Here is a 72,089-nt window from a genome sequence, read left to right as displayed (position 1 = left end):
TTTTCCAGGTTATCCAATTTGTTGATATACAGTTGCTTGTAGTGGTCTCATGATCAATTGTATTTCTGTGGTATCAATTATAATTTCTTCTATTACATTCTTTCTGACTTTGTCTTCTGACTTTTTATCTTAGTCAAGCTAACGTTTTGTGGATTTTTCTTATCTTTTCAAAAAAACAAGTCCTATTACATTGCTCTTTTCTATTGTTTTTCTAATCTCTATTTCATTTATTTCTGCTCTGATCTTTATTATTTATTTCCTGTCATGAACTTTGGGCTTAGTTTGCACTTGTTTTTCTAGTTTCTTGAGATTTAATAGATTTTTTTTTTTGAGACAGAGTTTCACTCTTGTTGCCCAGGCTGGAGTGCAATGGTGCGATCTAGGCTCACCTCAATCTCCGCCTCCCAGGTTCAAGCAATTCTTTTGCCTCAGCCTCCCAATTAGCTCAGATTACAGGCATGCACCACCACATCTGGCTAATTTTGTATTTTTGGTAGAGTCAAGATTTCTCCATGCTGATCAGGCTGGTCTCAAACTCCTGACCTCAGGTGATCTGCCCACCTCAGCTTCCCAAAATGTTGGGATTACAGGTGTGAACCACCATGCCTGGCCTCTTTTTTTTTTTTTTTTTTTTTAATATAGACATATATTGGTACAGACTTGCCCCTTAGAACTACTTTTGCTGTATCCTATAAATTTTGGTACATCATGTGTTCATTTTCATTTGTTTCCAGATATTCTTATATTTCCCTTTTAATTTCTACTTTGGTCTATTAGTTGTTTAGGAAACATCTTGTTTAATTTTCATATATTTGTAAATTTTATGAAATTATTTATTATTGATTTCTATTTTCATACCATTGTGTTTGGAGAAGACACATGATGTGACTTCATTCTTCTTAAATTTGTTAATTGTTTGTGGCCTATCACATGACATATCCTGGAGAATGTTTGGTTTCCCCATGAGAAGTATGTATATTCTGCTGCTGGATGAAATGTCCTGTATATACCTGTTAGATTCATTTGGTCTAAAGTTTCATTTCAGTCTTATGCCTCCCTATTGATTTTCTGTCTGTATGATCTGTTTATTGTTGAAAATGCAGTATTGCAATCACCTACTATTGTTGTATTATAGCTGATCTCTCTCTTCAGATCTATTAATATTTGCTTTATAATTTTGGCTGCTCTGATATTTGGTACAGACATATTTAAAATTATTATATCCTTTTGATGAATTAACCCCTTTATCATTACATAATGACCTTCATCTAATTTTACATTTTGTTTATATATAGTTTATATATGTATTTTTGTTTATATATATAATATGTATTATATATATATATTTATTGTTGTTATATATAGTGAATAAATAAACAAAATGTTGTGGCAATCCAAAGGAGAAAAAAAGTTATGACTGAAAGTAGAAAAAGAATCCAAAAGACTAAACAGTTCTGGTGGCATGTGATCTGTAGCTTCAGGAATCAGTAGTTAAAATGGCTGGTTGTAGAATAAAGGATTCTAGGCAGACATTTCAGCAATCTCTGAAGTGAAGAAAGTGAAGGATATGTTTATGAATTACTAGTCTAATGTGGCTGGTACACAAAACTGTATAGTTAAAATTAAACCTGTAAAAGAAAAACAAGCCTAAATAAGTATCAAACTAAGTAATTTAGATTTTATTCAGAAACTTTATTAAAGTAATGGGTTAGTAAAAAGTTTTAGTCATTCTCCTTAGCTAATGCCATCATGTCCTGCAGTGTATGTACTGGAATGAAGTCAATTTAAGAGTCAATACATCCAAAGTCTTTTGGGACAAGTAAATGCCAAGACCAGAGGTCATTGTGTTATAGCATCCCTGGAGCCATAAAATTGAAATTGGAGATACCACTGAAAGACTTTAACTTAAAAAGAAAACCATCATAATTAAAGCAAGTATTAAAGAGAGTAACTGATGGAACATTTGCCAACTTTGAGTTAATTAAATTCAGCCTTAATTTTTAAAAGTGCTGCTTGCAGCAAAATGAAACCATCCTTTTCTAATACAGTGAGACAGTAATGTGATCCCACTGTGATTCATTTCAAATTTGAGCTTTTCTCCACTTTATTCAGTTGGTTAAGAATAAAGTGATAGTTGCAACTAACATCACTGTCAGGAAGACTACCATCCGGCTCAGTGTAGTCAAATGAAAGACACTGTTCCCATTTTCAACTGCCCTCTATGTCTCAGCTTTAGCATTAAAAAGATTTGAGGTTAATTAATCCTGGAATCAGGAAATTAAACAATAAATTATGAAAATCCAACAAACAGTTTTTTATTTCAAGATTTTACTTCATGCTTGTGCATCTATTTGAATGTGTGGGCATGCATAGGAATGCCTGCTTTTAGTGAAATGGGCGGGTATAAGATGTATTGATTGGATTCTTCCTGCCATTGACTGTGTAACTAACCTGTCACTTCTCCAAGTAGTGACTCATGTTGACAGGGTGCATTGTATCTTACAGCTTTCTTTTCTTTCTCTCTTTTTTCTTTATCCAGAGCATTTGTAACTGAAGCACACTTGCCTTTTGCAGCTAAGCTCTACTGAATTCCAAAGCCATAGAAATATCCATCTTAACCTGGAAAGTCAGTTTCTTTGCTAGCCCAGAAGATTGTTTAACATGAACAGGATCCTCTCAAGCACTCTTTGCTTCGGACTCCTAACTTTGTTATCTGTGTTGATCTTTTTACAATCTGTGCATAGACAGCCATATCTTACCCAAGGTATGTGCACATCAATTTAAAATCTTACAGGTGGGTAATTCTTCTATTTCTATTTGAATAACTTTGATTTTTCTGCCATTGTTGAAATAATGTTTTAAGAAATAAGCATTAGTTAATAGCCAAATTTCCCTTAAATAGTTGCTGGTCAGAATTAAATATCATCTTCAACACTGTTCCTCTCAAGTAGATTAAATTTACCCAAAATTTTACCCAAATTAATTTTATCCAATATTGCACTAAATTAACTTCAACTATACTTTTTAAAAAAATATTGGGGCATTTGTTTCTCATTTGTAGTCCGTGACCAAAGATTGGGAATGTATAAATAGTAATACATTCTTCATATTTCAAAAGTCTATCTTGGGGAAAGGAAAGGAAGATTTTCGTAAATTCTTTATGAAAAGAGAATACAACAAAGAAAAACAAATCAAGATAGAAACTTGCATTTGCAGAGACTTGAGGAAAATAAAGCATTGAGGGAAATCATAGCAGTTTCAGGAGGGCGATACTAACACCTACATTACACATTATTTATCAGGTTTCCAACATACTTAGGATACTTTTGCTAAATGAAATAATTCCATCTATGACATCTACAAAGTATACACCATGATAAAATTAGTGACAATAAGTTTCTGCTTTTATAATATTGTAATTTAAGTAATTGTTCTTTAAAATGTTCAGTGTGTCTATAGAAAAAGTAGCTCCTAAACTGAGACTCAGGAGAGCTAGATTTAGTGATAATATATTAGGTAAATAACTTAGCCTTTAATACATCTCTTTATGTTTCCAAAATAATGACTTAAAATAATGCTCTCAATATCTTTTCCAGCTTAAAATTATTGCTGTTTCTCTCATCTAACTGGCTTCCTTGTCAGGAAGAGGGAGATAACCTTTTACTCTCAGCTTACTTAGGGAGAACCAAGACAGAATGTAATAAATTTTGTTTACATGACACTAGATTGAGAAAAGGGACCAAGTTTCCCATTTCTGATTCTAATTCATTTTTACTAGACCTCATCACTTCAGTCAATAAAAATTAGAGCAGTTCTGTTGGCAGTGGAAATAAAATTGCATAATTTCTAATTATTTATTTATGAGGACTTTTTACCATTGAAAAACAAGTAGTCTTAGAGACCTAAATACAAGCCTGGGAATCAAAGATTCTGGATTTTATCCATAACACTCACATTTTGTCTTTGGCCAGACACAGTCATTGCATTTGGCAGGTCTCCATTGCTCTTTTCATGAAATAATGAGATTTCCAATGTTTCTAACATAATGTAAATGTGAGAGAAAAAATGTAATTATTTTGGAAGACTTTGCAAAATTAAGATTAGGTAACTGTAACTTCGAATTTCATGTGTATATGAAATAGAGAAAAATCTGCCTCTAAAGCATTTGCTAGATTACATTTAAATAACACCTCTGACCTCAGAATGCCACACAATGATATGCATATATCACTGACAGCATAGTGGAATTATTTCTCTCAGAGACCTCTTTGATGTCAGTTTTATTATATGTAAATAAGGAAAATTAAATTATCAGGAAGTTCATTTTCTATCTAAATAGTCCAAAGTCACAGTGTCTTCTCTATGTGTATATTTTTTAAATCAACTATGTTACTTCTTTTAGTCTTTTAATATAATTTAAAAATAAACATTTATCTGCTGACACTGACTACAAAGTCGGGGTTCTCAGCTTTTTTTTATGTGTCAGAACTATCCAAGGCAAATGGCAAAATCCTCCTAGCTTACATTTGGTAGGAGCCATATAAAAGTGTGCTCAGGGACTAGGCCTGAAATTGGGCAAACTGCCTAACACAAAGGAGGAAGAAAGAATATCATGACAAAGAAGATTATGAAAAATTTATTTTGCAGAATATTATCATTGTGGGAGTTTCCAGATTTCTTTCTGGTAAAATTTCTAGTCTCTATGCAGTAAAATCCTTCCCATGTAAATGGAAAGCAAAGAGACAATTGAATATTTTAAGATTGAGTGTCTCAAATAGTAATGAATCAATATTTTCTGCGTAATGTTTGCAAAAACACTCTCTCGTGTCGAAGAAGTTTTGCCATCTTTTGTGCCAAATGTGAATCTACACTCAGATATTTGGTATTCAAATATTTCCTTTATTAATATTAACTCTGTTCAAAGATAGAAATATTAAGCGTATATATATATATATACATATATTCTTTTAAAGCTATATCTGTTTTGAAACTGAGTATGAAAACAAGAAATGACTCATTTTTTAATATTTTTTTAGCCAATATCTCACTTAACTTTAGAAATCAACTTTCTAAAATTTCTTGAGAAAACTTTTTTTTTCAGAGACTCCCGTAAAACAGATTTTTTCTTAAGAGATAGTGATAAGGAATTTCTGAAGACGAGTAGTTATGAAGCTATAATTACTGGAAGCAAAACAAATATAGAAAGGCAAAACCTATCAGTTTTGATTTTTGAAAAATGTTTCACTTTATGCAAAGGAATGGACTATGAATTAAGGGGGAAAAACCCTTTAGATTCATTCTCTTCTAGTTAGATTACTCTCAGTCATACATTTTCTAAGTTGAAGGTAATGGTTGTTTCTCTTATCATAATTGTCTTTCTGAAACAAGTAATTATTATGTCTCTGAGATATCCCTTCTTTTTTTCAATGAAAACATTTTAAAGAGTATAATTTAACGTTTTTAATGAGTGATTAAAATAAAAATTACATTATTTCATAATAATATATTTCTTTTAAACTAAACTCTCTCTGAGAGTCTTTGTATAATTGATGTTGAGCAAACTTTGATATTCTGTTGGTATTTTAAATACTTGAAAGAGAATTTTACAGATAATTTTTATGTTTATGAAGCAAAGAAAATTGAAGAATCGAACAACAGTTAAGTATCTTTGGTTAAGGTAGAAAGCTGTGATCTTGTCACCTTCCCCAAACTATTCATTTTCTTTTTTTAATTAGCCATCTAATTGTTTGAATTTATCAACTAACATTTTGTAGACACAGGAAAGACAGATGATTTTGAGAAATATTCTAATCAACTTATAAGCCATTTCTCTAGCTGAAATCACAGTACTCACTCCTAAACGTGAACCTCATTAATATTGCTTCTACTCACATTCTAACAGTCAGTACAAGGAGATTGGGTGAAGAAAAAATGATCTTACAGAAATTATGTGATAAAGATTTGATTTTTCAGACTATCTCACAAAAGTTCATTGTAATATACTAATTAGTATTTCAACTGAATTATTTGTTAATGGGTATTTTGTTGAATCTTCATGTTTTATAGCTTGTTAGAAATCTGTTGTCTCAATTTCTACTCCAGAGTAAAGATAGTTATAGAACTGAGACAGGCACCTGAGGAATGAATGGCTGTGAGGTAAATTGACAAAGATGAAAAGCCGTCAATACAAAAGAGGTAGACACCATCCTAGCTCTGCCACAGTCTTTTTTGGATGCTATAAAGGAAATTCCTGGAACACAAACTGGCTTGTATATAAATGTGTATATCAGATAAAAATCACAAAATAGAATGTTATCTTTTTCTTTTGAAAACTACTTTTAGTTTATACTTACGTTAAATAAAATAGTAGAAAATTCCAGAAACACAGATTAAAAGGAAGAAAGTTAAACTCCAGTTGTACTACTCAGAAGCAATCACAGGTAAAACTTTAGGGTGCAACCCTCCAGGTATACACATATATTCTCTCTCTCTGTTTCTGTCTCTATTTGACTGTTCATACACATTCAGTATATATTCAGCAATTGTTTAAATGACCCATCCCTTTGGATTACACACTCTCTCAACATTTCTTTAGTTAGTAAATATGCAAATTGATAGTTGCCTGTACGACCAATTTAATTGGAAATATTTTCGGTTATCCAGGTTGAAAATGATGGTTTTTGATCATTACACAAAATGAAATATTTCCAGATAAAAAATATACAAATTGTGAGGAACTATTGCTGGCTCTACAGAATAAAAATTTTGATCTTGAAAGACCTTTCAACACTGGTGAGTTAAGAAGAAAGCCAAGCTTAATTTATTAAAAAATAACAGAATCTATTTTGTCTTGGGACTTGCTTTTTCTAAATGTTAATTTACCTTAAATCAAATAATTACTTTTTTATATGCTACACTAAAGATTTAAGGTTATTTTGTTTTATATTTATGTTAAATCCATGGAATTATTAACAAATATTAAAAGCCTATTTTGGTCCATTTGAAGGTCCTAACCATGTTTTAACATATAGTTAAAACATGGTTACCTTTACTCATAATTTCTTCTCATCTATGCAATTCCTCACTAGTACCACTAGTATTTTCTTTTATTAAATGTTTCAAAAGTATTATATTTATAGGTTTCTTCTAGAAACTTCAAATATTAACTGCAGTTTTGTTGTAGTTAATTTAGCATTATTTTTAATCAAATTCTTTCAATTTTAGGAAATGGTTGGAGTACAGATGATGAATAAAAAATTTAGGCTATACCAATTGAGATTATTTTTATTTGAAGAACAGGAGAATCTGACTTACAAATATCCATCAGATTGTCCTCCAAGAAATGACTGAGATTTTGTCAGAAATTTAGAGGTCTAGTTTATAGAGAAAATGTGACAATATGATACTGTGGTACTCTTCCATACACCATCTATTCTAAAATGTCTGTATTCATAGAACTCTGTTTTTCTTCCTTTGTTTTCATTCCCTTCCTTTTTCTCTTTCTTTCTTTCTTCTACGTTTTCTCTTTTATTTCTTTCTTTTATCCTTCTTCAACAGAGAAAAGCATGGTTTTAAAGAGGACAAATTACTTATCATTTTACAGTTTTAACAGCTGGAAAAGCTAAAAGAAGAGCTAGTGGAGGTGAAGGATTCTGAGACATCCTATGCTGCAGATGGTCTATTCTCTCCTCATCCTAGCAAGCAAGGCAAGTTTTTGTTTCAGGGTTTTAAGATTGACTTCCGCAAGATTATTTTTGCAGTTATTTCTGAGAGGAAGAAGATTGAGCTGGCATTTCTTAATCTTATGGTGGTGATCAATATAAAGGCTCACAGTTTTAAAAATATATTCCAATAAAAGTGTTATCATATAAACGTATTTGAGCTTTCTGGTATTTACAACAGGGGGTGGCAAGGGTACACTTCTCAGATTTAAATAACATAGGTCCTTATTGTTTCATATAAACTCTGGTTTACTCTTGCTATTTTGGCTTACACACCAAAGCAGCAAAGACCACAAACAGAAATAATCAATTTTAAGTCAATTCAAAATTTCACAGAATCTATTCTGACATAAGGAGAAAATTCACTGGTATAACACTTGTTCCAGGGTTCGATTCATAGTATTTAATTTTAGAAAGCTTACTTTTCTGGGTGATGCTTTTGGATAATTTTTCCTAGAAAATTCTTGTTTCTTACTTTGTTTTTATTTTTGAAAAAAATTGTATTACTGTTTCTTTGTTCATGTAATGATGAGAGTTTTCCTAAGGCATATTTATTTTTACTTGTCCCTACCCTAGATTTGTCTTTAGCTTCTATGAAATCATGCTTTAGCAATATTACTGAGAGAAGAAGACAAACTAGTGTTAGGCCCTGAACATATACCAGATATTTTACATTTTAATGTCTCAAAATATAGTCATGAAGTATTCAGACTCTAGAATTAGACTGCTTGGATTCAAGTTTTAACTTTGACTACCTATGCAACCTTGGAGAGTTATCTAATATCCTCTACCTCATTTTCTTTGCTTAAAAATGCAGATAATGCTAATAATCTTTGTGGGATTGTTGGGAGGAGTAAATGAGTTAATTTAATTTAAAAAATTTTTGGTATGTGGTAAGTACTATGTAAACATCATTACTACAATTATTTTATTTTATGCACAAATGCCATAAGATAGCTATTGATATGACGTTTTTTATAGATGAGAAAACTGCATCTCAGAAGGGTTAAATTACATGCTGAAAATGACCCAACTGCTGAGTGACTTCGCTAGTAAGGCTGAAGGAGAGAGTGGCAGAAGATGAAGTAGTGGGTAAGAGGGAGGGAATTTAGTGGCTTTTTCTTCTTTTCGAGGCAGTTTGGCTGCTAGGTTGGAATGCAATGGTGCAATCTTGGCTCACTGACACCTCTGCCTCCCGGTTCAAGCAATTCTTCTGCCTCAGCCTCCCAAGTAGCTGGGATTACAGGCATGCACCATCATGCCCCGCTCATTTTTGTATATTTAGTAGAGACAGGTTTCACCATGTTAGTCAGGCTGGTCTGATTCTGGACATATTTCGAATAAAAGTCAACTAAATTTGTGGTAGAATTACTCATGAAGTGAAAAAAATAGGCAGGTGTCAAAAATTACTCCAAGGTTTTTGTTTTAAGCAACTAGGAACAAAGGACAGTTTCTGTGTATTGAGCCAAGAATAACTAGAGGAGAAGAAAGTTTACAAGAAAAAGGTTGAAAGACGGATTTGTTGGACCTTTTCTGAATCAGTATAGCTTAGGCTATCATGTGTAAACAGTTTTAATTGAAATCTCAGAGGCTTGGTGTAATAAAGTCGGGAATCAAGTCCAGTGCATGTAGCACAGCACCACTCTGTTCTGTAGCTCTATCATCTAGAATGTGGATACAGTTTAACTGCCTCCAACATTGCCAAAACAGAAGAGAACAGAGGATACATTCCAGCTTTCAATCGCCTCAGTTCAGAAGGGACAAGCAGCATTTCTACTGAAGTCCCTTAGCCAGGAGTAGTCACTCGGACTACCACCAACATATGGCAAGGCAGGTTGGTAAATGTAAGGACGTCTATAGTACTTGGTGGGCATGGCTTCTCTCAGTCAATCCTTTGATCTCTTCTTAAAAACATAGACTATACTCAACTTGTAAGGCCGGTTGCCTCGCCGGGAGCAAGATGGACACACCCATCCCAACCACGTCATCATTCCGAACACATTACTCAGCATCTGATCTCTCCATGCAGGCTCCCCGCACCCAACCTTACACTCAGCACCAAACTATGCACTTGGCCCCGCCAAAATTTAAAAGAAAACCCGCCAAGACCTGCCCAGTAACAGCTTGCCCCGTACGCCGTCAGCCGGTCTAGCCATCAGTAGTCCCGCCTGCCTACCAATAGTAACTCACCCCATCCGCACCTTGCCTCCCCTTAACCAACAAAGTTACCATCACTTTGTTTCCCCAATAGCCAATCAACTACCTCCATTCCCTATAAAACCCTCACACTGAGAAGCCAAGCGAGACTTCTCTGGCGCCTTCCCGGACCACAGACCTTCGCCCGGGAGCTGAATAAATTGGCTTTTTACTTTCTTATACTGGCCTCAGTTTCCTCATTTTGACCCAGCAATATACCTTACACAACTCATTCCCATCAGAGACAACCCCAAATCTCTTCTACTGACAGCATGCAACACAAAGAATTGGCTTTCCAGGGTATATTTACTAGTCTTCATCAGATATAATGTAGCTACTCTTTTTTTTTTTGAGATGGAGGCTTCCTCTGTCACCCAGGCAGGAGTACAGTGGCTCCATCTCAGCTCCCTGTAACCTCCACCTTCCAGGTTTCAGCTATTCTCCTGCCTCTGCCTCCCAGGTAGTTGAGACTACAGGCATGCACTACCATGCCCAGTGTAAAATTTGGTACATCAACTAGAATGATTTGAAATACAAAATTTTTTTAATTTTTTTTAAATTTTTTTTTTTTTTTTTGTATTTTTAGTAGAGATGGGGTTTCACCATGTTAGCCAGACTGGTCTTGAACTCCTGACCTCGTGATCTGTCCACCTTGGCATCCCAAAGTGCTGGGATTACAGGCGTGAGCCACCACGCCCAGCCAAGCTACTCTTTATTCACAGACCTATTCACTGAAAAGATGAGTTATTCACCCCATACAAATCCAATAATTAGCAGAGGAACAGGGAAAGGATAATCACAATCAACAGCAACCTGAGCATACTGCCTGCCAGTTTACTATTTTCCAATCTTTATTCTAGGAGCACTAGGCACATAGTCTGAATCCTCAGCTGTTGCAGATGCCACTTTTACCACTTATTTTGCCACTTAATAAAATGACTCTTAATTTTTCCAACCTATGATATCGGTGTCCTTGTCTGCCATTAATGAGTTGCTGATACTGTCACATTTTAGGTATGTTTTAGAGCAGTGCCCTCACTTCACATTATCAAACTGTATTATACTGGGATATGCTAAGCAAGCTAATAAATAACCTTTAAATCTCAGTGATGCAACTTTCTGTAACTTTGATCTTAGAGTTTACATGAAGCCTTATGTATATTGACCATTTTCCTTCACTGCATGCCTACACTGTGTGGAACACATGGACTCCAGCGTACCTACAGTAGGATGGGAGACAGATGAAGCAGGTAAATATGCTTTTAACTGCCAGAGCTATGCATATGGTCCCAATTTAAGTTAATAAGGATGTGGGATCCTTAGGAAATATAGAGACGTCTTAGGAATAGTTGAAGACTTGTATTCATACCACATATCTTGGGTTTGTTATGCCATGTATAATGAAGATAAAATGTATGAATTTGAAGTTAGAGAATAGGAATTTATATCTCCAATCAGCCCAAATTAGAGTATACATTTGACAGTTATCAGCATATACATATTGTTTGGTATTGGGATGAGTCTGAGAGGGTAGAACCCCTCCCCATCTCCCTCCTCGCAGGCCCCCACCTCCTCCCTTCCTATGAGAAGGAAGGTAAAGAAAGATAAAATACCAAAGGACTGGAATCGGTGGTCATGCGACTTGCTGATGCCACTGACCAGGCCATAATGAGAACCAAGGACTGGGAAGATAATTCCCTTTTCAGTTCCTAGCATCTATGCTATCTATAAACCTTTTGTTGCAAAGAATGTTATCCCTACCGGACAGAGTCCAGCGCTGGTCACATCCTCCACATTTACATGACCGAGACCCCCGCCTAAAAATACCTTTACTGCATTTGTCTTGTCTCCATAACCCCCCTTACCTGCCTATTCCCACACATGCTGCATATGAATTAGCAAATCAATGAAAGCCAAAGACTGTGAGGTCAGCTGCCCTGCCAATGGGCAATAACACAGTTTCACCCCTCCCCCTTTAGAGTTGTAAGTCCTTAAAAAGGGAAAGAAGCTGCTTCTCAGAGAGCTCACTCATGAAGGCATTAGCCTGCTGAAGCTCCCAACTGAATAAAAAGCCACTTCCTTTCTCAGTTCAGTGTTGGAGAGGTTTTGTCAGCCGCCAGTCCTCCTACAAGACCGTCTAGGGAGTGACTCCAAATATAAAGAAAAGCTATCTAAAGACTGTGGCCAGGTCATTCCAAGGGTGGAAACTGAGCAGATGAGACAGTGTCAACCAAAGAGCCTAAGAAGGAGTAGGTATCAAGGAAGGAGGCAACAAAGCAACACTCAGAAGTCAAGTCAAGGAAAAAAGAACTGTTTCCAGGAAAAAGGACTCAACTCTATCCAAAGTTATTGTTACCAAAACAACAGGGATTGGGTCCAGGTCCTGCAGCTCACTGCACAGAAACCTGATCACTAGGACAAGTATTGAAAAGGAAGAAGGCTTTAATCGGGGGCTGTAGCTGAGTGTAACCCACTAAAACTAGGGTTTATGTAGCAGGGGGAAAATGTAACTGTGTAAGAAAGGCAGGGAAGCAATCATGATGCACAGAGGGGTCCAATATCTCATTGTCTCCATGTGGTGATTTCATAAGTTTCAGTTCTTTGATACTTTTTTTTTTTTGAGAGGCCTAAAGGTCATTTCCTGAGGAAGAAACTCAGCTAAAACAAGAAACTCAGCTAAAAACAAATACAAGCTTTAAGCTTTAACAGCAGAAGGGGCAATTTCTGAATATCCAAAAACAACTGTCTATGGGATTATTGGGCCCGTTTCACTGTGATAGATCCAGCAAATGAGGACTGAGAGCTCCAGTTGAATTCAGCAGTGGAAGGGTCATTAATGGCCTTGCCAAGGATTGTTTGGTGAACTTTTGTTAGAGAAAACATGCCGTAGAACTGGAGCCACTGACAACCACTTCAAGAAGTTTCTCTTGAAGAATTTTGTGCTAAGGAATAGAGAAAAATTTGGTACTTCAGCTAGAATGATTTGAAAGCATCAAGAAAAAAAACCTTTTTTGTTTATTTTTAAGCAAGTAGATATTACATGTTTGTAGGCTGGATACAGTGGCTCACACCTGCAATCCCACTACTTTGGGAGGCCAAGGCAGGAGAATCGCTTGTGCCCAAGTGTTTGAGACCAGCCTGGCCCATAGAAAGAGGCTGTGTCTCTATAAAAAATTTAAAAAATTAGCCTGGTGTGGTGACCCACGCTGATAGTCCCAGGTGCTCATGAGATTGAGACCAGAGGGTCCCTTGAGCCCAGGAGTTCAAGGTGGCAGTGAGCTATGGTTGTGCCACTGCACTCCAGCCTGGGTGACAAAGCTGAACGTAACCCATATTTTGCATGAAGTGTAGTGCTGTTGCCATAACTAGAGACTAACCACTATTAATAACAATATATGAAGATGGAATAGACCCAGAAATCCAGCTTCAGACAATAAAAACGTATGCTTACTGTGAAATATTGTACCTTTCTCTAATCTTTTAATACATTGTTGATAGACATCTGCTACAAATGTAATTGGCCAACTCCTAGGATCATGTTAAAAATAGAGAATACAGCAGTTAACAAGACAGCCATTAAGTGACACCAGAAAGCTGGTTGGGATTCTACTTTACCTAAATGATAAATGGTGCACACTATAAACACTGGGGAGTTTTCTCTCCTGGCACTATGACTCATGACAGTTCCCTCTGACCACATCCAAAAAGTTCTCCAAGCTATATTCCATTGTATATTTAATTGAGCTTTTCATGTGGTATAAATCTTGGCTAACTGTAAGTTTATATTCTTCTGCCAGACACAGATATTCAAAGACATCTGAAAGGACAGAGAAGTCAGTGATGATAACTTTCCAGATCGTGTTATAAAAAGATTGACCAGGCCTGGTGGCATTCACCTGCAGTCCCAGCTACTCAGGAGGCTGAAGTTAGAGAATCACTTGAGGCTATAGTGCTCTATGTTCATGCCTATGAATAGCCACTCTACTCCAGGCTGAGGAATATAGTGAGAAGCCTTATCTCAAAAAAAAAAAAAAAAAAAAAAAAACCTGAAAAAAAGAAGAGGGTTAGATTAGTAGTTGAAGTTCCTCAGTTCAATGTCTGAAAATAGACTTCTGCTTTCACAGGGTTTGAATGTGGCTTCTAAGGAAAACTGTGGCTCTTGAAAAAATGAAAAATAGGCTCTGACTGATATCATAACACTCTGTTTATATGTGATGATAAGCATAGGGGCTACAGTATATTTGGGGAGGAAGACCTGGGCAAGCAGACGGAATTTTATCATTCATTTCAATGAGGGATTATATGTTCTTCAACTCTTTTTCACTGTAAATACCACTGACCAAAATTGAATCTAAGATCCTTCTCCCAAGGGACTTAGTTTGTGTTTTTTTTTTGTTTTGTTTTGAGATGGAGTCTGCCTCTGTTGCCCAGGTTAGAGTGCAGTGGCGCCATCTCGGCTCATGCAACCTCTGCTTCCTTGGTTCATGTGATTTCCCTGTGTCAGCCTCCTGAGTAGCTGGGACTACAGGTGCCTGCCACCATGCCCAGTTAAATTTTTGTATTTTTAGTAGAGACAGGTTACACTGTGTTAGCCAGGACGGTCTCAATCTCCTGACCTTGTGATTTGCCCACTTCAGCAGGACTTAGTTTTTTTGAGACAGAGTCTTGCTCTGTTGCCAGGCGCCAGGCTGAAGTGTAGTGGCAGGATCTTGGCACACTGCAACCTCCATCTCCCGGGTTCAAGCAATTTTCCTGCATCAGCCTCCCGAGTAGCTGGGGCTGCAGGCCCGCGCCACCATGCGCAGCTAATTTTTGTATTTTAGTAGAGACAGGGTTTCACTATGTTGACCAAGATGGTCTTGATCTCTTGACCTCGTGATATACCCGCCTCGGCCTCCCAAAGTGTTGGGATTATAGGCATGAGCCACCACACCCAGCCAGCAGGACTTAGTTTTATAAGCTAGTTAAATGAAAGGAAATCAGAGAAATTGGTAATTAGCTAAATGAAACTACTACGAGGCAAATGATTGGTAACAAACTACAGAAGATTTAAAATGATTCATTTATACATTTAGAGATTGAAATGCTAATATATTTGGTTTAATTTCTCTGAATAATCATTTTGTGATCAGGATGGGAAGACTAAATGTGGTAACAAATAAATTTAATTAAATAACATTTTGTGATTTGCAAAGTGATCTTTAAACTGCCTTTCTTCCTCTTCACTCAATAAGTGGACTCCCATTAGCACTGCTTTTTACTTATGTGACTTTCCTTTTGGTATTTCAGTTACCTCGAGTTTAAAATAGCGAGATGAATCTCATAGAGCAGTCTACTGAATTCTCTGGACTGTATTATCTGTATTATAATGTGTAACAGTGCTGTCCAATCAAATTTCCTGTCATGGGAACATTCTCTAATGTGTACTGCCAACTATGGTGGTCACTGGCTACAAGTGCTGTTAACCACTTAAAACGTGACTAGTATGATGGAGATGCTGAATTTTTAATTTATTTAATTGTAATTAACTTAAAGATCCACATGAGGCTAGTAGGTACCATATTGACTAACCCTTTTATTTGTTGTTTTTTCTTTTTTTGTGGGATCTTTTTTGAGATGGAGTCTTGCTCTGTTGCACAGGTTGAAATGCAGTGAGGTGATCTCGGCTCAATATAACCTCTGCCTCCCGGGTTCAAGCAATTCTCCTGCCTCAGCCTCCCGAGTAGTTGGAATTACAGGAACCCACTATCATGCCCGGCTAATTTTTGTATTTTTGTAGAGAAAGGACTTCACCATGTTGGCCAGGCTGGTCTTGAACTCCTGACCTCAGGTGATTTGCCCTCCTTGGCCTCGAAAAGTGCTGGGATTACAGGTGTGAGCCACCATGCCCAGCCAGCTATTCCTTTGAAAAACTTAACTCTCATTCAGGCACACATAAACTATTGATTCAAGTGCAAGTTTTATCAAATATTCTTCTAATAAAGAACATATGTTGTTTTCTTCTTTAGCCTGCTTTTGGAAATACTGTGTTTAAAGCTTTTTCTCAGGATGCAAAAGAAAAGATAAGAATATCAGGAAAAGCATATATGTATATATACATATATATACATGTATATCTCTACTCACTCTACTGTTTAAAATTGTAGCTGTTTCAAGCATAAAGAAACTGGCATTTATTCTGCATATGATTTTTCCCCCTTGTTCTTGTTACTGAGTCAGTTGTAATAAGCTTAAGGTTTATGCTGTGAATAATCACTATTCAGTTGCACTTTTGAATGGGATATGACTATCAAAATGGTTTTGTAGAGCTAGAGTTGAAAATGCTGTATCTATTGTATGCTTTCCATAAATTCATTGTGTATGTATAGTTTTGTCCTGTTGTGACTACGCTGTTGCACTATGAATTAAAACATTTTGAAAAGCATCTTGGAAAGTTAAAATAAATTACATAGTCTCGGGTTACGTGGAAAATATGTATTGTTGTTCTTTCTAATTTTAATGATTGCATTGGCCACCTCTCTTTTCTATTAATTTGAACAATGGTCATTGAGACTACCCCAACAAATGAATACATTACTAAAGCAGAAACAGATTTATTAAACTCTGGGGAAAAAGCACTATATGTCTCAAAGATGAAATGTTAAGAAAACTTTCTTAAAATAATGATTTGCCTTTGGTTTTCTCAGTTTCTCACGTCTGCCTCCTCCACAAGATGAGAAACTATTTGAGACTCTTAGCATGCTTGTAAGAGTTTAGGCACAGTGCGGTGAAAAAACAACAAAAAGCCCCAAAACTCATAAACTCATTGGCTTTTGCTTGATTAGTTTTTCTTTTCTTTTTTTTTTTTCTTTTTGAGACAGTCTCACTCTGTCGCCAGGTGCCAGGCTGGAATACAGTGGCATGATCTCGGCTCACTGCAACCTCCGCCTCCCGGGTTCAAGCAATTCTCCTGCCTCAGCCTCCTGGTTACCTGGGACTACAGGCGCATGCCACCATGCCCAGCTAATTTTTTTTTGTATTTTTAGTAGAGATGGCGTTTTGCCATGTTGGCCAGGATGGTCTTGATCTCTTGACCTCCTGATCTGCCCACCTCGGCCTCCCAAAGGGCTGGGATTACAGGCTTGAGCCACTGTGCCCGGCCTGATTAGTTTTTCTTTCACATCTATACAGCATACTCCCCTTGCTTACATCTAAACAAATTTGTTTAGTCAATTCAGTGTTGGAAGTTCAACCTCAATTTTGTTTACAATCTGTGCTGGCACAGATATATTGTCAAAGTAACCTTACAATGAAAGAATATTAATGGCTGTCTTACCCTGTCATAGTTGACCCTTTACAATATGGGGAGGAGAAGATAAAGTGTAATCTACTAAAATGAACAATATTGCAATATCTATTTAAAAAAAAATTAAAACCCAGGCCCAGTAGCTCACACCTGTAATACTACCACTTTGACACTTTGGAAGCCTGAGGTGCGGGGTGATTCAGGGTTGATCCCTACAAAAACAAAAATACAAAGATTAGCCAGGAGTAGTGGCATGTGTTTGGGGTTCCAGCTACCTGGGAGGCTGAGGTGGGAAGATCGCTTGAGCCAGGGAAATCAGGGCTTCAGTGAGCTGTGATTGCACCACTGCACTCCAGCCTGGAGCAAGGCCTTGTCTCAAATAAACAATAAACAAAAAACCCAAATCACCCAAAACGGAAACAAAATGAAACAAGCAAAGTATTAAGAAAAATGTTAGGCCTGATGTGGTGGCTCACGCCTGTAATCCCAGTACTGTGGGAGGCTGAGGTGGGAGGATCACGAGGTCAGGGGTTTGAGACCAGCCTGACCAACTGGTGAAACCCGATCTCTACTAAAAATAGAAAAATTAGCTGGGGATAGTGGTGGTGCGCCTGTAATCCCAGTTACTCTGGAGGCTGAGGCAGGAGAATCATTTGAACCCGGAAGGCAGATGTTGTGGTGAGTGGAGACAGCACCACTGCACTCCAGCCTAGGTGACAGAGTGAGACTCCATCTCAAAAAAAAAAAAAAAAAAAAAAAAAAAATTAAACCTACATAAAACAGACCAAGTTTAGCAATATTCCTGTAATGCTAAGCTTGCTAAGGAGTAACTCAAATGTATATAAGTAAATATTAGTTGCATGGTAATGCCTGAAGATGTTTCCATGTATTTACAACACATGTATTTACATGTTTCCATGTATTAACACAAACGTGTTATAATAAAGATTAAAACTCCTGCTTTCATCATCTCATGTTTATTAACTTTGGAAAAGTTATTCAAGCATCTGAGCCTTTAAGCATAAGGGGTAATATTCAGAAAGCTTTGTATACTTTTTCCTCTTAGAAGATTCCATTGTTATTTTTTCATAATTTGGTTTAAGAAATTAATTCCCTAAAGCTATGCACAAATTAAAGGTATAACTTGACAGACATGGTGTAGTGTGAGTAAATTTTAAGACAACACAGCCAGGAACTAACATTCTCTTATGAAATTTGGTTATGTAATTGACACTAGAGCCCAGAACTCCATATACACATATTCATTTGCCCTATAAAGCTTCACACAGAAACAAAGAGAAAAAAAAAATTAATGCATTATTTTGAAACTAAACAAAAAAGTCCCTTCAAGTTTAAATATAGTTGGATTAGTAATACCTAATGCACTGGATAAATGAATGAGATGATTTGTCATATTCTTAACAGAAATTACGTCTTAATTTACTGTGATATTGAAAGAATAGCCCCATTATTTAGTATATTGCTGACTTATTTTCTACTCTGAATGAAGTAATGGTGAAAATTAATATATGAAATAAAAAGGAGTTATAAGTAGAGAAAATATTTTCTTTCTCTAATGGAAATTGTGTATATATTAGGAGAAAACACATTACACATTGCACTATAGCATAAATCAATATATTGTGACTTCTTATTTTAATTAAGTTGGATGCCATAGTCTAATTTTGAATTAAAAAATAAAGAATGCAGGAAATCAATTTATTTAATCCAACTTCAAATATTTACCATGAGAAAGTTTTAGGCTAAAGTAGGTTTTAATACCTTTTGTCAAAGCATGAAGCAGAACTCAGTTGGATTAGAAGCTTACAAATATCCAAATATGAATACAAGGAAAGAAAGAGCTTCTAAGCAACAAGAAACATTTTTATAGTTCATCACAAGGTTGGGGAAAGGCAGACAAAAGATATCACAACTTTTTAATTAATTATTTCAGATCATGAGTCCTCCAGGATACTTTCCTATGTATTGTTGCTAGCTTTCTAACACAAGTTTATGAAAAACAGAATTGGTTAGCTTTCCTAAAATTCACTTCTCTTTGCTATAGCCCTCTAATACAATTTTAAAAAATCCATTTATTTACTATTTTTTCCTAAATTAATTTTGAAGACTTTCACTTGGAAAAATGTCCAGAAAAACTAAGAAGTTACATATAAAACCAATATATATTGTAAGTACACATGTTCATTTCTTTCACCTCTTTTTGGCTCTTTTAAACTTTGCCTTTAAAAAGCACACTGGATAACTGAAAAATTAGTCCTTTATAAAGGTCAATTTCTTAGTTTAACTTTTTTTCTAATGTATTTTCATTATGTTTCTTTGAGTTTATTTTATTCTTTGGATCATACAAGTCCATTAAGTTTTAGTTAAGATTAGCAATTGCCCATTTTTCTCTTCTTGTTTTAATCTGAAGACACCTTCTCACAACACTCTCTTTTTATGCTAAAATAAGCCTTTGCTCTACTAGCCAAATTCTTCTTCCTCCCACGTATCAGACAGTGATTTTTACGGTTTACAGAGGAAGTCTTTTTCAGATGCTTTATAAACTTCTGCTAAGTAACTTATGGTGAATCTCTGTTCCACAGAATATTTTGTGTGTGTTTTGAAAGTATACTCAATGCACAGTGGCCTATGTGTCCAAGCTACAGTAAGATCATAGTTATTGCTGAGAACTGAGCTTTCTAGAATATCAAAATTTATGTTGTAATAAGTCATTCAAAAATAATCTGAATCATTTTAAAGAAATCATGCTCAAAATCATTATGAACTTCAGTTGGCTTATTAAGAGTAGTAAGATAATTGAAACCAAATAAGCCAATATATGAAACAGAGTAAACAGTTTCTTAGATGATTCCATGGTATCAAAAAGATCACCTTGTACTATGCTGAAATGTACTGAGCTAAAATGATGTGTACTTAACTGGCCCTAACCTGTTCTGGTGATTTACTACTTGGTGGTAATTCTTTGACTTCCTTCCTGCTTTCATCTTTACTTCTACATGTACTTATTCCCCTCCTAATGAGCCACGGCTGCTCTTACCTATCAGTTAAAATTTAGTAAAATGGAAAACTTTTTGGGGACAAGGGATACCCAACTTTAACAAATGAGTAATGTCCTTCACTTTCTTAATTCTAAGACAATACACTCACTGGGGCTGTGTTTTATTTTGCTGAACATGATTGAAACTTGAATACAATAAGAGAAGCCTAACTGCATAATTATTAACAAACAGTCTCTCGGAAAAGGGGAATACAGAGAAGTGAAAGTACATAAGAGAAAATACACAGCATTGCCTTTCCTTATTCCCTAATAATGATGAACAAACACATCATATCTAAATTTTACAGAAGCAAATCTGTCTTTTGTTATTATTTTTTGACTACAAACGTGACTGGGCAAATGCATATAAAAGGCATTTCACTGTATTGTGTTTTTTAATTATTATTTTGAAAAGTAAGGTTGGAGGAGAAGTTAACCATTCCTGAATAAAGTATATAATTTTAAAACATATGTGCATCAAAATGATTTACACAATTTAATGGAAGCTGTAACAATGCTGTAATGTGATGGACTGAAGTTCAAGCCTTAGAAAAGATTTGCAGAAAGTCAATTCCCTAAAAGTTTAATCATTAAGAAGCATGAAGAAGTTCACTGAAGCATCTTCCGTATTTCTGTGTCCTTTCACCCAAGAAAGTCGCATCTGCAAAAGTGAAAGTTGAGATTGTTAAAGCTAATGAGTACTCTGTAGATCAGGTGGAAGTCCACCAACTTCACTTGAGAAGAATTAAATCTTTAATTACATGCTGTTTCATTATAGTTTTTATTTACATGGCAAATTTTTATTTTGAAGACAATTCAAAAAGACAATTTCAGTTCAAAATGCATTAAAAAGAATATTTTAAACATATAACGTAAGTGCCTATGCTCAAGTTTTAATACAAATTATAAAAAGGCTTTTTCACAACTCCTTTCTTCAATTACCAATTATATTCTATTTTGCTTGAGTTTTTAATCTTTGGTTAAAGGATATTGGCATGACAAACAAAAGAAGGGTAAAACCTGAATACTACTTTCTGTGTATTATGATAACACATTGAAAATTGTACATTCTTCACATTCTACCAATAATCCAAACATGTACTGCCATTTTAATGAGATTTCTGTTGTATTTGAGAGTTATGTTAACTTATTTGAATGATGGCCTGTCACTATATGTCAATATTAATCTAAAATAAAAATTTTCAGTATAATTCAGCAGCATGTGTTTCACATTATTGCAAGAAAACTCTTAATGGATGTGCCAGCAAGTGGTAGCAGAAATTAATGGTCACATTTCTTTTCCTTTTTCTTTTTTCTTTTTTTGAGATGTAGTTTGCCCAGGCTGGAGTGCAATGGCATGATTGCAGCTCACTGAAACATCTGCCTCCTGGGTTCAAGTGATTCTCCTGTCTCAGCCTCCTGAGTAGCTGGGATTACAGGCATGCGCTACCAGGCCAGGCTAATTTTTTGTATTTTTAGTAGAGATGGGGTTTCACCATGTTCTCCAGGCTGGTCTCGAATCCTTGACCTCAGATGATCACCGGCCTTGGCCTCTCAAAGTGCTGGGATTGCAGGTGTGAGCCACGGTGCCTGGCCAATGGTCACATTTCTAATTTTATCAGGTTGACATTCTGATTTCAATGGCACAGACCTAGAACTTGCTAATTTCATCTAGAAAAGCTAAGAAAACTTAGACAAAATACTTCTTTGAATTTGAGTTGCTTAGAGCTAAAGCTTAATAAAAACTCAAAGCTTTGGTACGATATATTAATGATTTGAGAAAGCCATTGCATACATAGCAAATTATTGTCCTTTTCATAATATGTTTCAGAGAAGAAATTGGTGTTTGGCCTGGGAACTAGTGACAAAAATCAAAATGTTTTACCCAAAATATACTTCTTTGACATATTCTGAATTGGGTCCACAAAGCTGTCTTTTGTGGGTGGATATTTGTGTCTGTGAAGAATTTGCATGAATGCAGCCAGCCCTCCTCTTGTCTAGATCTAGGGAAGATTAACTGAGAGTCTAATGCTTTTAGAGGTCTGAAAAGAAACATTTGCCATCTATTCTCTCTGAAGACTACATAACAAGACTGTCTTCGCTAGCCAAGCCTCTTTCCTTTCTCTCATAATCTCTCATTTAAAAAAATAAAAAAAGTTGGCCAGGCGCGGTGGCTCAAGCCTGTAATCCCAGCACTTTGGGAGGCCGAGGCGGGTGGATCACGAGGTCAACAGATCGAGACCATCCTGGTCAACATGGTGAAACCCCGTCTCTACTAAAAATACAAAAAATTCACTAGGCATGGTGGCACGTGCCTGTAATCCCAGTTACTCAGGAGGCTGAGGCAGGAGAATTGCCTGAACCCAGGAGGCGGAGGTTGCAGTGAGCCGAGATCGCGCCATTGCACTCCAGCCTGGGTAACAAGAGCGAAACTCCGTCTCAAAAAAAATTAAACAAAATGAAATTTAATTTAAAAAGTTTTATTACACTGTAAAACAATTTCTAAAAACAGGATCCCTTCTTTTCTTAAAAATTGTTCTCCGAGGCTGGGCACCGTGGCTCATGCCTGTAAATCCCAGCACTTTGGGAGGCCAATGTCGGTGGATCACCTGAGGTCAGGAGTTCGAAACCAGCCTGACCAACATAGTGAAACCCTGTTTTTAATAAATGCAAAAAATTAGCCATGCGTGATGACTCATGCCTGTAATTCTAGCTACTTGAGGGGCTGAGGCAAGAGAATCTCTTGAAACTGGGAGGGAAAGGTTACAGTGAGCTGAGATTACACCATTGTTTAGCCTGGGCAACAAGAGTGAAACTCCGTCTCCAGAAAAAAAAAAGATGGTTCTCCTATTTACTTTTACTTCTCCCTCCTTCCTCTTTGTCATTTTTGGTACCACAGGAAAAGATCTAGAGAAGACTTCTAACAACTCACACTCCTTAAGGAGCTCAGAAGAAGGTTACTCTATCTACTCTCACTCCTTCCTGGGAGTTTCCTTTCCTTGCAGTTTCAAGAATCATAGGCAACCTCCTCTCAAGTCTAAAACTCCGCTCTCTTTTGTATTGTGTTACCTGATCTCTTTGGCTTTTGACCAGAAATTATTTGGTATTGTTAGAGAATCTGACCTTGGAGTATGAAATGGCTAGACAAGAGTCACAGTGTTAGAGGTGGCCAACTACAGTGGTTTCCAGTAAATGGTTGTTACTGCGGGAGCTACTCGTTTATTTGCACATTAGATAAGAAATGGTGCCATTTAAACATCTAGAAAAATGCCTTTGCAGTAAAGTGCCCTGTGAAAGTGTTGTGTGGCCAGGACTCCATGGAGTTTTCCTGTTTTGGGAAGACCTGGGAGTCAGTGAAACCCTTGATTGTTTGTTTTATTTTACTGTAAGTTCTGGGATACATGTGCAGAATGTGCAGGCTTGTTACATAGGTATGCATGTGCCATGGTTGTTTGCTGCACCCATCAACTGGTCATCTAGGTTTTATGCCCGGAATGCATTAGGTATTTCTCCAATGCTCTCCCTCCCCTTTCCCTCCTATGCCGCAACAGGCCTGGGTGTGTGATATTCCCCTCCCTATATCCATGTGTTCTCATTGTCCAACTCTCAGAAACCCTTGATTTTTAAACATCTAAATGTTTTGCCTTTTAACTACACCCCCTTTTACATATTTAAATTATTAGGCCCCATAAACTAAAAATACTTAGTTAGGCTTGTTCCTTAATGAGTTCTGTTCTGAGCTCAGTGGTCCACTTGAAAAACACAGACTGAATTAAAAGCTACCTGTCTAAATGAGATTGCTCTCCTTATGCAATATTATGGTTAATTCCTAAGGAATCTTGGCATTCATTTTAAATCTTCCTTTGACATACACAGGCTTCTTGAAAATTTCTCTGTGCTTTGAGATAGAAATTTGCTACCTGTTTTCTCTGGAACTCAGAAGGGCTTCTCCAGACAAACTTTAAATTTTTCCATTTACAAAGGCATAGTTTGGATTGAACTGTTTTTTATCTAGTCTAGTGAGTTTTACCTGTCTTATGGCTAAAATTCTAAAATCAAAACAATAAACTCTTAGTGTGCAGATGTGTATACTATACTTTGTGTCTCTCTATACATGTATGCGTATAAATGTATTTATAGCTATACATGTTTAATATTGTCTAGACATGGTACCACATTCATTTAAAAATAAATGAGTACTCATAAATTAAGAAAGGCCAAATGCTTTTCAAGTTCATGTGATTTTAGCAATCTTTGAGAAATAAAGATAGTTTTAAAATTATTGGTAAAATAAGATTGAAATGTCTTCGGAATTTTAATTTAGACATTTTTGTCTGAGTCTATTGATCAGGCAGGTTTATGGCCACAAATATGTTGCTTGATATTTTTGATACTTGATTAACTTGTTTCCAAGTCTGTATATCTTGATTTGAGTTTTTCCATTCAGAGGTCTAGACAAATGCCCATGATAAGGCTGGGGGATAACACCTGGTCCAACTGCCCTATCCCAGTTGTGCCTCCTCTGCTGGGAGATGCTGAGAGAGATTAGATTCTCAGGCATTGTCTTTTTCCTGGGCTCTGCATCTGACATGTAATTAAAATTACCTACTTCCTTGTTTTTTTAGTAAAATAAGAGTTACTAATTGTTAGCATTGTAATAAGTATATATAGTCAAAACTACTAGATATAAGGGAAAAAATATGCAAAGTGTGTAAGGAAAGTAAAGTATGTTTTTGGTAAGAAAGATTATAAAAAGCCATGTCTGTGTGTGTGTGTGTGTGTGTGTGTGTGTGTGTGTCTGTTTGCTAAGCCAACATCAAGCAGAACAAGATTTAATTACATTGGCCAAAAGTAATAGCAAACTGAAATCATTTAAATGACTTTTTTTGTTTGAAATATTGCTGATTATTTGGGTTTTTTTTTTTCAGAGTTAAAACACTTTCTTTTTAGCTACTTATATCTTACAACAGATTGGGTAACATATACTTTTGTGAACAAAATTTGAAGCATATTTCTTTCTCTCTGCCTTCTTCAGAATTTAGAAACTATTTGTGAGCATTTTTAGTTTATAGGATTAGTGTTTTGTGTAAGTTCAGCAAGAATATGTTTTCTTTTTTAACAGTATACAACTGCAGACACTGGTTATTTCATCAAGGCTTTGACTGGAATGGACATTTTCAAAAATGTCCAGACCACTTTGAGCAACTGAGAGAGCCAATATAAAGCCTCTTGGAAAGACTTGCCTGATACCTTGCCTATGTCATTACTTTACGAAGTTCCTGACCTGTGGTAAGTAAAGCACCATTCTCATCCTCCTGGTTGCAGACCAGTACATGTCTGTGGCCTGTTAGCAACTGGGCCACACAGCAGGAAGTGAGCAGTTGGTATTACCACCTGAGCTCCACCTTCTATCAGATCAGCAGTGGCATTAGATTCTTACAAGAGCACGAATTCTATTGTTAATTGTTCATGCAAGGGATCTAGGTTGTGTGTTCCTTATGAGAATCTAATGCCTGCCTGAGGTGGAACAGTTCATCCCAAAACCATCTCCTCTCCTGCCCCCTGGTCCTTGGAAAAATTCTCTTCCATGAAACTGGTTCCTGGTGCCAAACATGTTGGGGACTGCTGAATTAAAGAATGTCACTTTCCAACAGACCCAGGAATCTCAAGTTATTTTGAGATCCTGAGAAGAGAGAAATTCACCCAATTCATAAAGGTATTTACAAGCACAGATCAATCTTTGATTTGGTTTACCTCAAGAAGCTTTTGAAAGTCTAATCTGAGATTCCTTATAAGGAAAGTCTCAGTATAGTCAATTAAAAAAGACCCTGTATGGCCAATCACATACTTCATGAAAATAATCAGACCAAGCATAATACAACTAAAACTTATTTCACAAATAAATTGGTTCTACTATGACTTGTCTTCGGTAGAAATGGGGAAGTGGAGAGGTGAAAATTATATGTCGAAAGAAAACTATACAGACACCTGTTATTAGATTCTAGCCTTATTCATTGCTTTTGAGTTTTTATTATTTGCCTATAGTTTGGACTGAATCTTGAATTCTTTCTTGGCTACAAGTCTCCAAACTAAGGTTTTTTACCTTCCATTTTTTTTCTGACCTGAAATCTTTAGAAATTAAAACTATGTTTTTTTTAAAGCCCTGCAGATTGAAGTTAGACAACTTAAACTTTGAGAGAACTAGTAGCCACTTAGTATGTAAACAACCTGCGTGCCTGCTGATGTGGACTTCTCAGAAAGTTCATCTGAACCCCTATTTTGTAACACAATTCAGAATAATCTGTGAGCTTGCCATTGCATTCTGAAGATGCCTCAGAGACTCTAAAAAACTATAGACTGCTCTAGACGGTTTTTAACCTTTGTTTAGTCGTTTCTTTTTTCTGTTTCCTTAGAAATACTTCTTATTAAAGATCTGTTTGTCTGCATCACATATGGAGGCCTAGTCCACCTGCAATGTCACCTTCTGGAATGGGACACAGCTATTTAAAGGAACCAATCTATTCTCAAGACTAAGAGACTGACTAAACAAGACATGAGATAATATATTTAAATTTACTTTTTTCTGTTTATCCCAATGTATCTATCTTTTGTCTATTTCTAACAACCTCTAATCCAAATCTCTCCAAAGCCATTAGTTTGGCTTTTAATATGTAAAATGCTTTTAAGGTTTTAAAGTGGAGATAGAAGTAAATAAAAAATATTTTACTCCAAAATATATTTCTTTAACATATTCTGAAGTGATCTTGAAAATCTGTCTTTTGTGGGAAAATTTTGCATCTGTAGATCTGTAGAGGACTTGCATTCATGCAGCCAGCCCTTCCCTTGTCTGGATCTAGGAGAGATTAACTGAGAGTTTGATACTTTTAAAGTACTGAAAATAAACATTCAGCATCTAAATTCTCTTAGGGCTGTACCAATGAGGTTTCATCTACATAATAAGTCCACTTTGCTAGCCAAGACTCTTCTGTTTTCTCTCCCATAACCTGTCTTAGAACTATTAATAAAACCTGGCCGCGGCCATGCTCTGAGTCTGCATTCTTTCCGTAACCTTCAATGTTATATAAGCAGTTATACCCCAATGGGGAGTTGAGTCTTTATTCTGAAGTCTCCCATGTATAAATGTTACATAAATTTGTATGACTTTTCTCTTATTTATCAATCGATCTCATGTCAGTGATGGTTAGCAAAACCTCAGGGGGCATTTGTTCCCTAAACTAGGTATCATAGAGTGGCTGTATCTAGACTTGACCTCAAATCAAGCAGAACTTCCATAATTAGGTACCGGTTTTACTTTCAATGTGAAGGGTTAAAGTGAAACCCAGAAAGCGAAAACCCACGAAGAAACCTGCTCCAAAAGTAAATTCATCAACCCACACAGAAGTGAAACAAATATTTTTGTAAAGTCTGAGATATCATTTCTGTTTTTCTTAGAAATGTATAACCAGTGAATTTAGCATCCAACAATGAAAACTCAACACCAAGAAGACTTTTTGGGTCATGAAGAGAATGTTGGCCTGTAAGTCCAAAGACCTGGGCCCCAGATTTTACTCTGCCCAAGAATCTATAAAACTTGGGACACGTTAATTTCCTCTCACAACTCCATTTTCTTGAATTGTTTTTAAAAATGGGGTTGGATTAAATGAAACTTTATGTTTTTTAACGTCTCAGCTGTTTGACTGTGTGAACAGTATTTAATGACTTCTAAGTCGTTATCTATTAAATGATACACATAGTACAGCCCCTGTTTACTTCAAGGGAATATTGTGACAGTAGATAAAAATATCAAAAAAGCTTTGAAAATTTGATCGGATATGAGAACTATATTATGATTTCATGTCTTTTGTCATTCATAAACTACATGAGGCTTAACATGAGGACATAAAAAAAAATGAGAGAAATCTTGGTGACACTGAAGAGAAATAAATAGAAATGTAATGGTTGAGAAGGTGAACCTAAAATAATTGATGAACAGAAAAGAGAAAATATATGATAAGTTCTTTTCTAAATCTATTCTTTTGTGATATTATCACCTTGAGATTTTAATATAAGGACAGTGATTGTCAAGATGCTGTGTCCTTCCTTCTCTTAGCAAACTTTATTGTTTTCTTCTCTTAGCAAACTTTGTTAAGCAAACTGATCAATTAACAAAGTTTGCTAAGAGAAGGATGGACACCACATACAAACTTGGATTTCACCCAACAGTGATTCAGGAAGCACTGTGTTAACTAAACTTTCTTCATAGTTTAGTAGCTAGCTGAAATTTCTGTGGTCTCAGTCTTCATACAAAAATTCTTATGGAAATGAGTTCTCTATATAATTTGTTTATCATAACTTGTGGTTGAACTCAACAAAGTTGAAAAGGGGGATAATTAAGGGTGGTAAAGGTATATGTGGAAACCAATCAAACTTAATTTAATCTCAGCATCATAATGTTCTGAAAACATCAAGAAACTGGAGAACTGCAATCTTGATTCAAAGAATTACTTGGTTTTTAAATAGCAATTAGCTGGTTTCTACTCAAATATAATGTGGCAATTTTTAACAACCTTGAAGAGTGACCATACTTGCTATGTTTCTAGATATGAGGAAATAACGTTCAATCTGTTTTGGAGATGAAGCTGATTAAAAGGCAGTGTTCTTGGCAGTGTTCAGTAAGTTCTCTTATATATGTAGGCATTCATTAACTGCAGAAGTTCATTAAACAACTCCATGATAATGAAATTTATTTTAACTTAGTGATTTTTGAGAATGAGAAAGTTGAGATAAAATATTGACTACTTATTGTGGTTTTAAAGCATGAGGAAAAGGAAAAAATTGAGTGATTTAAATTAAGAGAAGATCAGGACTAACATGATAGTTTTGGGGCCTCTAAATTATTGGTCTAAGGATTATCTTGACAGAAGCAGAAGGCGGAATTCCCTCTTCTCTAGCCTCAAATTATTAAAGCAGTTCTAGTTTGTCTTATTTGTTTGGGAGTGGGTATGTACCTCCTATAAGCTCTATTGGAAGAAAACATATTGCTAAGATTTCACATTCAAAAAAAACTTATTTAGTGTTTAAAGGATATGTCTGATTAAATGCTGTGTTTAACATTTCTACTCAAGATGTAACCTTTCTGAATTTTAATTCTCTGTGTACCATTTATGCTAGGTGTCACTTTAAATCAATATTTCTAATCCTTCCATTTATTTGTATAATAATAATAATGTTAACTAATAATTATTAAGAAGTTAACATTTCAGGTATTATTCTAAGTGCTTAACATGTATCTGTTTAATCCTCAGGACAATGCTATATGGTAAAAATTATCATTATAATTTAATGAAGGAGTCTTTCAGAATTTATAAACTCCCCTAGCTAAGAATATTAATAGATGACCTGAGATTTGAATCCATAAAGCCTGATCACTCTAGCTGGCACCTTTAACCCTTATATATCACTGTTTCTCAAGATATTGGAGAGAGTGATAGTATTGCTTTATCATTGCCTGAACTGTAATACAAACTATCACTTGCATGTATTGTGTATCCAGTATATTGTAGGCCCACTACAAACAACTAATTTAATCTTCATACCACTACCTTATTATTTAAATGTACAAGCTGTGGAAAAATAAAGTATCTTAACAGAAACAAGGTAATGAATGAATGAAAGAATCAGGATTTTGATAAGGTGTTTTGATTCCATGCCTAGTAACTCTTTCTGCTGTGCCATTTTTCTCTCCTATATTCCCTGTTATAATTCTAGTAACGTACTTATTGAAGGCAAAATGATGTGCATCAGTTGAATATGTCTTCTTCGTAATACAAGGATTGTTATACATTTATGAAGGTGATTTAATATGTTCACTAGAATTTTAACCCTTAGCTGCACATTAGTATTCATTGGTTAATTACATAGGAGTCTGAAAACAACTAAATCATTAATTTCGGAGAGTGAAGCAGAACTAGAAAAATATTGTTTTGCTTTTTAAATATCATTTAAGTAATTTAACATTAATATACTATCTTAATTCAATACATAAATGATTGAAAAAGTAAATGGATAAGCTAAGAAATCAAAAGGGGGATTGATAAGTAAGAATGGATTGATTAGTCCATTGTGAAACGTTAATCAAATGCCTGCACATATTGTTACTTATTCAAACTGTACTCACATTTGGAATCAATTAGCCTCTGGAGTTTGAAAGCCGGTTTCTACCAATCCGATCCATGGGGATACCTAATCGCCTTTTTGGATGATCTACTGCTTTTCTGAAACAAACCAAGGAGGACATTTTTAAGCTAAAGTGCAAGTTATTGATTATTATTTTTGTTCTTTTATTTTATGCAGATATGGGGGCTTTCCTTGGGAGTTTTAATGAACATGATAGTTCCCACTCGCCAGTACCCACTATGTGCCAGACACTAGCTCATAATTTCCAAATCTGTGGAAGCAGATACTATTAGAAATTATCTCCATTTTACATATGAGGAAACTGAGGCTTAGAGAACTTATCCAAATTCAAAAAGACACAACCAAAAGCCAGTTCTTATCAGCATACTAATCTGCCAATTTAGTGCTTTAGTTTGGGAAAATTCTTTCCCCCATCAAATTTTATTTTTCTGGGCCAGGCGCGGTGGCTCATACTTGTAATTCCAGCACTTTGGTGGGCCAATCTAGTCACCAGAGTCTACAGAAGTAGCCAATGACTGATGAAGAGTGAGTCAGAGAGCAGTAATCTGAGAGGAATTTAACCATTATGGCTGGTTTTGAATGGAGCCATGAATCAAGGCTTGGATGATGAATCAAGGAATGCTGTGGCTCTAGGTGGGTATTTTTTTTTTTTAAGACAGGGTCTTGTTCTGTTGCCCAGGCTGGAATGCAGGGTGTGATCTCGGTTTACTGCAACCTCCGCCTCCTCGGCTCAAGCGATTCTGCTGCCTCAGCCTTCTGAGCAGCTGGGATTACTGAGTAGCTGGGATTATAGGTACCCACCGTCACTAATAATTTTTGTATTTTTAGTAGAGATGGGGTTTCACCATGTTGGGCAGGCTGGTCTCAAACTCCTGACCTCAAGCAATCCATCCGTCTCGGGCTCCCAAAGTGCAGGGATTACGAGCATGAGCCACCACGCCAGGCCTGCTAGTTCTTGAAAGCAAATGGGGATCTTGGTCCTTCCGTTGTAAGGAACTGAATTCTCCCAACGACGTGAATGAAGGGAAGTGAAAAACCAATCCTTCCAGGTGTTTGCAGGACTTGTGAAAAAGGGAAGGAAATAGCAGCTGGGGAAAGCAGTCACATGATTCCTGCACTGATTCTCCAAAGCCCCTTTAGAAATAGATGTCGGGAAAACACAATCCTTTTACTTTTTAAAAGATAAGTATGATTAAAACAGAACATTCACTAGGCTTTTCTTTCTTTCTTTTTTTTTTTTTTTGAGACCCAGTTTTGCTCTTGTTACCCAGGCTGGAGTGCAATGGCACGATCTCGGCTCACTGCAACCTCCGCCTCCTGGGTTCAGGCAATTCTCCTGCCTCAGCCTCCTGAGTAGCTGGGATTACAGGAGTGCGCTACCATGCCCAGCTAATTTTTTGTATTTTTAGTAGAGACAGGGTTTCACCATGTTGACCAGGATGGTCTCGTGATCCACCCGCCTCGGCCTCCCTGGGCCTTTCTTACCAAAATTTGTTTTCTCAAAAATGAAGGTAAATAAATGAAAATGCGTTTTTCTTTTTTCCTTTTACTACAGTTGATCTTTCCCTGCTCAAGCAAATAAGAAGCAGCTGCAATATTGTGGAAAGCAAAATAAATTCTGCTTTTCTGTCCTTTCTTTCCCCTTTTCCCATTCTCTCCTGGCCTTCTTTCCCTCAGGTTTGATCCAAAACGTATTAGAAACCAGGAAATGGAAGATTTGGGCTCTACTTGATTCTTTTACTTATTGATAGTATGACCACCTGCAAGTGTTTTATTCTAAGCTACTCTTTCCTTTTTGATAAAATTCAGATAATACTTGCTATGTTCATCTTCTGGAGCTGTTTATTCACTTAACATACTTATTTGTTAAGTAATATTTGACTGTTTCATCCATAGCCATGTGTTATCCACATTTAACCAAGTGTTATGTGTTGTTCTCTGCACTGGGGATACAATGGTGAATAAGACCTAGGTTACTTCTCAGTGTTCACATTTTACACTGAAAAGAACTAATGAGGTAATACATAGAAAAACATTTCATGTATTTCAACTGGTACTAATTTTTCCCACCAGTCTAGTCCAGTGGTTTTTCTTTTTCTTTCTTTTTTTTTTTTTGAGACAGAGTCTTGCTTCATTGCCAGGTGCCAGGCTGGAGTGCAGTGGTGTGATCTCTGCTCACTGCAACCTCTGCCTCTCGGGTTCAAGCAATTCTCCTGCCTCAGCCTCCCAAGTAGCTGGGACTCACCACCATACCTAGCTAATTTTTGTATTTTTAGTAGAGACAGGGTTTCACCATGTTAAACAAGATGATCTCTATCTCTTGACCTCATGATCCGCCTGCCTCGGCCTCCCAAAGTGCTGGGATTACAGGTATGAGCCATTATGCCTGGCCAGTCCAGTGGTTTTTCAAACAATTTGTAGCTATTTTTATAAACAAAAGCTTTATAAAAGAGAACAATATCTGAAAAGTTAAGAATTGTCCCAGTAAAAAAGTATCCCTCCAACTCCATAGACAGCAGCCCCTGACAGACTTTCCAGAAACACACCAGGTTCCTCATAGCAGAGGTTAAGTGAAAATCATTGGTCAAGTGGATAAAATAGTAACTCATGATTTTACTCTAGCAATAAATTCATAATTACTTTGATTCATCTTATGAAATTGAGGATTGGTTGCAAATGCTTACAGATATCTGGAAATCAAAGAAGAAAAATAAATAAAACAAATATATATTTATATAAATCAAGTCAATATTTTACATTTTTACTACTAATACAAAATAAAAATAATTTTCATAAAGCACATAATCAGAAACCATAACAGCTAAGTTAAATACTTTCTATACAATCTATATCCATTCAGAAGTGAAACAGCAAGCTAGTAATTGTTTTAACATGATTTTGAATATGAAGTATATATACATATGTATAATGGTACTACATTCTAAACACCTGCACTGACATGAATACAGTGTATAAAAATTAATGTTGGATAGAAAATATAATCTTAAAATTAAAAGGCAAAGCTGTACTTTTTGGCTTTCTAGTCCCTCTTGTGACAAAATAATGGTATGACATGGCTTATATTTTATTGCATTTAAATGGAAAATAAGCCACCTTTTCCATTCCATAAGTAGTTTAAGGATATACAATATCTATCAAACTAACATAATGACAATGATTAGATTGTTTATTTTAAATGCAGTTTTAATTTAACACTAAAATCTAAACTTCCTATGTGAAACAGGATTTTCTTGAACATTTATAATCTTGGATAATTCCATTTCTAAAGGTTTTTACATTAAGAAAAAAGCAGTTAGAAAAATGTATTTGGCTGGATGCCGTGGCTCATGCCTGTAATCCCAGCACTTTGGGAGGCCAAGGTGGGTGGATCTTGAGGTCAGGAGATCGAGACCATCCTGGCCAACAAGGTGAAATTCCATCTCTACTAAAATTCAAAAATTAGATTGGCATGGTGGTGTGCACCTTAAACCCCAACAATTCAGGAGGCTGAGACAGGAGAATCACCTGAACCCAGGAGGTGGAGGTTGCAGTGAGCCAAGATTGCACCACTGTACTCCAGCCTGGCAACAGAGCAAGAGTCAATCTCAAAAAAAAAAAAAAAAAGAGTTATAAATTTCAAATATCTTCTTCCATCTGTGATTCAACTTCTTTATTGTGTTTTTTATAAACATCTTTGATGTTTTAAAACGTCCATATTTTTGCATCTCATGAATAAATCATCTCTACCCTAATATTATGAAGATATTTTCCTATGTCATAAAATATTTTTATAGTTTTGCCTTTCACATTTCAGTTTTTAATACGTTGAAATTAATTTTTGCAAGGCACAGTGGCTCGCATCTGTACTCCAGCAGCTTGGGAAATTGAGGAGGGAATATCCTTTGAGTCCAGGAGTTCAGACCAGACTGCAAAATATAGTGAGATCCCATCTCAAAACAAAATAAACAAGAAAAAAATTTAATTTTTATTTATAGGGTGAGTAAAAAATCATACTTCTTTTTAAAAATCTACATTTACGCCTAATCATTTAGAAATTTTAGATTCAGCTTATCAAATTCCATAGAAAATCCTATTGCAATTCTGACTAGAACAGTGTTGAATCTCAGTATTCATTTAAAAGAGAATTGAAATCTTTATGATATTGAGTCTTACTAACCAATACCATTTATTTAGATTATTTTTAACCTCTTTACATAAATTGTTAAAATTTTCTCCATAAAGACCTTTTTGTTGTTGTAATTGGCATCATTTAAGAATATGTGTTATAGGCAGTTTTTTTTTTGTTTTTTTTTGAGATGGAGTTTCACTCTTGTCGCCCAGGCTGGAGTGCAATAGCGCGATCTCGGTTTACTGAAAACTCCGCCTTCTGGGTTCAAGCAATTCTCTGCCTCAGCCTCCTGAATAGCTGGGATTACAGACTTCCACCACCATGCCCGGCTAATTTTGTATTTTTAGTAGAGACGGAGTTTCACCATGTTGGTCAGGCTGATCTCAAACTCCGGACCTCAGGTGATTTGCCCACCTCGGCCTCCCAAAGTGCTGGGATTACAGGCGTGAGCCACTTTGCCTGGCTGTAGGCATTTTTAATAGTGTGCCTTATTTGGATAAAAAACATTTCCTTCTATTATCAACTTACTAGTGATTTCAAAGATGAGGGTTTAGCTTTATTGAATGCTTTTTCTGCATCTAGAGAGATGATGTGCTTTATCTTCAGTTTGTTAATTCAATTGATTTTCAAAGTAAATTAAGCTTACATTGTATTTTTTGTGATGAACAACATGATAATGGTATTTTAAAATATGTTGCTGGATTTGTTTTGTTAAGTTTTTTTTTTTTTGGTAGTAATTTTTTATCTGTAGTCCTGAAGTTTTCTTTTCTTGTTTTCTCCATATGTGATTTTGATGTTTAAATAATGTTATTCTCATTAAATGAGTTAAGAATTGTACCTTCTTTTTTCTTTTTTTAAATAAAGATGGGGTTTCACTACTATGGCCAGGCTGGTCTTGAACTAGTGACCTCAGGTGATCCACCCACCTTGGCCTCCCAAAGTGCTGGGATCACAGGCGTGAGCCACCGCGCCTGGCTGAGAATTGTACCTTCTTTTTGGTTATTCCTTGTTATTTATTTAATCACACTGTAGGTTGACAACATGTTTTGTATGATAACTCTACCTTTAAAATTCGTAAGGCTTATTTTACAGACCAGCACTTTATTTAAAAATTCCATGTGTAAATGTTGATTAATTGTGCTTAATAGGTGTTTCAGGTGTCATTAAAACTTCCAATCCTTCAATTTGTTGGATACGACAATTTTTACTGATCCTGACTATGGTTCTGAGTGCTAAAGAAAGAAACTTGCAATCGGAGTATAGAAAATGTTCCTTAAAATTAATAGTCTGATTTTACTGCTGCCCTTAAAAGGGCACTAAAATGCTACGCCTCCTTTAAGAAAAACACAGAACTCCACCAACACTGAGCAGGATCCAAAATGGGAGAAAACAGTAATAGCTAAAAAGGAATGTTCTTTCAAATAGTTTAGTAATTTAGTAAAACAGAAATTAATTATGATAGCATAAAGCTTACATAAGTGTACTAGCCAGGCTCCAAGATGGCCCCCAATAATTCTATCATTGTGTAGTATCCTTCCATATTGAATAGGGCTGACTTCTCCAATCAATAGGCTGTTGTGGAAATGACCACTGTTGGAAGCAATCAATGAAGGCTATTGCAGCTTCTGCCTCACTTTGTTGGATCGCTCACTCTGGGGGAAGCCGGCTGCATGCTAACAGCCCTGCAGAGAGGTTTACATGGCAAAGAGTTAAGGCCTCTTGCCAACAGCCAGTGAGGAACTGAGACTTCTTGCCTTTAGCCAAGTGAGTGGGCCATTTTGGAAGTGAATACTCCAGTATAACTTTCAGATGACTGAAACCCTGGCCAACATGTCACTGTAACTTTGGGAGAGACCCTGAGCCAGAAAAAAAAAACAGTCAAGCTTTTCCTGGATTTCCAATGCACAGAAACTGTGTGAAAACAAAACAAAAAAAAGTTTACTGTTATCAATTTTAGGTAATTTATTGCATAGCAATAGATGTCTAATACCATGAGATTCACAGTGCTCTGAGATTCCATGAGAGAAGAGACCACACCCAATTTGAGGGTTCTAGGAAAAACGTAAAAAACTTAGGAAAAACTTAAGGAGCATGTAGAAAAAAATAAAACAAATGATCATCTATAAATCTTGCAATCTTGGCTACTGCAATTTAAAATTAAAATGCAAAACTAAGAAATGTTTACACTAGGATAGATATCACTATGTACAGCCTTGGAGGGACTGACATGTGAGAACAGACCAAGATGAAGGACTTGGCAAGAACCTGTGAAGGATGAGAAGGAAGTGCACAGGGCCATGTTAAAATTTAAAGCCATTTGCCTTTTAAATTCGAATTCTGGAATGATAGGATGAAGGATCACATGAAATCTGAATGGTGATATGGTTTTAAGGAACCAAAACATAATGCCTTTTTTTTCTCAAGTTCACATTCAGAAACAGTAGACAAAATGTCATTTTTATTACTGATCAAGCCGAATATAAAATGTGGCTTTATGTCTGCATTTCATAGGGCTCCCTGTTGTTTTCTCTCTGTATTAGACAGACCTCTATTACTAGTCATTGTTTTCCAATAAAAAGAGGAAGGAAACAGATCAGCTGAACATGCTCAACTACTCCTCCCAAACTGACCAATCGGAGAAGTGGCCATTCCTCCCCTGGGAAGGAGTGAATAAATGACAGGCAAAAGCCAACTTATTTACTAATAGGAGTTTCATCATATTGAGGATGGAAATAATTTGTTCCCACCTAATAAATGGGGTAGTTTCCAATAACAAAAGAAAGTGTTAATTCACTTAGCAGAAAGTTGACTTTCACTCCTGGAATTCTGTCTCAAAAGAAATAATTCACTTTTATGATGATGGTGCTGACTAGGCATAATGTCAGCTTCTGATGTATTCTTTCAAGGCATCGGCCACATGGACAGGCATCCAGAAAGAAACCATGCGTACGGGAATCACATAATGAGATTTAAATGACTGTATTGGCATGCTTAATTTGGAAATGACAGTAGATGAGGCAGGAAAACAGAGTCTGCAGGCAAGGAACCTAAGGCCAACTCACACTTCTGCTATGGCAGAAAATATCCTCTCTGTAGGGTGTGCCCAGTAAATGACTTTGTAACTTTACTTCATCCCTTCATTTACATAGGGCATACACCAAGTAACTAATGGAATCCTTTAGAGGGCATTTAAACTCCCCAAAATTCTATGATGGGGCCCTTGAGCCCCTATGCTTAGGCTTGCTCCCACACTGTGGAGTGTACTTTCATTTTCAATACATTTCTGCTTTTGTCGCTTCATTCTTTCCTTGCTGTTTGTGCGTTTTGTTTAATTCTTTGTTGAAGATGCCAAGAACCTGGACACCTCCACCAGTAATACAGCGTTATCATTTAAGGCAGAGAGGCTCTCCATTTGCTTGGCTCATGAACCTTGGGGACCTATGAAACTTATAAACTTCTATTCAAATGGATTTATACAAAAATATCCTGTAGAATGTTCTTTTGGGGGTTAGGGTGTGTAATGTACATTGCAAAGCCTATCTATGGAATTGAGTATTATCCCTTTTGGGAGAAAGTTTTTTTTTTTAAAGATGGGATTTCACCATGTTGGTCAGGCTGGTTTTGAACTCCCGACCTCAGGTGATCTGCCCGCCTTGGCCTCCAAAGTGCTTGGATTACAGGTGTGAGCCACCATGCCTGGCCAGGAGAAAGTTTTAAAGCTTCATAGGTAAACTGGGTTGGGAGGAAAGGTAAAAGGACTGTGGTCTTGAGCTGAGCTGAGAAGAGGCATGCAGTAAAGAACAGTCACTGGCAAGAATGGCCCGAGATCATTCTGGTCAAAGGCATTTCCCATTGTGTAAGAAGGCAGTGCTTAAAAGGGCAGCACAGTCTTGTGAAAGAACATAGAATCTCCTCAAACTCACTAGGCCACAAGGGAAAAGTTAAGTCCAGGAACTGGGTCAGTATTACTGCCTTCCTTTGGTTTCTAAACTGACAGCTCTAGTTCCACAACCTCGTATCACAGCCTCATTTCCTCTACTCCCTCTCTTCACATGTTTACTTTATTTACGTAAAATGTAGATTTACTGAGCCTGAGAGAATGCATAAATGACTTTTCCCTTTACTTCCTCTTTTCACATGTAAAATGTAGATTTACTGAGGCTAATCAGAGCCTCACAGAATGGAAGCATCTGCCTTCCTTCCTGCCCTCCCTGACTTTTCCCCCATCCTGCATGCTCTCTCTCCCCTTTGGAATAAGCACAAGTCACAGGTGCTCCTGGAACTCGGATTTTTTTCCGGGGGAGTATCTTCAACTTTGGCCAAATCTACCTCTATTGATTGAGAAATGCCTCAGTCACATTTTGGTTAATCCTGAATCCCTTTTCTGTGTTTCTCACACCTGAAATGAAGCCCATTTTCAACTACTTCCTCTGGAGATTACCAAATAACAGCTAAAAAGAAAAGCATAAACCTTGAGATGCCTTGATTGGCCTAGTTCTGTGGCATTTCTTCACAACAAATTAGAAAGAAAATAAAATGTTAGAATTTTTAATTTTAATCTTTGGGATTTTTGTCAAGAAGAGCAATCATATCTAACAAATTGAATCGGGCACTGCTATTCTCAACTTTAGTCTGAATCTATTGTTATAGTGCATAGCTGTACTGGGGGTATGAACATCACCAGGGCAAAAGAGGGCCCCCACACCCCACCAGCAAAGTCAGGTGACCATCAAGCTATGGTCAGGCATTTGTCACACTGCCTCTCTAAAATAATAATTGGTCACAGCCAGCACCAGGAAAAGACAGTTTCTCTATAGATAGGAAATATCTGAAACAGATGATCAGCAACTTCCTGATAAGATCTCAGGAGTTGGGTGAGTGGGCTTAAGTATACACATTAAGAGGTAAAATGGTGGTGTTTAAATGGTACATGACCTTCTAGGGGCATTCCATTGAAAAAGGGATGCAAGATGCCAGAAGTGGGTCAGCATATAAAACCCTAAGTCCAAGGTCAAACAAGGCACATGACCTCCAATATGCCCACTTGGCTTTCTTCCAAGTGTACTTTACTTTTCATTCCTGCTCTAAAGCTTTTTTTGTTTTTGTTTTTTGAGATGGAGTCTCGCTCTGGAGCCCAGGCTGGAGTGCCGCGGTGCGATCTTGGCTCACTGCAACCTCTGCCTCCCATGTTCAATCGATTCTCCTGCCTCAGCCTCCACAGTAGCTGGGACTACAGACACGTGCCAAAAATGGTTGGCTAATTTTTGTATTTTTAGTAGAGACGGGTTTTCACTGTGTTGGTCCGACTGATCTCCTGTCCTTGTGATCCACCCCCCTTGGCCTCCCAAAGTGTTGGGATTACAGGCTTGAGCCACTGCACCCGGCTGCTCTAAAGCTTTTTAATAAACTTCCACCTCTGCTGTAAAACTTGCCAAGGTCTCTTCTGCTTTATAACCCTCAATGGAAGTCTTTCTTCTGAGGAGGCAAGAAGTGAGGTTGCTGCAGTCCCGTTAGGATAAAAATCCACCTATCATGGATACAATAATTCTTTTTTTTTTTTTTTAAATTGAGACCGAGTCTCGCTCTGTTGCCAGGCTGAAGTATAGTGCTGCAATCTCCGCTCACCGTAACCTCCGCCTTCCAAGTTCAAGCGATTCTCTTGCCTCAGCCTCCCGAGTAGCTGGGACTACAGGCATGCACCCCCACACCTGGCTAATTTTTTGTATTTTAGTAGAGACGGGGTTTCACCATGTTGGCCACGATGATCTCAATCTCCTGACCTCGTGATCTGCCCGCCTGGGCCTCCCAAAGTGCTGGGATTACAGGTGTGAGCCACTGCGCCAGGCCGGTTACAATGATTCTGAAAGTATTCATTTAATGGATACATGTTCTACGTGAATCTCACTGTTCCTGGCCTTTGACAAATATCTTATTCACACAGAGCTTTAATTATTTGTAGAATGTAGCTTAAAACAAATTGACTTTTCCCTCGACTTCCTCATTTCACGTGTAAAAGGTAGATTTACTTAGGCTAACCAGAGCCTCACGAGAATGTAAGCATCTGCCTTACTGTCTGCCCTCCCTGCCATTTTTCCCCTCCTGCCTGCTCTAGTAGCTTTGCAGAAAGCTAAGTTTTACAAAGAAATTAAGTGTAAAGTCATGGCCTTGGAGTTAAACAATCTGGCACAGAACTTATATCTACATAATCTCAGGGAAATCATTTTATCTCTCTGAAAACATAATAAAATGTGGATCATAATGTCAGAGGCATTTGAACCAGAGTGACTCCACCTTGAATAGGGGCTGGGTAAAATGAGGCTAAGACTTGCTGGACTGCATTTCCAGAAGGTTAGGCACTTTAGTCAGAGGGTGTTTACAATTAAGAAAACAAGTTAATAATGTTTATGGCACAGACCCAGGACTTAGCAAGCCCAGGAAATTTCCTGATGTTGAAGGACTATGTTAACTTCTCTTACCGGGCCCACAAGGGACGTGGTTTCTAAGGCAAGAACTTCCCAGCGCCATGCCTCCTTCCACCTCCCCACCCGGGAACCTAAGTTCTTGCAGGCTGGGTAAAATTCCAGGTAAGCTTAATTTGCTCAGAAAGCCCGCCAAAAGCCCTGGAAGGAGGGGCTCTGTTGTGGGCCCAAGCAACCAATGTGGGATCAAAGTTAAAGATCAATCACTCCAGAGGAAGTCTGAAAGAACTCCTTTCATTGGACAAAACCATGAATGAAGCGGGAATAACTTCAAAGTTAAAACCCCACTGCCCCTTACCTGCGTGGACTCCTTCTCGGGATATCCTCCCACCGCAACGTGGGAGCCGTCTCTCCCTCTCTCCCTTTGCGGATTTTCCTCTCTGGGATGCCCTCTCACAACAGCGTGGAAACTCTCTCTACTTCTCTCTCTTTTTCTCTCTGCCTAATAAATTCTCTCTGCAAGACTCTTTGGGTCCGATATTTACTTGATTGGTAAGCTCACCTCTCTGCCAGGGCCTCTTTCCCATTCCTGGGGCCAGGGAGCCCAGGAACCTCAGGCACATCAACTGGGTGGGGGTGCTGAGCTCCGTCCTGCGACCCGGTTACAACATCACTATATCTTAAAAACAAAAACATTCTTAGTTTAAAAATAAGTTTCACTTTAAAGATAATATAAATTATTGCGGAAGACAGTAGTTACACAAAGATTAACAATCCTTTGTCACAAGTCCTTGTAGTAGTGCACATCTCCCCAAGGATATATATATATATATATATTGCTTTATGATCTTATATATAAACAAGCATTATACTTAAAGCGGATGCATTCCTCCTCTTGCTTTTGAGCCTTACTCTGTCTATGGACTAGCCATTTTTTTGTTCCTTTTCTTCTCTAATAAACTTGCTTTCACTTTACTCTTTGGACTCACCCCAAATTCGTTCTTGTGTGAGATTCAAGAACCCTCTCTTGGTGTCTGGTTCGGGACCCCTTTCTGGTAACAATAATACCTCCTTCTTAGGCTGTGATAGAGATAGAGACTTTTTAAAAAGGAATGTACCAGAATGTTAAAATGGGATTCTTTATATCTCAGGTTTTGGCTGTGACTTAAAAAGAGTAACCATGTAGGAAGTATTTCCTTTTGCATTCCAAAGTGAGGTGCTGAACTTATGTGGTATTTCCAAAGGAGGTTGCTACAAGCTGATTTTTTCCAACTTCAATCCAATAAAAGGATTCATATTTAATATTTCAGAAAGGGAGAATTTCTTGGGAGCAAGTTATTAAAAACCATAGCACTTCCCCTCTTTCTTCATATAGGGAAAGGGCTTTGAGGAAAACACTTATAGAGTTTCAAATACACCCATTGAAGCATAGTGAACCTAATAAAATAGTGTCTATGCAATCTAAAGGGCAAGAAGCTGTGAGAATTGGCTTGATATTAGAGCGAAGAGATGACTGCACCAAGAACAGCCTCATTTTCAGTAATCAGAGTCAAGGTTGTGGGTTTTCTGAGGGCAGATGTAGAGCATGTGAATAGAGTCAGCTTGGGTCAATTACAAATGGGACCTTGCCCCCAGGGCTTTCTGCCAGGGCTGATGGATGAAGCAAACTCAGCAGGATGCTGATGGTGGTATCAAATGCAGACTAGAGAACAGGATGAGGATGAGGAACTTAACCAACCTGCCAGAAGAGTATTATTGGAGGTAAGGATGTCTGAGAGTTTTGTGACTCCCAGAAACATTCCATGATGAGTCAGCTTTGAGCATTCACCAAAGCCAGAGGGCACTAAGACAGATTATGATATTATCAGTCAGGTAAGACTTTGTTTTACTTCTCTGCATGCAACTCCATCCCCAATTCTGGAGGAGGTAGCCTACAGTGGTAGGGGAAAGTGTGAATATAAACTAGCCACAGGCTCCTTCCCACTGTAGCCTTCCAGCAGGAATCGGGTCCAAGCTGAAGAAAATAGAAGCTTTGTGGGGCGCGGTGGCTTATGCCTGTAATCCTAGCACTTTGGGAGGCTGAGGCAAGCGGATCACGAAGTCAAAAGTTAGAGACCAGCCCAACCAATATAGTGAAACCCCATCTCTACTAAAAATAAAAAAATTAGCTGGGCATGGTGGCATGAATCTGTAATCATGGCTACTCAGGAGGCTGAGGTGGGAGAATCGCTTGAACCTGGGAGGCAGAGGTTGCAGTAAGCTGAGATTGCACCACTGCACTCCATCCTGGGCAGCAGAGCAAGACTCCATCTCAAAAAAAAAAAAAAAAAAAAAAAAAAAGAAAAGAAAAAGAGAAGCTTTATTAATATTTATGGTTTAGGGTCACATATAAGAACGATTATTTGAATTACTGTTATATAGTTATTTTTCTAATAAAGGTTACCAGAAGGATGCTTATCATTTCCATGCGACCAGTTTAGCCATTATCACCTGCCTTTGGGATTATTCAAGGGTGGGGAACAACAACTCCCATTGAGTGGGTTGGAATGCATGGGGATGGGAAAAAAAGCTGTTTTTTCTGATTATTTCTGATTATGTCCTATGGAGTTTTTCTCTTTAAATTAGGCGTTATAATAACAATATTCTGAAGCAAAGTGTCTCTTGATCTAATCTGACAGGATGTATGTAATTTTGCTGGCTGTCTTCCCTCCACTCTCAGATTTATGCTGCCTTTTCTCACCCTACTTTCAGCCTGAACTTTTTGGAGACTGAACTTTTTGGAACACAAAAATGTTCCTGTGCTCTCTCGCTTCGGTATGGATTAAGCAGTAGGTGATTTGGGGAAGAGAGAATAGAGGAAGAGCAGGAGTGAGGTCAGGATAATTTTCTCCTGGCTACTCCTTGCAAGACCTCTTCCAGTGAGGTATGCTCATGAACAAAAGTCACTACTTTTCTGAAGGCATCTGAAAGTCTCTGACTCTCTGATTTTTGGAAACCTCTTCCTTTCCTGTCTTTTCAGGCCATCCTGGGCTGATGTGCCATCCATTATCATCTGCCCTGTACCCAGAGTTTTGTAAATAGTCTTCCTTTGACTGGGAAGACTTCCTTCCTCCTCAAATTTCCTATTTTAAAGGTGACACCTAATTATTATTGTGGGAACCCTAACACAATAGCATTCCTTGCTTTACTGTCCTAAAATATTAAATGGGAGAATTCAAACAATAAGAGTTACACAAACATTTAATAGTAATTAAACACAAATATTATTTGCAAGACATCTTTAGTGTTGTGTGAAGGAGTGAGAGAAACATCATTTAGAAAAATTCTAGGCCAATCATCAATATCTTCTAATATTAAGGAGTCATTCAGATAGTAGATACACTTTTTCCAGAAATAAGGCCAGGTGCAGCAGCTCCTGGCTGTAATCCCAGCACTTTGGAAGGCTGAGGTGGACAGATCACTTGAGATCAGGAGTCCCGACTACTCAGGAAGCTGAGGCAGGAGAATCGCTCGAACCCAGGAGGATCCTGCCACTGCACTCCAGCCTTGGTGTCAGAGCGAGAGTCCGTCTCAGAAAAAGAAAACAGAAATAGAATGATAACTTCAGACTTTAAACAAGTAAATGGAAACGAAGAAAATATTTTGGACTTCAAAGTATAGTTGAGTTAGTGTTGCCTGAGAATAGAAGTCATTTGCACATGAATCAGAAAATGAAGCTAGTGTCCTATTCAGGTAAAAATATGTTGAGCAATGCAAAATAGGAAACAACAGGTGTTTCATTCTATTCCTCATATGTTTTTGACATATTGAGTCATTTTCTTGGCCTTATCATGTGATTAATTTATTTACTCTTCTACTAGGTCTAATCTGCTGTTTATCTCATTGTTTAGTTTTCAAAGGAATTTATTATAAAATAGTTCAGACTTATGAAAACAGAATAGTGTAACAAAATCCCATCATTCTAAGTCGACAATTACCAATTTATTGCAAATCTTACTTCATCTATGCCACTCCCATTCCTGTATTATTATTTCTGTATTTATCTTTCGTTGTTTTCTACTTCTGCGATATACAAAACAAATTTATATTTGCTTTAAGAACAAAAAGAGGAATTTCTCTATTTATTAAATATTCCTGATTAAAAAAAATAAGATAAAAACTTTCATATTTAAATATTTAACTGAGATATCACTCTCATTTTAAAGTCCCGTACAATTTTCATATTTAAAAGTAAATAATAGTTCATTAGCATCATCAAATAGTTACTGTTCCATCCACAATTGTCTCTTACCTGTATTAATTTTAAAAGGATCATTGTTCAAATCAGGACCCATAAAACATTTGAACTGGTTAAGAAATCCCTCCACTTTAGTCTTTATAATCCCATTCCCTTTCCAGCTGATTTTTAATTCCTATATAATTTATGGAAGAAACTGGATTAATTGTCCTGTAGCTTCCCACTGTCTGGATTGTGCTATTTGCATTCCTGTAGTAACTCTTAAGTCATTTCTTTCTTTCACATTTCCTGAAATTGGTAGGTATAGATCTAGAGACAAGACTGTTTTTGACAATACTATTTTATAGGTAGTGCTGGGTTCTTTTATCAGGTGGCATATAGTTACTTGCTGTTTTTTTCTTGTGATGCTAACAGCAGTTAATATTAACTGTCTAGATCCATCATATTAATTAGGGTTTGCAAAATAGAAATTTTCTAATTACATCTTTTTTTTATTTTTTAGCCAAACTAATTTTATGAAGAGAAATTTCTATCTCATTTACTAATTCTGCAATTTCTTGATTGTTTCAGATGCAAACATTCTATAAAGAGAAAATTCTACCTCCTCTACTATTAGTGGTGAAGATCACACAAGAAAGGTAGGTTTAATGTTCTCTTCATTTATACATTTTCAAGAAATATGAACTGATAACTAGCATTTTCTGAAGATTTTTAAGTCAGAGATGTAAACAGATTTACTGCATTGTAGTTAATGATTTTACTGATGCTCAGATCATCATACTTTAGCTACTCAGAATGTCCTCAGATTGGCTCTTGAGTTCTTTTGACCTGAAATTAAAAATAGCAAGCTTCCTTGCTATCAGGTATAACAAGATATTCAAGCTCACTTTGTGCATTTTCTGCCCCGACTGTTTTTCTGAGGAGGCTTTCTAGATCCTTTAACTAAAAAGTGGTATTGAGAGATGACCATCTGGGCATTAGGGTTGCCAATTTCTTTTGGATTAGTGATTGTTTTTAGGAATTTTAGTGCACAGACTGAATTATAAGTGCATGCTGATATTAATTCAGAAATATAAATTTATATTAATATGAGTGTTTTGTGGAAATTTGAAATCATGCCTTATCAGGTGTTGTGATTTTATTTAAGATGTTCAACTGATAACTTTATTTCATTTTTTCCATGATGTGAATCCTAGTTCTTATTTGCATCAGGAATGACAGACTGGATTATCAAATAAATACATATTTGCTTTATTTCACAATACCAACTCAACAACCTCAGAATAGCAATACCAATGTTATCACCAGTAATATGATTTCTCAAAATAGTTTTAGGTTTTTTTGTCAGGCTTCATCTCATATATTTCACTAGGGATGTATATTCAAATTATTTTATTTTGTCACTTGGTATAAATCTTTTTTGTGCAATAATGCTATTAACTGGAATACATTTTTCTGCTAATTTGTTCCAACTCATATAATGTCTACTAATATTTTAAAGTATTTAGGTACCACATATTAATATTTATTTTTGTTATAACATTATCTAATATACACTTATATGTAATGTATTTAAATGGCTCCAAAGTTAAAGCATGGTACAGCAGGCATTCAGATAATGCCATTTCATTCAATTTCATTTAGTTATAATGTTGATGTGTAGAAAATGTGATTCCTAGTGGGGCTACTGTCTATGTGGAGTTTTCAACTTCTTCTCTCTGTGGGTTTTCTCTAGGTACCATGGTTTCTTCCCACATCCTAAAGATATGCATGTTTGATGTGTGTGCTTGTTTCTGTGGCCTGTCTAAATTGTCCCAATATGAGTGAATGTAGGTGTATATGCCAGTGTGCCCTGAGATGGAATATGTCCTGTCCAGGATCGGTTCCCACCTTGCTCTCTGAGCTGCTGAGATAGGCTCTGGCCACCTGTGATCCTGAACTGGAATAAGCAGATTGGAAAATGAATAAATGAATGAAAACAAATTAGTGTAAGATAAAAATTTGTAAAGTATAGGAGAATAAACATACAAATGCACAACAGTACCTGATATGGTATGAACGTGCTCAATGGCCCACTGTATTTGTTAATACTTGTTTTGGAATTATGAGTAATCAGAGGTGACTTTTACAATTTTCACTCTGCAAACATTTATTTCTTAATTTAATCCACTACCACTGCGACTGCTGTCACTCACTGATTCATCAAGTATTTGGATAATGATCTTACTTATTTTTATTAGTCTTTTTTTTTTTTTTTTGAGATGGAGTCTCACTCTGTCTCCCTGGGCTGGAGTGCAGTGGCAAAATCTTGACTCACTTCAACTTCCACCTTCCAGGTTCAAGTGATTCTCCAGCCTCAGCCTCCCGAGTAGCTGGGATTACAGGCTGCTGCTGCTATGCCCAGCTAATTTTCTGTATTTTTAGTAGAGGCAGGTTTTTACCATGTTGGCAAGGTTGGTCTCAGACTCCTGACCTCATGATTCACCTGCCTCAGCCTCCCAAAGTGCTGGGATTATAGGCTTGAGCCACCGCTCCTGGGCTATTCTTTCTTAAGTGTATGTAAAGCTTATATTTATTTACAAATGGATCCTTATTTAGAAGTTTGGTGATGTTTTTGTGACTAGAAATATGCCATTAGAACTTAACTCTTCTTAATGGGAATTAGCTTATGACAAAACTGGTTTTGTTAGATATTGTTTCATTTAATGGCACAGTTTCCAAGAAACTTTGATGACATTAAATGAGGACTTACTGTATATTCAAATAAGTTAATCTTTTATGTTTATCCCGTTATCCTTTTATCTACTTTTTTCTATAGGAAGTCATTTAAAAATACTTTGTGTTTTATTGCTTTACTTTTTAAATATAAACATTTATGTAAGTGTACTATATTCATATATTTATCTTGCTGCCACTAATTAACAATGTCCTAAATCTTATTCTATAGTAGAATATAGAGGTATCTCTCATGCCTTTTTTTTTTTGAGATGGAGTCTCTGTCTGTCGCCCAGCCTGGAGTGCAGTCGTGTAATCTTGGCTCACTGCAGCCTCCGCCTCCTGGGTTCAAGCAATTCTGTCTCAGCCTCCCAAGTAGCTGGGTCTGCAGGTGGGTGCCGCCATGCCTGGGTAATAATTTTGTATTTTTAGTAGAGATGGGTTTTCACGATGTTGACCAGGATGATCTGGGTCTCCTAACCTCATGATCCACCTGACGTGGCCTCCCAAGTGCTGAGATGACAGGCATGAGCCACTGCTCCCAACCTCTCATGCATTTTTTATAGCTATATAGCTGCATAGATTATAGGGACTACAATTCAAGATGAGATTTGGATGGGTACACAGCCAAACCATATCATACAATGAAGCTCCAATGTAAATTTTATAGCATTATGCAATATATATTTAGTATACTCTAGTATTTATACTCTAATGAATTTATATGTATTTGTGTATGGCCTTTATATATCGATTTACAGATTATTTAGTTGACCATGTTGCAATATCCATGAGTCAAAGAAATAACATTTATTAGAAGACACCGTATTTTCTTTTCTAAAAGCTCAACTATCCTTTGGATGCTGGTGTTCTTTTTAAATTAGTTCTTTTTGAGCTACATACCCAGCAGTGGTGATGCTAGATCATATGGTAGCTCAATGTTTAGTTTTCTGAGGCATAGCTGTTATACTAATTTACATTTCCACCAACAGTGTACTAATGTTCATTTTTCTCTTCATTTCTTGTACTACAATTTGTTATAAAGAATACTATATTTTTATAAGCATTTTTTGAGGTCCAAAAAGTGTATTTTTCTCCTCTTTTTCACCAGAACCCAACACAGTACCTAGAACATAGTGGAACTAATTGCTATTTCTCTTGTTAAAGTAAGGTCTAAATTTAAAAATATAGGATAGGATTGTTTTTTCACATACATGTAGTATAAATTATAGTCTTCAAGTGATGATTTTATTTTTTATTGCAGCTTTGAGAACCTTTCAGAACAGAGGTATATCAAATTGCAACAAGTATCCTGACAATCATTTAGCATAGAAAAATTATGGAACCAGGAGCAAAAATAAAAAGTCCCAGACCTCTAAGAATCAAGAAAGATGGAAGCAAAGGATGTGAAAATAAGTACAAGAAGAAATGAGGTTCCAGATTATGAAATTCTTTATAGGACTTGCAAAGGAGTTTGACTTTTGTACTGCAAGCAATGAATAACATTTCACACAGATTTTTGTTCTAGATGATTATCCTGGTAGCCAAGTACACGATACATTAGTGATAAACGGGTGGTGATGATGGTGGAGGTGGAGATGAGGAAAGAGTAGAGAAAGAACAAATGTGAAAAAATTAATAATTTAGGTCAGAATTAGGAAAGCCTTAATGAATGGTGATATTCCGAGAGTTAATACGTAAAACAAACCATATTTAGAGAATTTAGTGAGAAATGTTAAGGGTGAACAAAAGAAATCCTGGTAAGTTTTTCAGATACCTGTCTATGGTACTTGGGTGGTCTTTGCTGTCACTGCTATATGAAATGTACAGCACGAGGAACGGATATTGAGAGGAAGAAAACGAATTAAGTCTGAAATGATTACTTTAAATTACTAACAGTTTCTTAATGTTTATAGGGATATTTCACTGGTCTAAATGTATTATAATAATTAGCATTCTATGAAGCATTTACATTTGATTATCTTACTTGAATTTTATGGAAGTAAGTAATTACCCTCACTTTATGGAAAAATAATCTGAGGATTAGAGAAGATAGATACTTATACAAGTCACATGGAAAGAAGTAAACATAAATTTGACGGAAACACATGTGCTCTGACTCCAATTTCTGAGAGCTTTTCACTCAGTTTCACTGACACAATTTGGAAAGCATTTCACCTCTATGAAATGGAAAACTCAATTGACCAGAACATTAATATGACTGCACATACATTTCTCATCACCTCTAAATGCAGTAATGTCTTATAATAACTCTTTTATATCTGCATAAGACAGAATCTTTCTTAGGAAATATTATGACAAAAATACTAATGCACACCGTAGAACTCATTTTGCCCCCTAAATAGTTATTTTGGAAACCACACTATTAAAGCCACAGATTAGCTAATATGCTGTCAAATCTATTTATGTAAAAGGTTTTCACTGTATTTTTTATGTGGAATTATTTCTGTTTTAGAACCCAGAAAGAAAGAATAATAGAAAACAAAAACTTCCTTTTTCTAAGAGTTCACTTACCTCTGTTTACCTTTGTGGTCTACAGAGCCAGCTGAGAGTCTGTCAAGGGGAGACCCAAAACCAGAGAAACTCCTTTTCTTCTTTGTCTCAGTCACATCATTTTCTAGGGACACCAGTTCATCAAGAAGCAAGAGTTTTGCTGTCAGGTCAGTGGCTGTCTTCTCTTCTGTGACTGTGGGTGGTGACTGCACATTTATGACTCCAGAATCAAAGTCCTATCAGGCAGAAAAAGGTGATTCCATTAATTTAGACAAAGAAACTCAAAGTATGTACATGTGCATTTGGCTTTTGCTACTGTTAGCTGACATACTCATTGTGTAACATTTTATAGTTTCTTTCTTTCTTTTTCTTTTTCTTTTTTTTTTTTTTGAGCTGGAGTTTTGCTGCCCAGGCTGGAGTGCAATGATGTGATTTCAAGACTTCAAGACTGTTGAAGCATAATCCCAGCCAGAGGCCAATGCTCAGATAAGTACTTGAACACCCCTGGATCACAGCAAATTCGTCAAAACCATCAAATCACCAAAACAAGGAATCAACTAGCAAACAGTCTTAGGAAACATGCAGGGGGAGAAATCCTTGAACCAGGGCTGCTGTACAAGCTGCCAGGAACATGCTACTGACATTTATCTTACTGTTGTCTGCTGCTCTCAATTTAGAACGCTATAAGGAATATTTGTCTTACTGAGCAGTTTACTCATTTTATAATTTCTTTCTTTTCTTTTTTTTTTTTTTTAAGATGGAGTTTTGATCTTGTTGCCCAGGCTGGAGTGCAATGACATGATCTCGGCTCACTGCAACCTCTGCCTCCCATGTTCAAGTGATTCTCCTGCTTCAGCCTCCCAAGTAGCTGGAATTAAAGGCACCCATCACCATGCCTGGCTACTTTTTTGTATTTTTAGCAGAGATGGGGTTTTCTTATGTTGGCCAGGCTGGTCTTGAACTCCTGACCTCAGGTGATCTACCTGCCTTGGTCTCCCAAAGTGCTGGGGTTGCAGGCATGAGCCACCGTGTCCAGCCTTATAATTTCTTACAAAATTATTTTCCATAGAGGATGCTAGATCTTGGGGACTGAAACACAAAGAAGAGGGGTGTAACCAAAGGAAAAAAAAAACCAAGAAAATCAAAGAAAAGGAAAACTCCTGGAATGCCTTTAAAATTTAGCATATTTACAGATCATTTTTTCAGATTCTTTTCCAGCAACTTCATCCTTCCTTATCATTCTCATAATGCTTAATCTATAGACCTCTTTCACCATTGCACTCATTATTTTTTGCCTTATATCAGGTTGGTTACAATATATTTGTATTCCTATTAGGTTGAATCTTGAATCAATGACTTTGTCTAATTAGTCTTCCATTTGCTTTATTCAATGCCTAGTATCATGTTATGCTCGTAGTCAGTACTCAAAAAATTTCTGATAAATATTTATTAAATGAATTCCAAACCAAACCTCATGCTATTTTCTTTTTACCACTCATTGATTATTTACTAACTCAAGCCATTACTAATCCAGCTAGGTTTTGCATTGGACATGAGGGATACAAAAATAAAAATAGTCTCTGAGCATCTCACCATCTCCATCCCTGTGATCTATTAACAAATATTAGTGAGTATCTGCAATGTGTCTGAGCTATCCCAATAACTTTGTTTGTTACACATATTGCCACTTTGTACTTCATCCAACTCATAAATCTATAGCCATCCAGTTTGTGAAGTCTGTCTTTTCCTTTCTGAGGGCCAATGAAAGCACTTCTTAAATGCTCCTATTAACAATCTTGAGGCATTCTATAGTCCCACAAATACTGCTTTTTCCCCCTTAAGATCTTGAGAATATTCCCATGAGGGAAAAATTTTTAGCTCTGGGGAATCTCTTCCCTTCCCACTTTTAGTCACTCTTCCATGCACCAGATTCTTGGTCTTGGTTTTGATTTTTCTTCACTTCCTGTTTTTCTTCTTAGAGTATTCCTTCTATTATTTTTTGATATGATTTGGCTGTGTTCCCACCCAAAATATCACCTTGAATTATAACCCTCAAATGTCAAGGGAGAGATAAGGTAGAGGTAATTGAATTATGGGGGCAGTTTCTCTCATGTTCTTGTGATGGTGAGTGAGTTCTCCTGAGAGCTGATGGTTTTATAAATGCTTGGGAGTTCCTCCTGCATTCATTCTTCCTGCTGCTTTGTAAAGAAGGTGGCTTGCTTTCCCTTTACCATCCACCATGATGGTAAGTTTCCTGAGGCCATCTAGCCATGTGGAACCATAAGTCAGTTAAATGACTTTCTTTTAGAAATAACACACTCTAGAGCAGTTTTTTTACAGCAGTATGAAAATGGACTAATACAGTAAATTGGTACCAAAGAGAGTGAGGTGCTGCTATAAAGATACCCCAAATGTGGAAGTGACTTTGGAAATGGGTAACAGGCAGAAGTTGGAACAGTTTGGAGGGTTCAGAAGAAGGCAGGAAGATGTGGGAAAGCTTGAAACTTCCTAGAGATATGTTGAATTGGTTTTACCCAAATGCTGATAGCTTTATGGACAATGAAGTCCAGGCTGAGGTGGTCTCAGATGGAGATGAGAATTTGTTGGGAACTCAAGCAAAAGCGATTCTTGCTATATGTTAGCAAAGAAACTGGTAGCATTTTGCCCCTGCCTTAGAGATTTGTGGAACTTCAAACTTGAGAGACATGATTTAGGGTATCTGGCGGAAGAAATTTTTAAGTAGCAAAGCATTCAAAATTTTCACCAGGGTTCTCTTAAAAGCATTCAGTTGTATGCAATCACAAAGGGATGATTTGCAATTAGAAGTTATGTTTAAAAGGTAAGCAGAGCAAAAAGTCTGGAAAAACTGCAGCCTGATGATGAAATAGAAATGAAACATCCATTTTCTGGGGAGAAATTTAATCCAGCAGCAGACATTTGCATGAGTAACTAGGAGCCAAATGCTAATCACCAAGACGATGGGGAAAATGTCTCCATGGCATGTCAGATGTCTTCATGGCAGCCCCTCCCATTACAGACCCAGAGGCCTAAAAGAGAAAAATGGTTTTGTGGGCAAGGCCCTGGGCCTTGCTGCTTTGTGCAATCATGGGACTTGATGCCTTGCATCCCTGCTGTGGCTAAAAGGGGCCAACATACAGGCAGGTCATTCTTTCAGAGGGTTCAAGCCCCAAGCCTTGGTGGTTTGCACTGGTTTACATGTTTTTGGCCTGCCAATACACTGAAGTAAAGAATTGAGGGTAGAAAACCTCTGCCTTGATTTCAGAAGTTGTAAGGAAATGCCTGGAAGTCTAGGCAGAAATGTGCTGCAGGTGTGGAGCCCTCATGGAGAACTTCTGCTAGGGTGGTGTGGAAGGTAAATGTGGGGTCAGAGCCCATACACAGAATGCCCACTGTGGTACTGCCTCCTAAGTTCAGTCTTCTTCCTGCCACCTTGTAAAGAAGATACCTTGCTTCACTTTAGCCTTCTGCCATGATTGTAAGTTTCCTGCGGCCTCTGCAGTCATGAAGATCTGTAAGTCAATCAAACCTCTTTCCTTTACAAATTACTCAAACTTGGGCAGTTTTGTTTGTTTGTGTGTTTGTTTGTTTGTTGATGTGCTTTGAGATGGAGTCTCACTCTGTTCCTTAGGCTGGATGCAGTGGCATGGTCTCAGCTCACTGCAACCTCTGCCTCCCAGGTTCAAGTGATTCTTCTGCTTCAGCCTCCTGAGTAGCTGGAATTACAGGTGCCCATCACCATGCCCAGCTAATTTTTGCATTTTTAGTAGTGATGGGGTTTCACCATGTTGGACAGGCTTCTCTTGAACTCCTGACCTCAAGGGATCTGCCCATCTTCACCTCCCAAAGTGCTGAGATTACAGGTATGAGCCACTGCACCTGGCCAAGCAGTTCTTTGTAACAGTATGAAAATGGACTAATAAATGTTTTCTGTTCTCTTCATTTTCTCCAGTAAAACAAAAGAGTAGCATTGTCAAGCCCTGTCGTCATTTATTCAAGCAAGTCTCTTTTAAAACACTTATAGCCTGATGTGCAAACTGAAAGCTGTTAAGCCTCCTGTTTCCTTATCCAGTCATCTATGCACTAAGTCTGGTCAGTCTGGTCAGTTCTTGCAGGAAAATCTTTTTGTTGCTGTTTTTGATTCCCATCAGGGGTGCTCTTTTTTTTTTTTTTTTTTTTTGAGATGGAGTTTTGCTTTTGTTGCCCAGGCTGGAATGCAGTGGTGCAATCTTGGCTCATTGCAACCTCTGCCTCCCAGGTTCAAGTGATTCTTCTGCCTCAGCCTCCAACTAGCTAGGATTACAGATGCACACCAGCTGGCTAATTTTTTTGTATTTTTGGTAGAGATTGGGTTCACTATGTTGGCCAGGCTCTTCTCCAACTCCTGACTCAGGTGATCCAAGTGGTGACTTTAAATCAAGTACTCTTTACTGCTTAGCATACTCCCTTAATCATCTTATAATTTGCTTCGATATCTCCTATCTCCCTCTTCTCTGTTTCATCCATAATACTGTTATAAAGTTAGTTTTCCCCAATACAACTTTTGTCTTATAAAAAGAAAATTAAAAACCTCTTACAGTCCTTTATTACTTATAGTACAAAGCCCACAGTATGGTTTCAAACTATTCCACAGATCTTAGCTTCTGTCACTTCCTTATATAAACCTGACAAAATAGAAACTGGAGATGGGAAGGGTGCAGAAATGACTAGAACGAAGCCCTAAAGGAGACAAACCTTCAAAAGGCAAAGGTTTTTTTTTATCTTTCAAACCATCCTCCAAAAATATGCTTTCATTTTTTGAACTAACGTACATGAAAAATCATTTTCAAAGAAATATCCTTAATCTTCAGAAAAAAATCATAAAACTTTTATAAAACTTGTCCTTTAATATAATGCATTTCAGGCTCTCAACTTTATGCTACTTAAGAAACAAAAATATATTTCTAATAAGATCAAATAAACTAATTTTTCTCCTTGTGATGTCCTCATATTTCCTTTTCTTTGTACTTTAGTCATAGCACCAAGAAAACATTTGTACTGTAATTAAAAATTTGAAGAACACGACTCAAATTGTGGCATGCAAACAACTTCAAATTTTACATAAAAGCATTTCTGATTCTGGCATAACTGATTTAATTAAATGTGGCATAATAATGGATTTTCTCTTAAGCTTTTTTGTTCAAGAAATACAAATCTTTGTTCTTAAATTTCTTTTCACATTGAGATAACTGGCTTGCTCTGACTCCTCTGTGAGGAGAAGATCATGATTACTGCTCTTTTCACTTAAAGTTTACATGACAACCTTGATTGTCATGTTGGCAACAAAAATAAGGCAATAAAAAATACTGATTTTCTTGATTTGGTGTTATTTGTCTATTTTATTTTGTGTACATTTTCTTATTAGTAGCTGCACCTGCTTCTTACTCTAGTAGAAATGATATGTTAATGAAAGAATATACATGTAATATATAATTATATATGTTACATTTATAAAATATACATTCTATATAAAAACATACATGATATACAAACATATATAAATTATATTTATGTATATAAAATATATTTTAATACGTATGCTTTTATATATAAACATGTCATTTATAAAACATGTCAAACATATATATATGTTTGACATGTTTTATAAATATATATATATAAAATATATATATGTATATATATATATATACACACACACACATACATATTTATCTTTTTGTAAGCTAGTTTCCATTACCTCCGTTGTTGTTACATCTACTGAGAGGACTTTTCCTGAGCTCCACAGTATCAGAGTCACAGCCAGGATGAAACGTGTACTTGCCAATCTCCAGTCCAGCATCTGAGGGTTGCATATTTCATAGTTAGCATTGAATTCATTTTAAATGTAAAGATGAAAAACAAAAGCTCCTAAAAGGACTGTTAGAGGTAAATGGTAAACCAAATTATTTAGTTTCAGTATATTGGAGTGCATCTCTACAAAATGCAAATAATACTTAATAGAAGCTGTTCATCTCCCAGAATGAATTCTATCAAGGTTTCTTTTCCATGGCAACTTAGATTAGGGCTGTACAGCTATAATAATAATTTAATTCAAACTAACCCATAATCTGTGAAATACAGTTAATGTAACTTTATTTTTTGACTGTCAACTTTATATATGTACCTGAGAAGAAATTCATAACAGTGGCAAGGCATTAGAGAATAAGTTCTTATTGGTTTGTGGTGAACCAGAGAGACTGTGGTGTCTAAAACTATTTAAATCCAAAATTCAAAACATCCACCATCGGCAGGATAATTTCTTTATGTCCTTGTGTTATGTCAGGATTTCATAAGCAAGATTCAAAATTGTTATTAAATGTATCAGATATTACTTTATCAAAATTGAAAAATCACACATAAGATACAATAAAATATCAAAAGACAAATTATTAATGGGAGGTATTTTCAATATGTACATAAAAATTAACATTTAGAAAATATATATAAATCCTTTAAATACAACTTTAAAGATTGACACACAATTAAATAAAAATGGGCCAAAGTTATAAACACTCATTTCATAGAAAATGAATGGACAAAATTTTCCACAACACACACAATTTCTTCAATTCTAATAAAAAGAGTAGTGAAATACCATTTTGTACACTTAGTTTGGCAAAAATTTGATCGAACTTGCAGTGTTAGAATGGTTTCAGAAAACAAAAACACAAAAAATTCTCGTGGAGTTGAAAATGAATCCAATCATTTGGAGAAAATTGGGCAATTTACAAAAAGGTTGAAAACGCTTATCTCCTATCTAGGACGCATTTATTTCACTTCTAGGTATGTATATATTCCTGAGAGAAACTGTCAATGTTTATATGAAGACATGGATCTGAAAGTTTGGGCCTCATTGTTTATATGGAATCAACCCAAGTGCCCCACCCAAGGGAAAATAGATTTATTAATTGAGATGTATTCAAACTACTAATTTAAAGTAAATGACTTAAATACATCGTTACTGTAAAAACAAATAACTAAAATGTATGTTTATTTATATGCATGGATTTAAAAAAAACAGTTTTGGGGAGAAACGGAAAGTGTAGAACAATACATGACATTTATACCATTTATTGAAAATGTGAATGCCCAAAGCAGTGTTATACATCTTGGAACTTGATTCATGATTATGATAACCTCTGTGGAGAAGAAAAAATGAGTAAAATTATAGAGAAAAACATAAGGGACTCAGTTTTTAATCTCTATATATTTTAAAGCAAATATGTAAAAATGTTACCCTGTTTATTCTGGATAATGAGCACAAAGATGTTTTATTTATATGTGTCTGACTTTTTAGATTAAAAAGCCACTATCCAGCCAACTAAAGCTCATCTATAGTCTACATGAGGCTGACCTGCTGCCAGTTTGACTACTGTAAATTACGAAACTGTTGGTAAAATGGGGCATTGCTCTACTGAGGGAAGATCACGCAGCACAAGGTAGAACAAAATAGGCGTGATTCCAAGCTTTGCCTCTTCGTCCACGGCCGTGGGAAAGACTTCCAAGTTCATCCTTTATGAATGAAAAGTCTCAGGAAACTCTATTTGCTTAAAAATAATCATTTGGAAAACCTGCTGGGGATAAAGAGAAAATGGATGCTAGATCGGAATCGGAAATATTGGATTTGAGTCATGTTTTTGCTTTAATATCTGTGTAACCTTGAACATGTCATCATTTACCCCTACTCAAGGTTCATTTTACTTGTTTGTGAAATGAGAAGTAATTCCCACCTCAAATGAGCTTTGAGAGGATTGAACTGATTCATGCATCCCCTTTCTATCTCATTTACTATTTATAACCTGTATGTGAAAGAGTATGAGAGATCATTAAACATTTCCTTAATAACTACATTCGTTTCGGCATGACCCAAGATTTTTTTTTTTTTTTTTTTTTTTGGACATTTTCTTGAAGAATTGTTACCGTAGCTCTTTCCTCGAGCTCATTGAGTTGGCACAGAGGTAGAGGCTTAGATGAGTGCCACTGATAACCCACTGCCGTGAGTTGCCTCTAGTGTTGGTGGTGGGGCCTGGAGAAAGGCAACTAGATAATGGGGGCAGGTTTCTATTTGGTGCTGTTCTCTCCTGATAGTGAGTTATCGCGATATCTGGTGTGTAGCACCTCTCCTCTCTTTTGCTTCCTGCTCTGGTCATGTGAAGAGGTGCCTGCTTCCCCTTTGCCTTCCACCAACACCGAAGTTTCATGAGGCCTCCCCAGCCATGCTTCCTGTATAGCTTACATAACTGAGAGCCAATTAAACCTCTTTTCTTTATAAATCACCCATTCTCAGGCGTTTCTTTATAGCAGTGTGAGACTAGACTAACACAGGTAGCCTCTGTAAAACTAACAAGAGAGGGAAGACCCTGATGAGTGACTGATTGCAGTTGTGTAGCAGTTAAGGACTACTGCAAAGAATTTTAATCCTAGGACGTCATCAAAGAGTATATCAAAGGCAAGAAACAAACAAAAAAAAAACTTTGGCTCACATTTCTAAAAACAACAACAGAAAACACCTTGTACCTTGTAACTGTGAAACAGTGTAGATTTTAGTAATAAACGTTGCATGCTGGTATGTGAACAAATGTTTTATATAAACAGAATGACATCTGAATGAACTATGTCAGTTAAGACTTAAAATGGAGATAAAATATTTTAGCAATTTTGGCACTGTCCATAACATTTATTTATCAAATATAATTTGGATTTTTATCTAATGTTTAAAATAGTTGTTCACTAAGACACCAATGAGTTTATTTCAGAGTCTTGTCACATAATGCTAGTTCTTTTCTTTTCTGAAAGGGAGCAATAAATTCTCTGTGTTCTCTTTTTCCTAACTTGATATTTGGACGGAGATTTTCAGTAAGGATATAAAAAACAAAAAGCAAAAAATTAGTAAATCATGACTGTGTCTCTAAATTGAGAAAATAACCAATAAGAATGCAATAGTTATCTGATTAAAATACCAGCCACATCCTACATTAGCCATTACTTTAGAAAGCAGCCACTTAATTGTGTTTTCTCTTTATTTTCCTGCTGTCTCTTTAACTTTACATAAAGGAGGGTATACTAAGAACATAACTGTGTTTTAAAATTTATTTCATATTTCTGATATTTTTTGTTTATTTTTTTTTTTTGAGATGGAGTTTCACTCTGTTGCCCAGGCTGGAGTGCAACGGTGCAATCTCGGTTCACTGCAATGTCCGCCTCCCAAGTTCAAGCGATTCTCCTGCCTCTTCCCGAGTAGCTGGGATTACAGGTGCCTGCCATCATGCACAGCTAATTTTTTGTATTTTTAGTAGAAATGGGATTTCACCATGTTGGCCAGGCTGGTCTAGAACTCTTGACCTCAGGTGATCCATGTGCCTTGGCCTCCCAAAGTGCTGGGATTACAGGCGTGAGCCACTGCACTGGCCTATATATCTTTTTAAAAGAAATTGTTGTCCCATTTAATCAAAAACAAACTCCAATTGTTTATGTTTTCTTTCTTAATTTTTATTATAAAAATAGGTTTCAAATGTGACAATTGCCCAATTTAATGTCTTTCTATGTGGATTTCCTTTAACTATTTTTATGTACATTTCACTAACCAGGTTTTGCCTAGTCTCTGTAATCTTATAAATGGCAGAGAATGATGAGTGTTTATAGTATTAATGAGTATGTCTGAGGTATATATTTTTGTGCTTGGGTGTATATAGAAAAAATCATGATGTATCATCTTACAGATAACCACATCCTGATTATTTGGATAAGGAGATGTAAAAATAAACGCTGAGTTTAAACACACACATTTAGTGGTTTAAAGCCATGCTTGTAGCCAGTTAACCAAAAGGCCAAGTTCCTAAATATGGCATTTGGTACACTAATGAAAACAAACACCCTGGCACCTGCCACACAAAAGACATTTGATTAACTAGTTGAAACTTGATTGCTACAAAATTAGAAACAGAGGAAATTATAGGGAGGAAAGGAAAAACCTAGACTCAGCCCCGTTTTCTTATTTTGTTAATAGTGGTGGATAAATATAGCCCACAATTTAAAATCTCCTAGGCACCATGTATACTCCAGATCACAGAAAGTTCAATGAAAGATGTTCATTGACTGCGTAAATAAACTAAAGTAAAAGTGTTTGCATTTTTTAGCACATCAAATTTTTTTAGTAGATTAAAAAATTTTATTTAATGTTGGTAACTAACAAAAGATTGATAAGTACTGTGAGAGGGTGTGGGCTGAACAAAAATGAACTGGAAGATACATAGCCACAGAAAAATCACATTAGGAAATGCTTTTCCCAATAGAGACCATATGAAATTTGGTTAGGGTTTCATTAGATAAATGTTAATACTTTGACTTTTAAATCATACCAGTGTGACATCTATATTTTTGCCAGTATCAATCTTCAGTGGCTCAAATTATTTGTGGTAATCATGGAATCTCCCTGGCACCTTTTAGTTGAAAAGCTGTACAACAAACAGCATATAGCTGTTTTTCTTGGACACTTATTATTTGGGTTACACATCGACTTTTTAAAAGCAATTTTTGAGTAATATTTCTTTGGATAGTGAGGAGTTTCGAAAGAAACAGCGGCCATGGAATCTGCCTTATAAGAAGATTATCTGTGTACTTCCTTCATGTTTCAGTCAATTGGACTATCATGTGTTTTGACTTTTTAAATAATTCTGCTGAACAAACAAATGTCTTATATTGTATAACATCTTAAGCTTTATTTTAAAGACTTTCCCCATGTAAGAATTGATTATATTCTGAAAGAATCTTTCAAACTGGCTAGAGTGATTGTAGATGGAGTAAGGTGGTTAGATATAAAGTTTTGTCAGGGGTTATAGCATTTTGTCACTTTCGTTTCGGATATATTGCACATTTTTAAAGTGGTGTTAGAGTTCCAATTCACAGTAAAGGCTCTGAAATTCCAGCAATAAAGAAAAGCAAGTTTAATTATAATTAAACCAGAGTTTAATGAGAAGCCTGTTAAAATGAAGATGTTTTTATTAGTAGGAAGAAGTGTTGCAATAAGCCATTGTTATTATGAAAAGTATCTCTCAAGTGGGATGGGGTAGAAAAAAAGAGATTGAAAATCATTGATCTATAAAAGAAAGAGCAGACCGCTCAGAGAGGTGTAAGAGTTAGAGATAGTTAAGCTGAAAAAGAGAAGCAATGTGAGCCAGCATCTGATCTAATGCACCTTTTAATCAATAAGACTTAAAAACTATCTGCATTTGAAGAAAATGGTGTTGAATCAAAAAAAAAAACAAAACTCAGGTATTAAGGACATATCTCTTCAACCTGTGACTTTATGATTAATATTGACTTACGGATAGTTGATCCAATATTTAGAAATTCACAAAGATACTAGGTTTGTGGGTAAATATTGATAATATTGTCTAGGAATTTTTAATTATTTACCCTAATATCTTGATTATAAATACTCAAAATGGACTCCACTCTCATTTAACAAAAATTTAAAATAAAGGACTTAATTAAAGATAAAGGAATTACAAACTAATTTAATGGCTACATTTTCTTTACTTTCTTTTCTCACTGTTGCACAGCACATTTAAGAGATTTAACTCAGGATATTTTATAAAAGGGCCTTAGTTCTGACACCAGGAAATGACCATGTGTGACTGCCAACGATACTTCCTACAATCTTCCCTCTTTGAAATAATAGGCAAGTTGTGAGTCAGCTTGGCCCATAAGTAAATCTGTAAAACATAATACCTTCTTCAGGTTATCCTTTATCCCACTCTATTAAGTTACAATCACTATGGAATAACAAATGACAGAGTGACAATAATTTTTTATTTTAGAAAAATGCCTAAAACAAATAGTGCTTAACACAAAGTCTGCATAGCTTGCTGCAATGGAAAAAAGACCTGATGCGTGAATTGTGAGACTCAGGCTCTTCATTGCTTCTGCTGCTATTTAATGATGTGATGTTGGGCAAACACTTTCCTCTCCAGATCAAGTAAAATGGAGTTGGTCTTGGAGTTGGTCTAACTGACTTCTAATGCTGTTTCTGGCTTTTAAAGTTTACCGGTGAGGTTGGCTATTTTCTGGTAAAATTGTAGACACTTAACATGTAGGTAACGATAATAGTTGGTACAGATTTCGCTAGGAAAACTGACTTGATGAGTTCCTCAAATTAGCCAAAGTTTATGCAAAAAAATTGCATCTAGGCCGTGACGTAAATATTTTCCTCTTTCATTTCAGTATTTTTAAATTAAATATTTCTAGCTGAAAAGAAAGGATCTCCAAATCTTTGATGTTTGGATGTCACATATGGTAAGACATTCCATTTTTAAGACCATGTTAAGAAAAAAAAAACAATGCTACCAATTAAATGGATATGCTTATCAAAAGCAAGACTAATTTCAATTTCAGAGATGTTAAATATGAGGCAGAATTAATGACATAGGACAATATATTTACTTGCTTACTTAGGATTTTTTTATTTTTTTTGCTACTGAGCCTCACTCAGTCACCCAGGCTTGGGTGCAGTGGTACAACTGCAGCTCACTGCAACCTCCACCTCCCAGTTCAAGCAACTCTTCTGTCCCAGACTCCTGAGTAGCTGGGATTACAGGAGTGTGCCACCATGTCTGGCTAATTATTTGTATTTTTAATAGAGATGGTGTTTCACCATGCTGGCTAAGCTGGTCTTGAACTCCTGACCTTGTGATCCTCCCCGCCTTGGCCTCCCAAACCTCCCAAAGTGCTGGGATGACAGGCGTGAGACACCCCGCCAGCCTGTTTTTTTTTTTTTTTTTGAGATGGAGTTTCCCAGGCTGGAGTGCAGTGGCGCAATATTGGCTCACCGAAACCTCTGCTTCCCGGGTTCAAGCGATTCTTCTGCCTCAGCTTCCCAAGTAGCTGGATTACAGGCGCCTGCCACCGCGCAGGGCTAATTTTTGTATTTTTAGTAGAGATGAGGTTTCACCATATTGGCCAGGATGGTTTCAAACTCCTGACTTCAGGTGAGCTGCCCTCATCAGCCTCCCAAAGAGTTGGGATTACAGGTCTGAGCCATTATGCCCAACCTTACTTAGGATTTTTTAATTTCAGTTTCCTTTTTTTCCTATCATGCATAAATCAGTATGCTCATTTCTCTTCCCTTTCAAAACAAAAATTGTTAGAACTGAGATTCTAGATGCCATAGAATGAAGTTATATTCTCTTTTTTAAACTGAGAGAAAGAAAGGCTGGTATGATATTTAATTTGGCTATCAAAAATGTTTTAAATCACATAAATAATATTAATAATTTAAAAATATTTGAGTACTACTCTCCTGCGTTTGGAATTAATAGTCTATCAAGATAAAATAATCATTTGAATATTTTCTCAGTAATCATGATCTTAATTTAGTAGATATAAAATTGGTGAAGACAAAATAGGAATTTTGGATAATAAGAATTTTCAGACCTCTAAAATCTCCACCAATATCACACACATATATATCAGATTGAAAATCATTGATCTATGGGATATATGTGTGTGACATATATACACACACCCATATTGGTGTGTATATATATGTATATGGGTGTGTATATATGTATATATATATGTGTGTGACATATATAATAATATATATTGATTACAATATATATACACAATATATATACACAATACATTAAATGATTATAGTGTATAATGTATATATATCACACGTCTATATGTTTGTATATGTCACAGACATATATCACATAAATCAATGATTTTCAATCTCATATATATGTGTGTGATATTGGTGGAGGTTTTTTATATATATATATATATATTTTTTTTTTTCACATGTTGTGACTCCCAAAATCTCTCAATGAAAGAATAAATATTCAAAAATAAAACTCAGACAATATATAGATGTTCAACAGCATTAGAAACATGCTTCTGTGATGCTGGGGAATCACAGACTCAGGCTCAGACTTGAGCCATAGGGATAAGAGTTTTTAGCTGTGTTCCTTAATGGGATGGTGATATTGAACAAGACTCTGAAATTGTCAAAACTGTCTAATGAAACTGGTTTTCTTCACAAAATGTAAGTTAATTAATTTTAGTCAATTTAAATTATGAATTTACAAACAGCACAAATTATGGAATTGGCTTAGAGTTCAAATAAAAGAAATAAAACTTTAAATTTTATATTTAATATTGTTTGCTAAAAATATATGACGATATACATTAATCTATGAAAAAACTACATCATTTTTATTTTTATAAGTGAAAACTTTGCAATGAAAACAAATAGTAGAAACATTTTAAAACTATAATTTGAAAATATTAATTACATGTTTTAAAATATGATTAAAGATTACTGTTATGAAGCAATTGTTGAAAAGTGATTGCTATGAAGCTGAAGGCAGATGTTCGAAGCCAAGTTTTTCCTACATACACAAAATTTACACTCAACAGTCACTTAGGGAACTTGGAGCCATTCATAGAGACAATCTGCAAAACTTATGTTTAAAAAATCAAAAGGATAAATTTTAAATTATAATTTGTCATTATATAGGTAATCTTGATATTTCAATAAGTGACAATACTTGAGCAAAGTTTTAAGAAAGGCTTTTCTGGCTTTCTTTGTGGAGAGAAGCACCCAGATGATTGAGACGCTTACCTGCTGGAAAGCAAATGCTGGGACATTCTGTCCTTGGAGTCTCTTTTTTACTGAAACTGCGATTCCAGTCTTTGATGAATTTTGCCTCACAAACAAGACAACTGAGGGTGGCTTCAGCACTTAGAAGCTTAGAAATGGGGAAGTAGTTTGGGATCATCATAAACTCAAATTAGAGATTTAAATTCATTGAGGATTTTCACCCAAGAGCAATTAAAAATTGCTTGTGGCTTGTAGCTTCTTTCACTAACCCATACATCATCTATATTATCCTCATAAAAATACATTTAAGAAATACTCTTGGTGCTTAGCCATTTATTTAAAAATGTCCTTATGAAATTTGCTATTTTAAATAAATTGTGCAATGGGAATTTATGTTTTGGATTCTTGAAAAAAAGGAGCAAGTTGAGATTGAGAAATTATAATTTCCCATTTAAAAATTTAAATATCTGCTGGGCACGGTGGCTCACGCCTGTAATTCCAGCACTTTGGGAGGCCGAGGTGGGTGGATCACCAGAGGTCGGGAGTTTGAGACCAGCCTGGCTAACGTGAAACACTGTTTCTACTAAAAACACAAAAAATTAGCTGGACGTGGTGGCACACACCCATAATCCTAGCTAGTTGGGAGGCTGAGGCAGGAGAATCGCTTGAAACCTGGAGGTGGAGGTTGCAGAGAGCTGAGATGGTGCCGTTGCACTCCATCTTGTGCAACAAAAGCAAAACTCCATCTCAAAAAAAAAAAAATTAAAATATTGGGAATGTGTTCCCAATTCTCAGTGCTCTTCAATTGGCAATAGCAAATTTTCCAGTCAAAAAGCCAGTTAGAAGAAGAGCCAGAACAACAACTTTGCTTTTCAGACTCTCAGTTTCATGCTCCTTCAACTATAACCTATTTGTATAAAACCTTTTTCCATCTCCCAAACAATTTTTTATAAAGTATTATTTTTATGGATGCAGTATTATTAATGTGGCAGATACTTACATTTTAAAATTACTTTCCCTGAAGGCAACAAATTAGTAAGAATGATACATTACTAGTACATGTGTTAACTGATTTTATTCTATTTGGCACCATTTTCACTTTTTTACACACTTTGCCTTCCAAAATCTTAAAATTTTATTTTTAAGTATCTCTGTCTGTTTTCTTCTTCTATTTGGATCTGTGATTAATACTACTAGTCTCTTTCTTGCAAAAAAAAAATAAGAAGCCAGAAACCTATAATGCCACTTTAAAGAAAGATTACATTATTATTTAAAAAAACCCAGATCTGGATGTTGAGTGAAGTGTTTAGTTGCTATAACATTATTTAAGGCAGAGACCATGTCATGTTCACACTTGCCTCTAAGCACCTAACAGAATGCCTGGTGTAGAGTCAAATGTATGTGTTGAATGAATGCATGAAGTAGCCTTATGTGGAAGATAAACAGAAACACAGGGCAGATATTAATATCCCAGCTTTCTTGACATGAAAACCAAGGTAGAGGGAAGATAAGAGATTACCCTAGGTTTCTACACCTATAGTAATATGTGATGAAGTTCCTGCTGGAATCCTGATACATCCATTAGTATTTTACATGACAGATTCTCATTGTAATAAAAGTTACATGCATCACTATTCTCCAATAATCATCCCTCTAAACTGTAGGATTTCTCCTTATAGAACATTAATCTGTATGTAAATCCCCAAGTAACTAAATATTTATTGATATAAATCTATGTTACTTAAAGATAGAAAATGTTAGTATATTATTGTAGGCAATTCTGCTATGAAAATTTGTTGTTTAATTCTAATGCTGACTAATGGGAAAATAGCTTTGAAACTGTAGATAGGGAAAAGCTAAGAGTTGCATATACTGACTGGCCATTCTGTACATAGTCTTTTTAAAATCCAGCATTAAAATTGGATAAATTAAGTTAATACTTAAATCTGAAGTCAATGTGGAATATCACTACCCCCTCACCCTTCACCCCACTTTGTACTTATATAAAATATTTAATCAAAATCTTCATAATTATGCTAAGCTAGCCAATATAATAGATGAAAAAGTACCTCTAACATGTAAATAGAGGGGCAAGCATATACAAAAATTTTTTTTGAGCCGGAGTTTCGCTCTTGTTACCCAGGCTGGAGTGCAATGGCGCGATCTCAGCTCACCGCAACCTCCGCCTCCTGAGTTTAAGCAATTCTCCTGCCTCAGCCTCCAGAGTAGCTGGGACTATAGGCCTGCGCCACCATGTCCAGCTAATTTTTTGTATTTTTAGTAGACACATGGTTTCACCATGCTGACCAGGATGGTCTCGATCTTTTGACCTCGTGATCCACCCGCCTAGGCCTCCCAAAGTGCTGGGATTACAGGCTTGAGCCACCGCGCCCGGCCATATAAATGTTATAATACTCAACAACAGGATGCATTTGTTGGCCATACACTGCATGCCAGATACTGGGGATTAAAAAAAAATGCTTTCTTTGTCTTCCTGTTGCTCACAGCCTGATTCAGGCGGAAACTCCTCAACCACTTGTCCTGCCTAGAGATTTCCTTCTACAAGAACTGACCCTTTCTGGAATGCTTCCACTTTCTTCAAATGGAATTGTCATATATAATCTTTTTTAAAAATAACATTTGTATAGCGGTGCTTTATCATCTTGAAATTAATCTCCTGTCATCCTTATAATGATCATGTTAGATCTATATAGAAAACATGATAATTCTATTTTCTAAAAATCTGTGAACTAAGACAAGCTGAGTTACTTTAGAAATCTGGTCTCCTAACGCCTAGTGTTGTATGTGCACTTTCTAATACAATAAAGTGAATTAGTAGAAATAGACTGGGATGGATCTGAATCTTAATTAGGCATGTCATTTAGCCTTTTTGTTTTAACATCTTCTTCGGAAAAATAGGGCAAAGACCTAATTTGTAGGTTTAGCATGAAGATCAAAAGTAATCTGGGTAAAGTGACGGGCTTAAATTAGTTACTCAAGGCAGGGCGCAGTGGCTCATGTCTGTAATCCCAGCACTTTGGGAAGCTGAGGTGGGTGGATCACGAGGTCAGGAGTTTGAGACCAGTCTGACCAACATGCTGAAACCCCGTCTCTACTAAAAATACAAAAAACTAGTTGGCGTAGTGGCGCGTGCCTGTAATCCCAGCTGCTGAGGCAGGAGAATCGCTTGAACCCGGGAAGCAGAGGTTGCAGTAAGCCGAGATCATACCATTGCACTCCATCCTGGGCGACAGAGCGAGACTTCATTAGAAAAAAAATTAGTTACTCAATAAATAACAGTTATCACTATCCTGATACTGCCTTCGAATATGGCAACTTTACAAAATATTTTAATTACTTTTAAATTTTTTTATTATACTTTAAGTTTTGGGGTACATGTGCAGATCATGCAGGTTTGTTACATAAGTATATACATGCCATGGTGGTTTGCTGCCTCCATGCCCCCAGTGTTATCCCTCCCCAATCTCCCCACCCCCTGCCATCCCTCCCCTAGCTCGCCGCCCCCCAACAGACCCCAGTATGTAATGTTCCCCTCCCTGTGTCCATATGGTCTCATTTTCAACACGCACTTATGAGTGAGGACATGAGGTGTTTGGTTTTCTGTTCTTGTGTTAGTTAGCTACTATCATATAGTTTTTATGAAAAAATATTTTTATCATTCACTTTAAGAAATAAAATTAGTCTTCAAAATCTAGAATTATGGCAGAGTGATAGAAAATAAAATATAGTAAGAAAAGTAATATTGAATGGGGGAGGAAATTTCACTGTAGAGAGTTATAGAAATCACTGTAACATTTGGTGCGTTATTATTTTGAGTCATAATATTTCTATAAAAATTACATTTTCCAACTGTAGAAAATGTAATCCTGGGAAAGAAACAAAAGAAAGTGCAGTTGTTACTGAAGGCATCATTATTCTTCTAGCTCTAATTGTGCCAACTGAAGTGAATTTTTAACACCATTTTATATAATATTTTTAAAGTGGAATTTTACATGTTTATAGCCTTAGGAATCATAGGAATATAGAATCTTAGAGAGGAAGCAATCATTAAAAATTATCAAATTTAATACTCTCTAATGGATAGAGAAAGTGAGTGAGGATCAGAGAAAATGTTCAAGGGAGAGGAGAGAAGGTAAGAATATAGATTGAAGAGGAAGAGGGAGCAGAAGGTGATGGCAAAGGCACTGTTACTAGAGGGAGGATATGGTTTGTATTAAGGCCTGAGCTAATGAAGTGGCAATAAAGAAGGGGTCACTGTTCCAGCAGTGTACCATGACACTTACGTGAAGAAAGAAGACAAAGCACTCCGCTAAAAAATGCCTTTAATCTGAGAAGTCTTGAGACATTTGGAGAGTTGGTTCATTTAAGAGAGATACCCAGAATTAGCACCTTGTTGTAGCTTACCCATTGTACCTTCACAAACTCCAGTTTTACTGAGGGGGAGAATAAAACTTCGGGGAAGCTGAATGATTTGTCCATACAGCTGTTGAGGTCAGAACTAGGATTAGAAGTCTAGTTTTCTGCCTACAAATCTTGTATTGCTGTGACTGAACTGTTGAATCTAAACAAAAGTTGTCTGGTAGGTAAGAGTCATAGTAAATGAAATATTGGCAAAACAGTTAAATTAACTCAAGTCTAAAGATTAGTCCTAAGATTCTGTGATACTGAGGTTTTATTCTCTGAGGCTTTGCACTCAGTATCCCTAGCACTTCTATTCCTTTTGTCCTTTTCATAAGGACAAAATACAATATTATTGAGCTTTAATTTGTGCTTAAGGCTTGTGTGGAGGTGTATAGGTAGATTATAATAGAGCTAGAACAATATATTAGGATTTCTTTGAGTTCTTTATTTTTTGAGACAAGTACAAGTAATCTGATTTTATTAATCAAACATTCAAATCATTGAGAGTATTTGTAAAAGAAGTTAAAATAATAGCCCTGAGGTTCCTGTGCCTAATCAACTAAAGATATCTGCTTCTCTACTGCTCATTATTCATGATATAAGAATCGGTTAAAAATCCTGGGAAATAAGGGGGAGAAAGCTACTGTTGACCTTAAACACTCTAAATAATTTTTTAATGAAGCATGGTAAAATTCACTTACATGGAGGAGACTTGAACTGTTATTGACAGAAAGTACTCTTTAGAAAAGTTCTATAAGAGTGCCGAAGAGTAATACCAAAGTAAGAGAAGACACAAACTGTCCCTGATGTTTTTGGGTAGACTATTAGGTATAACACTATCAATTCTGTTACTTATATAGGCATTAAAATCACCATCATTCATTCTCAAAAATGCTAAATTTTTAGAAGAAAAACTCACAAACAAACAATAATCACATTCCTAAACCTATAGAGTCCGTTATTCAAAGAAACAGCATTTGAATTGTTAGAACTGAATTCATTGAGTGCACACTAAATCCGAAATAAAATGTTACATTTCTTCTCAAACAGGACTCAAATGTATGCTTCACATTAACTCTCAATTCAATTATTGACTAGCAAGAGCACTGCAAATACTGAAGAACAGACGTAATTGAAGTGTATTCCAACTATGCTATTAATATCATATTTGCATATTTGACATATAAGGAGAAAAACAAGATGCTTTAGGTTTTAAGAACAAAGAATTTCATTAGTTTAGGGATGTTTCTGAAGCTTCAAGGTTTAGACCACTCTTCTATATTAAACATTTTTCTAATCTTAAACTTTTTTTAGGAAAGAAAAATAATGCTATTAACATACCTATAGAATTATTATCTTGCATCCACCTTCTCTTTGTTTTGAAATAAAAGAAATGCAAAAAGCAATGTAGTAATTATGAAATATCTGGATAAGCAATTAGTTCCACCTTAAATTTGCATTGCAAAAATATCTTTGCTTTTCTACTCATTTTAGAGAGGGAAATATTACCAAAAATGTTTCTAATTTAAAAAAATCCAGATATAATCAAAACACTTAAAGAGTCTGTGAAAGTAAAAATAATAGTTAAAAGAAAAAAAGCACTAAATATTTGTCAATTTTTATGTATAACTTACCTTGCTAAAAATCAGGAGATTCAAACTTTAGAGTACTGTCTGTGCAGTTTCTCCAAAACTCAGCCCTATGGTGAGTTTTCTCTCTGAGTTTTTATAGTCTCAGTTATACACCCCTTACTCCAATCCCTGCCTTTGCTTTGTATTACATCATTTCTACAGATTTTCCACTAAGCATTTTCCCAAGCCTCTCTTCAATCTCTTTCTCTCCCTCCCTCTCCCTCCGTCCTTCTGCTTTTCCCTCCCTCCTCTCCCTCCATATTTAGTCTATCTCTTGCTTTGATCATGGCATTTAAGTAGCAATGGAAGCATAGGCTCTGGAAAATTTAAGTATAGATTGTGTTCAGCTTCACACCCATCACCTCTTCCTGAGGTTTTAGTCAAGCTCTGGCTATTACAAATCATATTTAAGAAATAAAATACACTAAGATTTGTTGAAGTCACCAGGGAATTTCAAAGTACGGTTTAGGGAGATTATAATCAGACACAAACTGATTTATTGGTGCAATTTTTGGATCTTTAAATGATCAGCTCTGGAAATAATGAATAGTTTGAGCCTCAGTCAGGTGCACAGTGCTGTGTCAGTGAAACACAATGACAGCTACTTCGTAATTAACATTGCTATACTGGGAAGACTGTCACTAACAAACCTATAAATACTGAGCTGTGACATGTGAGCTATAAATGAAGATGTGGTAATCATTTTTATCTTGCTGTTGTCCTCCAGTACTTTAATTTCCTTTTAACCAAAATATTTCTGCCTCTGTCTGAAGGTTTCTCTTAGTCCTGTCTCTTACTAAGCACATTTGCATCTTTGCATACACAAATTATTTTTTTAAATGAATTATTAAGTTATAAAGGCAACAGGTCATCTTATTAGATTATTAATGGCTCATTTGATTC

At 36.2% G+C, this 72,089-nt stretch overlaps 2 protein-coding genes across 3 annotated transcripts; one reads left to right on the top strand and one right to left on the bottom strand.

Moving 5' to 3' along the window:
• The first annotated feature begins 2,556 nt into the window (after positions 1-2,556).
• UTS2B (urotensin 2B) lies at positions 2,557-7,872 on the top strand. Its single transcript, XM_017964774.4, is given in 3 exon segments — positions 2,557-2,765; positions 6,695-6,792; positions 7,578-7,872. Coding segments are annotated over 3 exon segments (480 nt in total). The 5' UTR covers positions 2,557-2,661; the 3' UTR covers positions 7,856-7,872.
• A 10,291-nt stretch (positions 7,873-18,163) lies between these two features.
• On the bottom strand, positions 18,164-71,256 carry OSTN (osteocrin). Of its 2 annotated transcripts, XM_008981399.5 has the most exons (6): positions 71,190-71,256; positions 56,227-56,328; positions 50,493-50,707; positions 41,568-41,684; positions 30,438-30,534; positions 18,164-20,921 (listed from the first exon to the last, which is right to left on the bottom strand). In XM_008981399.5, the coding sequence occupies exons 2-5, from the start codon at positions 56,326-56,328 to the stop codon at positions 30,450-30,452; spliced, it is 519 nt and encodes a 172-aa protein (XP_008979647.3). In that variant the 5' UTR covers positions 71,190-71,256; the 3' UTR covers positions 18,164-20,921; positions 30,438-30,449. The 2 variants fall into 2 exon arrangements, with proteins under 2 accessions (XP_008979647.3, XP_035130708.3); XM_035274817.3 differs by lacking the exon at positions 41,568-41,684.
• Positions 71,257-72,089: the final 833 nt, after the last annotated feature.

The sequence above is a fragment of the Callithrix jacchus genome, chromosome 15, assembly GCF_049354715.1.
Source record: "Callithrix jacchus isolate 240 chromosome 15, calJac240_pri, whole genome shotgun sequence".
Classification (NCBI taxonomy): Eukaryota; Metazoa; Chordata; class Mammalia; order Primates; family Cebidae; genus Callithrix; species Callithrix jacchus.
This window is presented reverse-complemented; position numbering and strand designations above follow the sequence as displayed.

Excerpts from the sequence above, each read along its gene's own strand:
- OSTN (XM_008981399.5), bottom strand. The coding sequence starts at position 56,328 with ATGCTGGACTGGAGATTGGCAAGTACACGTTTCATCCTGGCTGTGACT. Across the intron at positions 41,685-50,492 it reads GACCACAAAGGTAAACAGAG|ATATAGTGATGTTGTAACCG; the intron begins GTAAGTGAACTC and ends TTTGTTTTTAAG. Across the intron at positions 30,535-41,567 it reads AAAGAGGCCCTGGCAGAGAG|AAAAGCAGTAGATCATCCAA; the intron begins GTGAGCTTACCA and ends GGTTTGTTTCAG.